At 39.0% G+C, this 71,119-nt stretch overlaps 5 protein-coding genes across 5 annotated transcripts in view; 4 read left to right on the top strand and 1 right to left on the bottom strand.

The window, feature by feature from the left end:
- Positions 1 to 2,517: 2,517 nt before the first annotated feature.
- On the top strand, positions 2,518 to 12,137 carry LOC140942853 (UPF0764 protein C16orf89 homolog). Its single transcript, XM_073391865.1, has 5 exons — positions 2,518 to 2,736; positions 5,392 to 5,796; positions 7,526 to 7,805; positions 8,569 to 8,615; positions 10,420 to 12,137. The coding sequence occupies exons 1-5, from the start codon at positions 2,541 to 2,543 to the stop codon at positions 10,671 to 10,673; spliced, it is 1,182 nt and encodes a 393-aa protein (XP_073247966.1). The 5' UTR covers positions 2,518 to 2,540; the 3' UTR covers positions 10,674 to 12,137.
- Positions 12,138 to 20,233: 8,096 nt separating this feature from the next.
- LOC140942852 (uncharacterized) lies at positions 20,234 to 33,816 on the top strand. The gene is made up of 7 exons (XM_073391864.1): positions 20,234 to 20,366; positions 25,018 to 25,144; positions 26,444 to 26,713; positions 28,501 to 28,631; positions 29,218 to 29,338; positions 30,983 to 31,276; positions 33,208 to 33,816. The coding sequence occupies exons 1-7, from the start codon at positions 20,327 to 20,329 to the stop codon at positions 33,452 to 33,454; spliced, it is 1,230 nt and encodes a 409-aa protein (XP_073247965.1). The 5' UTR covers positions 20,234 to 20,326; the 3' UTR covers positions 33,455 to 33,816.
- Positions 33,817 to 35,144: 1,328 nt separating this feature from the next.
- Positions 35,145 to 41,889, bottom strand: LOC140942854 (uncharacterized). The gene is made up of 6 exons (XM_073391867.1): positions 41,744 to 41,889; positions 39,958 to 40,236; positions 38,738 to 38,877; positions 37,823 to 37,928; positions 37,221 to 37,514; positions 35,145 to 36,157 (listed from the first exon to the last, which is right to left on the bottom strand). The coding sequence occupies exons 1-6, from the start codon at positions 41,782 to 41,784 to the stop codon at positions 35,932 to 35,934; spliced, it is 1,086 nt and encodes a 361-aa protein (XP_073247968.1). The 5' UTR covers positions 41,785 to 41,889; the 3' UTR covers positions 35,145 to 35,931.
- A 3,233-nt stretch (positions 41,890 to 45,122) lies between these two features.
- On the top strand, positions 45,123 to 60,460 carry LOC140942856 (uncharacterized). Its single transcript, XM_073391869.1, has 9 exons — positions 45,123 to 45,248; positions 52,171 to 52,303; positions 53,879 to 54,148; positions 54,898 to 55,028; positions 55,394 to 55,505; positions 56,342 to 56,614; positions 58,090 to 58,226; positions 59,597 to 59,717; positions 59,912 to 60,460. Exons 1-9 carry the CDS (start codon positions 45,197 to 45,199, stop codon positions 60,408 to 60,410), a joined length of 1,728 nt encoding a protein of 575 aa, XP_073247970.1. The 5' UTR covers positions 45,123 to 45,196; the 3' UTR covers positions 60,411 to 60,460.
- A 6,539-nt stretch (positions 60,461 to 66,999) lies between these two features.
- Positions 67,000 to 71,119, top strand: part of LOC140944342 (uncharacterized) — a 13,574-nt gene continuing 9,454 nt past the window's right edge. Inside the window, exons 1-4 of the mRNA XM_073393507.1 lie at positions 67,000 to 67,093; positions 68,691 to 69,071; positions 69,311 to 69,391; positions 70,496 to 70,621. Coding sequence (XP_073249608.1) covers positions 67,000 to 67,093; positions 68,691 to 69,071; positions 69,311 to 69,391; positions 70,496 to 70,621 — 682 coding nt within the window. The remainder of the gene's footprint in view (positions 67,094 to 68,690; positions 69,072 to 69,310; positions 69,392 to 70,495; positions 70,622 to 71,119) is intronic.

The raw sequence follows: 71,119 nt of genomic DNA on the forward strand, positions 1-71,119 counted from the left end.
TTTTATAGTAGTTCCTTTGTCAGGGGCGCGGCCAGCTTTTCGACTATAGTTGTAAGCCTGCGCTGACCTCACCAACACTTTGACCTCTTAAGCCCATCGGCTATTTGTGAATTAGATTTTGAGTGAAAAGCTCAACAGAGTACGGTATCTCCAGCCAGTACATATAATTATAATTCAATATCGTTTTTATTGAAGAACTTGAAATTTGAAGGTCATATACCAATAATGAAAATAAATAAATAGATGAATTAAATAAATTATGTTTTCTCTACTGACCTCGGAGCTAGTAGCCGAATTGCGGAGGGACTGCGGAAATCAGACTCATTTGCATTCGCTTCAGTCCATTGTTTAATCTCACCGCCCCTTCCCCCCTCCACCCCCCAGTCCCATAACGGCACAAGTCGGCCGGCTTACTCTTCGAACCAAGAAACGACGAAAACGAAGCCAACGAGAACGCCCCAAAAACAATAAGAATATGCTTGGATTAGCAAAACACTACGACTTTACTTTGCCGTTGCGCGACTGCGACGTGATGTTAGATTGACCTTTTGAAGCCACTATCAGTTTGGAATTTAAGCAATTAAAGGACTTTTTGCAGACAGCTATTACCACCACGGGGGCAGCCATGCTATGCAGGCACACCACTAGTAGCGAGCTTTGACAAGAATTAATGCTATATATGCTTTGCTGAATGTAAGGCATCTAGAAATATAATGGGACAATGACACACATAAAAAACTATATAGGGTTTTATGGTGATGTGTAGAGACGCGTATGGGAATGTATACGGGTGTATGGGGACGCATAGGGGTGTATGGGGATGTATTGGAGTATATGGTGTTGTATAGGGGTGTATGGTGCTGTATACGTGGTGTATGGTGATCTATAAAGGTATATGGCGATGTATATGGGTGTATGGGAATGTATGGGGTGTATGGTGATGTATAGGGATGTATGGTGTTGTATAGGAGTTTATTTTGATGTATAAGGGTGTATGGGAATGTATAGGGGTGTATAGGGATGTAAAGGAGTATATAGTGATGTATAGGGGTATATGGCGATGTATAGGGGTGTGTGGTGATGTATAGGGGTGTATGGTGATGTATAGGGGTGTATGGGAATGTATAGGGGTGTATGGGAATGTATAGGGGTGTATGGGAATGTATAGGGTGTATGGGGATGTATAGGAGTATCTAGTGATGCTAGAAACTATATAGGGTTTTATGGTGATGTGTAGAGACGCGTATGGGAATGTATACGGGTGTATGGGGACGCATAGGGGTGTATGGGGATGTATTGGAGTATATGGTGTTGTATAGGGGTGTATGGTGCTGTATACGTGGTGTATGGTGATCTATAAAGGTATATGGCGATGTATATGGGTGTATGGGAATGTATGGGGTGTATGGTGATGTATAGGGATGTATGGTGTTGTATAGGAGTTTATTTTGATGTATAGTGCTGTATGGTGATGTATATGGGTGTATGGCAATGTATAGGGGTGTATGGTGATGTATAGGGGTATATGGTGATGTATAGGGGTGTATGGTTATGTATGGGGGTGTATGGTGATGTATAGGAGCATATGGTGTCGTATATGGGTATACGGTGTTGTATAGGGATATATGGTGATGTATAGGGGTATATGGTGATGTATAGGGGTGTATGGTTATGCATAGGAGTATATGGTGTTGTATAGGGGTATATGACGATGTATAGGGGTGTATGGTTATGTATGGGGGTGTATGGTGATGTATAGGAGCATATGGTGATGTATATGGGTATACGGTGTTGTATAGGGATATATGGTGATGTATAGGGGTATATGGTGATGTATAGGGGTGTATGGTTATGCATAGGAGTATATGGTGTTGTATAGGGGTATATGACGATGTATAGGGGTGTATGGTTATGTATGGGGGTGTATGGTGATGTATAGGAGCATATGGTGATGTATATGGTATACGGTGTTGTATAGGGATATATGGTGATGTATAGGGGTATATGACGATGTATAGGGGTGTATGGTTATGTATGGGGGTGTATGGTGATGTATAGGAGCATATGGTGTCGTATATGGGCATACGGTGTTGTATAGGGGTATATGGTGTCGTATATGGGTATTCGGTGTTGTATAGGGATATATGGTGTTGTATAGGGGTATATAGTGGTATATGGTGTTGTATAGGGGTATATAGTGGTATATGGTGATGTATAGGGGTATATAGGGGTATATGGTGATGTATAGGGGTATATAGGGGTATATGGTGATGTATAGGGGTATATGGGGTATATGGTGTTGTATAGGGGTATATGGTGATATATAGGGTGTATGGTGATGTATAGGAGTATATGGTGTTGATTAGGGGTATATATGGTGTTGTATAAAGTATAGTAATATAATAATAAGTATATTACGGTACATAATAATAATCATATATGAAGTACCTACCACGTTTGTGGAAAAACACATGAAGGACCGTGAAGGATACATGAAGTATAAACCCAAATCTGAATTTTCCTGAAAATCGTTATCACTTATGTCGCGAAATTTTCGTTTGCTATTTTGCTTCTTTCAATTTTATTGTTTCTTGAAAGAAGCATTAACCCAGAATAGCGTGACAAAAGATGATCTCGGTGAACTTTACAAAGCCTTTGTGCAAGATTTGTTATACTTCGATCGTGAGTACAAGAAGCTTGATTCAGATGCTGTTCTTGGGTTGCGCGTAGCCGAAGGTACGGTAAGCATAGCGTAGGTTTAGGATGGTGTTTTATCGAACTATTAACAGGATAAACGTTGTTAAGCCTTTATTTGATCTAGGCGAGAAAGAAGAAAAGTCTTTTAACTTGGTTGGTTTGAACCACACTGCAGACTTGTTTTCGAAATATTTTGCTGGCTGCTGGTCGCTCCTGACAGCTGGGGTTTAAATGCACACACTTATGCATTTGTAAATTTAAAAATGGTAATAAAACACTTGTAAAAGTTAAATATTTAATTGACCTCAGTTCTCGTCTGTGGGTAGACTTATGTACCAGTCAATTCCAAACTTTTCAATAGCTTTCAATCACAAGCCACTAAATAAAGGCAACGCCACGTAAACAAAATGGCCCGGGGGGGTACTGTCGATATATGGGCTATATAGGTATGTGCCGCTGTGAAGGGTATGGTTTTCAAGCAGTTTACCCTAGGATAGGGTATATAACTCAGAGCGTTTAGGTCTACAATAGGGTCTCATTTTTCAGGAAACTGATCAGTTGGTTGAAGATTTTATCTAGACTAGGGATTGTGGTATAAGGTTTTGTTTTGGCTAGACTGTGCTAGTGACTTCAGTAGTTTCTGGAATACAGCCACTCTAGGATAGGGGGAATAGCGGAGTTTACTCTAGTATAGGGTAGCAAAATTCGGCTGAACTAGTTCTGGTATAGGTTAAAGGTTCCAGGGTCCCAGCAGCACATCCCCACCCAGTTATTCCTAAAGTACCACCCCGGGAAAAATGGCCTGACCTCAACAGAGCAGTCATTCAGATCCACGAAAAAGTGTTTAGGAAAAAATAATGTCCTAAAGGGCTGAATTTTCTTAGGACATTTTTAGTTTTTGTCAGACATTATTTTGTTTTCTTATGACAGAATAAATGAAAATTAGATCCTTTCAAGATACTTTTAGTTTAAAAATACTTAAAAACAAATATACTTTTACATGTAAAAGGTCTAGGAGGCCTATTTCTGCCATTAATAGCATTGCCAATGCATGACTGCATTAAACTTGAATAATTATACTCTTTCAAGTTTGAAGTTTGTGTTTCCAGAATGAGGTGTGAAGATAATTATTTTGTTTTCCTCTTTCCTTACCTATTAAACATGGAGTGGATTTTAAAATTACAAACACAGCACAAAAGAAATGTGTTTGAACGTGCAACTTTCATAACAAAGAAAAATTGTCACAGGATATATTCTTATGTCAGCCAAACATACTCAAATAAACTGCGCTTCATTCTGTTGTTTTCTTGATCATAATCCAGCCACGAGTAGCTTTAAGCCATCGTGGCTGGAATTTTCGTTCAGCTTTGGCGACAATTTTTTTTGTTGGATCATTGACCAAATCTTCATGAGCAACTTTCACACTGCTTTCTTCGTTTGAAAAAATATGACATAGGTTTTTGGCTCTTTTCAGCCATAACTAAGTCCTTTCATTCTCATGGTTCGCTCGAAATAGAATCAAAGATGGCGCCTGCATTATAACGACACTCCTATGGGCTTTTGTCTGACCAATCGCATGCACTGTGAGATCTTTGTAAAATACATCCAAGATGGCAGAGGTTGCATTGTTCATTGTGCAAATTGTTGCTCAAACTAGGGATATTTTCGCTATATGGAAAATTGTACAAAATGTACCCATCTCTAACATTAATCTCTACCACAAGACACATTTATCTAGTATTTCATATTCTATTTTCATTTCACACATTTGTCATAATTTGTTTGGACAAATGAAAATTGTCTCGGACTATGTCCAAAGACTGACGTGGATCTGAATCACTGAGAGAGGGGCTGTAAAAAGACCCACAAGCCCCTTCAACCCAATAATTAGGGTGCCCCCGCATATACCCGACAACAGACTGCTGCCCAGCTATGTCTCGAGCTTAACTTATATAGCCTAAATTTCATTTAGCCTCATAGTCTGATGGACAGCCCATCTGATAGGGTGCGATAAAAAATCAGAAATTGTGCCATAAGATAAGACTATTACGCAATAAATTATGCAATTTTTTCAGGGCTTATTAACATTGTTTTACCAGGTTTCAAAGTAGAAAAATCAATTTAATGTAAAAGAATAATAAAACATCTATTTTAAAACAAAATAATTAAATTTGTCCAATTTTCTTGACCCGGAAAAGAAAACAGTTAGAAAGGAAGAAAAAGGACACATGTTTAACATAATGACACCCTTACACCGCTGACCACACTGCTTATCTCTGAAATCAAAATGGCTACTCAGATACTCCCAACAAAGGTTTCAGATGTCTTGCAAGGCTTTCTTTAGTGGCAAATCACCTTAAATAACATTAAGATTGGGAAAATGTTTGATTAAAGTTAGAATTTATTATTTAGTTTACTTGAAGTTAACATTTTTTTTATGAATTATGCGATTTTCCTCAGATCGGATGCAATTTGAGGTCAATTGTGCGAAATTGTACCATCACAATATCAGAAGGCCTGCATAGATCCCAAGCGGGCAAGATGGGCCCATCTTACCCTCTCTGACTGAATTATCACACAACAGACCTTTCCTATTGCACAGTCTGCGCTGAAAATGACACCCAATTTCTGATTTTTTATCGCACTCTATCAGAAGGCCCGATACAACTAAACAAGGACATCTCTGTCTTGCAGGCTACCTCAAGAGGTTACTTCAAGATGCAGAAAGAGGGAAAATTAAACTCAAACTAAACGTCTTCAATGATGTAGAAGATCTCCTACACAGAGTATCTAACATTCTAAAGAAGATTACTCCACTGGTCATGGAGAATGACCCACTCTTTTATCCTTTGCTTAACTCTCAGTGGACCTATTACAAACCGTATATGTATAGAGAACAAGACTATGATGAAGGGCAGAAAGATGAAGCCAATGCAGAAAGGTTTTCTCAATGTGTTAGAGAAATTACTGGGAGCCGGATTAGTAACAGTGACTTGTGTACAATTTCTGATGATTGTTGGGAAGCTATGATGACCAAAGGGGCTCCAACTTCCGTTCTTTACTACCAAGTTATGTTCTTCATCTTAGGAGAGGCATCAGGTAAAGTGGAATTCTGTTCTGTTTGCCTCATGAAACAGAGCATTTGAATGTATGTGACAAGGTGCCCCAGGTGGGTACTCCAAATTTCAGGTGACAGGGATGATCGAATGGGGGCAAAAATCAAAACCCTATAAAATCCCTTGACCAAAATTTAAGCCCCAAAAAATTCCATGCCAAATCTCCAGTCATAACATTAAGTGATATAATCACGAAAAATAGAAACATTGGGTTTGAATACCCAAAAAATTACTTGCCAAAATTTTCCTACCCAAAAAAATCCTGAAATCGAAAATCTCACACCCCCCCAAAAAATCCTTCCATCGTCCCTGTCACTTTAAATCCAGAGTACCCCCCCCCCTCCCTGGGCAAGGCACCTCCTAGAAATTAAGTAAGATGTTATTCAGTCGGTTACACAGGCGGCTCAGAAGTAACAATCCAAATTCTTTTCCCAACAGGAATAAAACCTATGACCTTCTTGTTAGTAACACATGAACCTAGTTTAGTGGCCTTAGCTATCACAAATCTCCTGTTGGCTTAGTGGTAGAGCATCTGAACTAGTAACCAGAAGGTCATACCATAAATCCTCTATGAAATCCCCTCTTATATAAGCCTTCCTTTTTCGGGAGAAGAAAGTTAATAAGCACCCCGTCTCTTTTAAGCCATCCTCCCCCCGTCTTATTATTCTTCACTATGATAAATAATGATAGACTGTATTAATCAGTCACAACGGTAAAATTTTGTGTGGGCTGATCCAGGATGGTTAATACACCAACTTGAAGTTTGGACTTGATTCTGATCCTTGGCTGCGGGCCTCCAACTTTCTTGTGCCGGAGCTTTTCCACTTTGAATGCAAGTTCGTTATGGAAAACTGATGCCATTGTCTTTGGTAAACTAAACAAGTCCTCGCCCCCTCTCAAATAAGTCCTAAGTCCCTCGTCTCTGTTAAGCCCCCCCCCCCCCAAATATGTTTCAAATAAATTTGCCCCCCCAGGGGGGCTTCTAAGTTTCTTTTCTTCTGAGCCACCTGTGTCACTTACAGAATAAGCATAAGGTGCCTGGGCTGGGAATTCAAAGTACATGTGCCTGAGGCAAGAGGTTTGGACACCCTTTTCCCCCACCTCTCCATTTGTCTTACAATGTAGTAATAATTACTACAGTACAGCTGAAGTAGTACTTATTAAAATCGTAGCACATGTAGAGGTCATAACAGGTGGCAAACATCAAAGAAAGCAACAACAGTGCTGAAGCTTAACGGTGGCCAATCCTTTGTTTTTTGTTCCCTAATTGTGATGGCGTTAATGTATATTACAGGGCTCAAAAAAGACTCAAATTCTAGTTTGTCTATTAAGGGAAGCAGCTTGCAGATTTTGCTTGCTTAGGGCCACGTCTTGTTTGTCTTAGTTAATGATTTTGTTAGAGGATGACTTGCCTGGACCATTGCTTATTGGGAAAGTAATTAAGATTTAAGAGTATACTTGCCAGCAAGAAAATGTACTTGTCCCAGACTTCCCGGACGGGACTTTTTTCGAGCCCTGATATCGATCAGTAAGATGAAAAGTATACATGTAGGACTACTATTGAATGTTGTGTACCGTCAAGTCCACTGAAAGATATTACAAAGAAGACTGACAGGCTTCATAACCACTCCACTAGATTTTAACTATGATTGGATTCACAAGAAAATGAGATCATGAAGCTGCACTCTTTTGCCTTTTGTTTTCACCACAAGGTTGCCTAAACGAGATGACTTTGAAGATGAAATCATCAGGAGTGACCCTGTCAGACCACCTTCAGCAGGTCTGTAGAACAGCTTATCTTGCTGTTGCTTATTTGAACTTCCGTGGTGGCGGTGATCCAGAAGGCCTTATATCAGTCTTAAAGCTGAGCTTCAGCTGTGGCTTGTATGGATACCACGAGATATTAGAGGAACAAGGGTTGTCAAATGTTATTGGCTGGCAGCTCAGTAGCGGGTGTTATGGTGATTACAGCAAGGTGGGAGAGGAAAAAAGGTAAAACTGTTTAAAAATAATATTCCTTTGGCCCATTTATTCTTAAGCCCAGAGCTTCTGAATATGTAATAAGATGGCCCCAGTTTTGCCCTGTAGTTGATTTCAATGTGTTATATGTACAGCTAAGCATGTAATCGAATGTAGACGAAGAAAATTAAAGATCTTGAACATCACGCTTGCTTTCAGCGGGGGCAATTTCTGCAACTTCGGAAAACACAAATGATATTCAGCAATTATTGGATGTCAGGCTGAGTATGATCTACAATTTTATATCATGCAAAAGCCGAATACAGTTTATAGGTTTTACTATCCATTCAAAATAATTACTAATTTAAAGTTACAATGTAACATTCGTACCTCTTAATCGATGTTAAGTTCCCATCTTCATTTGTCTGTTCCACGGCAAATTCAGGATATAACGGGAAGTCTAACAGATCTTTGTTCTTCAAATAGGCCATTTCCAAGTTCCCCCTGGCCTCTGTATCAAAACAAGGTTAAGTGCTCAGCCTTTGATGTGGGAATGATTTTTTATTCTCATGCGAATAAAACTCCTTTTCACAAGAAAGGTTGTGCACTTGGCCTCATTTTGAAAGTGAGGGTCTTTAGAACTCGGAAGTGGCCTATTACATTTTTGCTTTTGATGATCTTGCAGAAATTCGGCTATTCTTCGCAAAAACTTGTTAAAGTTTCCGCCATTTTTGTAGACCATGCAGATTCTAAGTGTTTTACATCTTCTTATTCATTTTACTTTTTTTGCTCATAGTACCGCTTCAGCTGGGAAAGGAAAGCTCAAGTCTTCATATCTTGGAAGTGAGTCTTTCAAAACGCTTTTTTTTTTTTGTTCTTGGTAAAGTAAGTCAACTGTCCAATGGTACAAGTATTTTTTGTAAATGCCATTCGGCTTTAAATGCTTGATAATTTATTTTGGCGACGCCCCAAACAGTACAGTACAGTACAGTACAATTAAAATCCTCCAGACAGTAAACCTTTTAACATGGAGTTGCTCTGGCGACTACACGGTGGACCAGTGCAGCGACCTCTTTAGACATCTTTGCCTGCTCAATGGAAACATTTAATGATTTAATAGCGATATTTATCTAAGGGTCCCGTTTGTATGGACGCCTACATGTAGACTTCCCAAACAGCATCTTCTTTGTCAGCGTAGTGTTTGAACAACGGCAAACATGACCAATATATTTTAAATATTGGCTCCTGATCACATTAATTTTTCTGAGACTGTTGTTTTTTGTTATATCATGGTTGCCACGGTCAGGGAAAAGTCAGGGAAAAACAAAAAAATTTTTCAAGGTCGGGAAAAGTCAGGGAACTCTTTAAAAGTCGGGGAAAATCTTTGGTATTGTCAAAGTCAGTGAAAGGTTAGGGGATTCTGTTTTCCGGTTTATAGTTCATATATCATCTTGCAACATCTATAACAGACATATTCATAAGTCTTCCTCAAGATTTTGAAATGCATTTGGAAAAGATGAAAAGTATGCTGCAAAGCAAGGAAGGCGATCAATATGACACTCTATGCCTGACACATGTAGTTGTTGTGGGCAGTAGTTTACGTTGTGAATGCTTTCTTCCCAATTCCATCTTCCTCTTTCCGCAAAAAGCAGAAAGAGGTTGAAAATGAAGAGAAAAAATATCGATGGCCTGCAAACAAAACTAAAGCAAATGTAAACATCGATTGTTTCTCATCAATAAAAGGTCATTGACAACTGTTTAAAGGTCAGTGAAAAGTCAGGGAATATTTAACTTTCTGATAAGTGGAAACCGTGTATATGTGTAGAATGTCTGTGCAGGTTTATGGAAGTCTGAACTTCATGATAAATAGCGGTCATAATATCATTATCAAGTTAAAGGGATGATTCCTGTACAAATGATGATCTTTTGAGAGTGTTAATCCAGTGTATTCCCTTTGTTTCTGACTGGCTAAGGGAGTGGGTGGTATAGAGAAGATAAGTAATGACGTCACGAAAACTGAATTTGTTATGGGATTGGTTGGCATATGTATCCAGAAAGAACAAGATGAAAAATGTTCACCTGCCAAAAATCAACCTGTTAGTGCAAATTGGTGATGAGATATAAGCAATGTCATACTCCAATGACTCTATAAAGAAATACGTCTAAAAAGGCCTGGATCGTTAACGTTACGATCCAAGCCAATTTTACAAGGATTCGTATGGAGTCATCAGAGCAAACCGGTGCTTACAGTATAACTACCCACCAGTTTGCACTAGCCTGCGTGGCAGTCGTTCGAAAGGGAAGGGGAAGGGAATTGAGAGCGCGAGACCGCGCTCGAGGGAGGAGGGAGGAAGGTTCCTTTCCTTTCTCCCTCGCGCGCTCTCGCGCGCCCAAATTCCCCCTTCCCCTTCCCCTTTTAACGTCTGCCACGCAGGCTAGTTTGCACTAACAGACTGATTTTTGACAAGAGGGCTTTTTTCATCTTGCTCTTTCTGAATAAGCTAACTAATCTCATGATTTCACAAATTTGAGTTTTTGTGACGTTACACCACTTGTCTTCTCTATTTTGAGCCATTTAGATGGCATTGACATGCAACACACTGTGGCATTCATTGATTTATTCAATTTGTTTTCGTCAACTTGTCAGATGGCTGTTACAGTGACGTCACCGGAATAGGATTGGGTCTTCTTGCTGTTTACCTGAGGTGGGTCCTGGACCCTCCACCTCAAGTCCAGCCAGTGAATCTCGTATTAAGTGCCCAACAAGATGCCCAAACAGTGACTGTTTACATGATGGGTCTCGTTCTGCTTACTGTTGCGTTCTTGATTGCCGCCAGACGATACCTTTTACAAATGGTCACAGCCTGTTGTATAATTCTACTGGGAGAAAGAACAAGGTGATTGGACGGAGTTGAGCACAATGATTGATCTGCCATTTTCACGCTAGAGCGATCACAACAAGGAGAAAAGCTGGTTTAATTTAAGCTTGAGCAGAATGTTATTGGCTGCCAAACACAGTTGGACGACATTGCGCATGAGCAGACCATTATTTGTAGGCAGTTATTTGCATCTCACGTTCAGGGGCACTCAACGATGGTTTCCTCCAAACTAGATCAAAAACCCTTTTTAGGCTGTCCAGAGTACTTTTAGATCTCCAGAAATGCTTTCTAAGCGGCGCTATAAAATTTGTATCTGTTCGGTCATCCTAGGGGAACTTGAGTCTTTTCGAAATAACAAGGGCTTCAGTATTACTTTCCCGAAAATTTTAGATGCAATTTAACGAATTACGAAAGTGAGGATTTTTATGATTCCTCTCTCCATCACCTTTTCGCGTCCGAAAATTTTTAGGTTTCCTTTTTCAATGCAAAATAGCCTAATCTGCAGAATGATATATGAAAATAGAGAATGTGGAAAAATTAAAGTTCAGAAAATCGTAGGGAATTTATTGGATAAGCGTCGAAAATTGTACATGAATAGAACGGTCATCTAGAAAATTTTAGCCGTCCCCAAGTAAAAGAAAATTCTTGGCAATATGTGCTTCTCCGAACAGACATTTTACAGAAAACAGTCGTTGGATTCCCCTGCACGTTGGCCCTCGGCCAGTGAAAAAGAAGAAAAATTTGCATCAAATGATAAAAGATGAAATGTTTACAGTGATTTTGTTACAAATAGTCATGGTGAGTCCTGGGACTCATCTTGTGAACAAGGAAAGCAAGCTAAAAGTACCCTGATGAAATGAAGTTGATGTGAACTGCGGAAACACAAATTTAATGAAGAAATGATCATCGTGGTAGTCATCAATAGTAATTTAAACCACGGCGACGATCATATGTTCATTTAAAAGTACCATGTTTGGTAAAAATGAGCATATCTCGAATAGAATTCTTTAAAGCTTTAATTTACTGTGACACTATTTGAATACCATGTTGTTTTGAGTTGGGGCTTATATCTGATTAGTTACTAGACTCATATATTCCCTACTATATTCATTTATTCTACATTGTACTCATTATCTGTCTTCTCATTGTCTAAGAGCCTACAGCTAATTTTTGAAATCTGCGCAACCTACAGATTAGTTAGTTATTCGCTTGCAGATAACTGACTACAGTGAAACCTGTATTAAGCGGACACCGTATTAAGCGGACACCCTCTATTAAGCGGACAGTAGCCGAAGTCCCCAAATTTATTTCCGTTATTTATGTTAAATGAAACCGTTATTAAGCGGACACCTCTATTAAGCGGACGCGGACACCTAAAAAGTACCTGAAATGGTCATTTCTATTGTTGCCAACCTGTATTAAACGGACACTTGTAATTAAATTCCACCACCCAACATGCCAGACACCGAAGATGCGAAAGATTGCCACCCACAAATTTTAATATTTTTACTTTATACAACGTGATTTGACGAACTTATTTGATTAGTTTAACAGTACAGTGTTGTTTTCTATTTCGTTTTGTTTGTATAGAGTTTGTTTCACTCATCTGAGTTCTTCAAATTTGAGTTGCAATCTATGTTTATGGTACTATCATCAATTAGTCCCCTTTAATAAAGAAATTAATGCAAACGTATATCGTCATAGTCTCTGGGAGTATTCTAAACGTTTCCACTGTTCATTTGAATGGCATTTGACACCTCATATGACGTTATCTATTGAAACCTGTATTAGGCGGACACCCTGTATTAAGCAGACACTACAGCATTCCCCGAGGGTGTCCGCTTAATACAGGTTTCACTGTAATCTGTAGCTTGCGTGCGCAATGCATGATTTCCAATAACAACTATCAATTCAGGTTCCTTGCGACGCTGTGTTTGTCGTTATTTTCTTCAAAAAAATTTATAATAAATTAATTATTAGATTCGGTTTTTGTGATATCCTAAATAATCAGGTCTCGGCAAGTGTTATCAGCCTCGGCCTTCGGCTCGGCTGATAACACTTACCTCGACCTTGATTATTCCGGATATCACAAAAACCTCATCCAATAACTGTTTAATATCCCCTTATTTATTTTAGTTAGCTTATATTTATTCCTTAGTACAAGTTGTCAGTACGTTATATAATTAGTTGATAATTGGGAGTCGGTGTTGAAACATTATTAATTACATGTAGTTTTTCCAAATCCTAAGATGTGTACGGTTGCATTTTATCTTTCTTTTTACTTTCGCGTCGTGGTCGGGCAACGACGGTAAAGAAGTGTACCAAAAAAGCGCGATACCTATTCAATAGTTGGTACCGTTCTCGTTGGCGGCGTCGTCGTTGTTGCTGAACGTCCCTGGTCAAAGTGGAAAAAGCGCTGTGGGTTTGGTTTTTGTTTGTTTGTTTGTTTTTTAATTTGCGCGCTTATGGTAGTCGTATCCACTTTGATGAAACATTGAAACAAGTACTAGCTTTTGGTGTTGTTTCTGACAGCATTTGATCTCAGATGCAGTTAAGCACTGATTTTGTTTAACCTCTGTTAGAGCCTTGTAAACTTTTCAAAACGGCTAAATAACCTTTTAATAAAGATTTTAGTTTCTTTGGTTTTATCCGAAATGTCTGCATCAGACTTGATAACAATAGTTGTGTAGTTTCTTTTTTTTTTTTTTTTGCCGTGAATCTGATGATGCTCAGCTGACGCTGCCCAGCGCTTATGTATCCCGTCTTTATCAGCTGCCCCTCGAGCGTGTGCTTTTGAACCTGTGCACTCTGTGGCTAATCACATCGGCTGGCGGATACAACGAAATATTTTTCTTGCTAAAACAGGCTTGTTAGAAATGAAATTGTCATTTATTCCCATTGGTGTTTTTCTGTTTTCTCTTACCGTCTTTGGCTCTAAAATCAGTTCCGTCTTTGTAAGCTTACAATAATTATACTCAGTGTGTTTTGGCTCCACGGCGATTTTGCCAACATTGTAAAGAAAAAAGTCGACAACCGGTTTCCACTTCAATTTTTTTTTATTGAGAGTTTCCTAATCCTTATTATTTATTTACCTAAATCTATAATTACAAAGTCATTACTTCCGGCTTTGTTTTCGTTAAAATCGCCATCAAAGGAGGCCATAAAGCGCTCGGTCATAATAATTAAATCCATCGTAAACCCTCCACAAGTCTAGATACAGAAGATTTTCTCTGTATCGAGATTGCTTGCAACTTTGTACTACCATTGTCTCATCTATATCACGTGGTAGGATAAAACTGAGTAATGCTCTCAACGTTCAACGTCCAAGTTATGTATCCTTCTTAAAAGTGCTAACTTGCTGTACCTATTGATGCCAGATGGCTTTTTTGTCGCCAGAATTCGTTCAAGAGTTCTGTCCTCCATTATATTGGACTGATGTTGACCATTTCCTTTCGATGATAGCCCCAGACGATCCTGCAACGAAACGGAAATAAATAAATTAACATTTAATGATATAAAAGTTAATGGAGCCTCCGGCTACATATTTCCCCGGGAGGATACGTCCTCTCTCCTCTCCGGGCCGCTTTAATCCCTGCAATGCCGCTTAAGTCTCTCTTAAATGTTAGAGAGGCTATTCCCGAGGTTAGAGGTTATTTTCTCCCCGTTTAGAGCTTTTTAACGATAATGAAGTGATGAAGCATAACAAGTTTACAAAATAAGCGTGGCCGAGGATTAGACAGCAGAGGGAGGACTTTTATTTGAGCTGTATAATTTCGTGAGTTTTCAAAATAAGGTGAAATCATGCATTCTTCTTTTTCCTAGTGGTAGCAGACAGTAACTGTTGGTCACGTGACCTTGTAGGAATCATTGTCGCGTGAGAAGATGATTCGATAGATGACTGGAAGTATCCAATCACAGGCTCTCGGTAGATTAACACAGACGATGCATTATTCGTAACTGCGAGCTCGTCTTTGAATGAGTATACTATATTCTGCCAAATGTCAAGAAGCGAGTGAACACGCTTATTTCGTAAAGAATTCCGATGGATAAAGAACGCCTTTTATTATGTTTCCGTAGCGGAGTTACTTCAGCAAACGTAAATGGAATCTAGACACAGAGTTCACAATCTGACTATAACTTACATTAAAGCAGCAGATTAAATGAAGTTCAGTTTTGTCTACAACTTACCTTAACTATCGACCTCCGGCCATTCGGTTTTTTTCCTGAATTTCCAAACCAACCCATAAAACTAAGCGAGCCATCCACCAGGAGTGCTACTAGTAAAATTACAGCAAGAACAAACCTAGCCATCTTGGTGAACCGTTGATCGACCTTCTGTGTCAACTTGCTTTAGTTCCTTGAGGTGTGCTAAACAACAAGTGAATATGGCGAGAAGGACCGGCAGCCTTTTAAACTTTCGGTTGTCGGTGGTCCATATGGCTCTCCCTTACGGCTCACGCTGTTAAATCTTTAAAAAGTTGTACAACCACATGAGTCTAAGCGTTGGTTAGAAGTCGTAGGCCGATGAAGAACTTGGTAGAAGCTGCTTATAGTACTTCCTACGCTTCTATCAGAAATCATGAGAAAATGGTTAGACGCAACTGTGATGCAAACGGCTTTTAACTACAAAATTATACCTTTCATCCTTAATCGTGCGTGTGGCATACTGCTAAGTGAAAATCGCAGAATCAGGATTCTCTATTGTTAGAGCTTTCAGCAAACGAATCTCTGGCTTCGTTGTATAGTTTAAGTCATGCCAAAAAAGCAAACCAGCAAATAGTATAACCCCTTTCCTTACAATAGCGAGAAAGTGAACCAAAGTGTGGAAGATTAATCCAAAAGAAAAACATCAATAATTCCTTTAAAAAAAAATACTAAAGATGTTTCAGGTCAAGAATTAGGCGTACTTCTCGAGTCTTTACAATTAACTCTGGTATTGAAAGGGTTTAATAAAGCTCAAAATTCATTTTTCTTTGAATTGAAACAGATGTTTCTATTAAGGGTAAAGAACTTCCCCAAAAGAATTAGAACTCTTTTGAAATTGGTAGGGTCATGTTGCTTCTTGGCCATTTAGTTCCGTTCAATTAAGTCATGGAACAGATGATCGATTCAAGATCACCGCGTGCTATTTATTTTATTAAAGGCACGTACCAAGACAAAGATTTCTTAACGTGGAACGCCATCAATAGCGATCGTCGGCAGGGACTGAGAATTTAGGAGCACGTACATCTTAAAGTGGTTTGTTTAGTTCTTCGTCGGTGTATGAATTTATTTATGAATTAACCCGAAAATTGGTTTTTGTCGAGTATGTTGATGAGGTAAATTAGCTACACTGTTCACTTTCAGGTGCTAAGGATAGCCTTTCGTCAAAGCAAAAACAGATTAAAATTCGCCCTGGACTCGCTCTGGCTGTCGTTATTGTAGTCAATTGACCTCATCTACTCAGCTTTCTCTGCGGATCATGGCTGATAAACCAAACATTCAATCCGCCGACACTTGTTTTTGAATGTCCTTTTTAATCCAAAAACGGATATTTTATTTCTTTTCTTTTCTAAAGTCAAAAAAAGGAATATTGATCCAAATGATCCATAACGGAGGTAAATTCTTAGGATCATATCCAAAACCAGATTCTTTGGATACAAGATCCGAACCGTTTCTTTACTACGGATCTGAAAAGAGTGAGTCACTGAATATTGCCAGCTGTAACTAGAAAAAATTTTAATACATACATCAGCTTTTTGACAAGACTGCTTATCTTTTGAACCGGAGTCATGGATTAAACGATTGATTTTATCCGTTTTATCGAGGTGGTAAAATCGCAATACAAACATGATCTGCATTGTTCTGGTTACAAGGAAAGAACTGCTACACAACTTCACCGGCATGTCTTGCAAGACTTTGCTTCCCAATACATATCTTATTTTAAGACTGATCTTCGTTTGGCCCGTCTAAACCAGTATCCTAAAGCTAACCGTCCAGAATACAATGAAAGATCAACAAACTTGCAACCTTGTCAAGAGTGGTGTTTTTCTTTCTCCTGGAGGATACCGTCGATATTGTGGGTCGTTTCTATGGAAATGAGTGAAAAACAATCCCTTTTTAAATACATCGTTTCTTTTCTCAATGATAAATCCTAATGATCTGGATTTTAATTTTGATCTTATCTCGGATTGTATTAAAGAAACGCACCCTTTAGATACTTTTAAGGCGTAGTGTCCATAGATTTTATAAGTCTTCTTGAAAATCCAATAAGTGTTTAGTGCGTCAAATGGGAATCCTTAACTAAGGGAGGAGAATAGATTTATCGAATATTTTTCGAATAATGCTCGTAATACTATGGCTAAACATAAGACGTTTCAATACGCTTCTTTGAAAGCCAATCACTCACTTAATGTTTTTCTGCTCCAAACTCTCATAGAAGTCATAGAAAATTGATCAATAATTAAGTTCCTGATCAGCCCGCCGCAGCACACTGCACAGCACCCCGCTTATAATCAGTAATGATTCGTGCAGCGGCTTGGTAACAAGGCTATGATATAGACAGCACAAAGAAAATAATTCATTGAGGTAAAAATTGACTCGGCAATACACTTTTCCACGATTTGCTTATAAGCACGTTGGTGTCGGGTTCAGGAAATTAACTCTATCGTAAATCTAGCAGTCTGGATAAAATAAATGAATGGTAGTCCCGTTCCATTTGCCATCACAGGATGAATTTTGTTTGGTAATACTAGTGCTACTGCTAAAAATGTGAACATTTGCGAAACAAACACATTCTTAATTAAATTTATAACATAAAACACGTGCCCATTTCGAAACGTAATCAATGTGCTTTTTGACCTGTCGTGCTGACCTGTCGTGCTGTTACTGACAGGTTAAGATTCAAAGGTAGATTTAACCCACTGAAGGCGGGGTCGTAGTTACTTCCACAGAAACTGTGGCACTTTGTTTGTGTAGGAGAAGAGTAAAACACACACAAAATATATTGCGTTATCATCATGTTTTATTAGATAAGTAAAAAGTATCTATCATGGCGATTGCCTTAAGCTGAGTCATGTTTCGTGAATGAAAACAATAGAGGGAGGAAAAACATCGATACCTTTTTTCGCCAACAGCAAAGAATACAGTATTCTTATTAAGTGTATAAGATCTCATATCCTTTAAGGATACGTCAGGCAAGTTTCTATAAAACACTAGAAGAATTAGGAAGTGGTGGAACCATGGTAACAAAGTAAACAAGAAGAAACAAGAAGGTTGTAATCACGCTAGCCTGCGTAGCATAGCGTAGCCAGCGAAAACATCCGTTTCTCCTCGCTCTTCGTCGATGAGCGAGGAGAAACGGATGTTTTCGCAGGCTAAGCATAGCGGTTTTGGCTGGGCGCGCTAAGTAATATAGGCGGGCGAGGGCAGAGAAACCGCGAGGAGATTGGGGCTTCGCCGCTCAGTAGCTCCCGACAAAACCGTCATGCTACGCAGGCTATAATAATCACGTCATGTCGGTAGCGTGGGACAAAGAAAATTGAACCTCGTTCCCAGGAACTTCGCGTCACTTTTGCGCGCGCAACCCTACAGCAAAGGGGACGAGGCTTTGAAAAACTCTGTATCATAACTGGGGTGGGGGGGGGGGGGGGAGAGGGGCTGGATTAGCTAGGCAGGATAATATCAGAAGATGATGATATCAGAAAAAAATAGAACAGACTTGAAAGAAACGAAAAAAAGGACCCGATGAGGATGAAAGGGTTATCCTTTCCACACTTCCACTAAAAACAGAAGGGGCAATCAAACCGGGGATAGACTGGGAAAAGGGCTTCAAAAAATTAAGGAGGGGCCGAAATCATTCTCTCAATCGCCCGAACTAAATCACCCACAGCCCCCAATCACCACCAACCCCCGCTCCCACTCCCCTATAACACCTTCCTCAAAACATAGCGTAGTGGCCCTTGACAGCCCAAGTGTCTGGCACCCACGGCTTTCATTACGGGCAAGTGACCAGCAATAAACCAGACGAATTACAAGCACTAACTTAGAGTGCCGATTTGCACTGATTGATACCTCTTCTGACTCAGTTGCTGCTTTCGTGACTTGCCTTAGTGTAAAGAGAGAGGGGGTGAAAGGGGTTTTGCGTGATACGGGATTATTAAAGTGTTTTTAATTTTCGTGAAAGGTGAAAACACGAAATAAAAATTCGAGAACTGTGAATGGTTTGTTTGTCGTGATACGTGAACTTCAAAATCTTTTATCCGATATTCGTGATTTTCAACTAATTTTTTCGTGAAAATAAAATAGATGGTAAGTTGCAACAACCTCGTCCCCAGGGCTTTTCCCTTAAAAAATGGGTGGGGAAAAGCCCTGGGGACGAGGTTGAAGTTGCAACTGAAGAAACATTTTACAATGAAGCCATTGGACCTTCAAATAAACTTGTTTAAAAAGTCCTAAAGGACCTAAAGTCGTTTCCTAATATAAATGTCCTAAATGACCAAGCCTGCGAGAGCAGACGCCTTTTTCACTTTTTCGGCTCTTGTTTCACCCTCCGAGAAAAGAGCGCTTGCGATCCCAAGTTGGGAAACAATTTCCGTGAATCATACATAATTCAGCTCTTATTTTTGTGGAGCTAACAAACGTGGAGTCTTTGTGGGGATCTCAGGTGCAATGGCCGACGGTGATAATGACCAAGTTTTTTAATTTGAGGGAGTCTTGGAGGTAAAGAACGAATTCGACTATCCCATTAACAGAAAGCATTCATCCCTTGAAGTTTTATTATTAAGTACGGCTGGTTTGAAGAGTCTACTAAGAGTGGTTTAGGATCCCCGACTGAAATAAAACTCTGTTAAAAACTGTCTGCAGAAGGGAGAAAAACTTAAGAGTTAAACAATGACGCCAATAAAGATGAAATGAATTTTCGAAGAGCAGTTACACTTCGTAGCGGAAGAACGGTGAAAGCCAAGTCAAAGTTCTTCTAAGTTGCAAGGGAAGGTTAAATGGCATTGCTTTTTAGTACTATCCGCCATCATTCGTCATCATCAGTTTTCCTCACATACATTATATATTCAGCTGACTTCTGTTACTTAGTAACGGCACAGGAAAGAACGGGAAACGCGAGACAATGATACACGCGAAGGAGAGCACCTCGCGTGTTTCCCTCGCGCGCAACATTCTTTATTGAGCCCATCATGATATCGACATGATACTTCCCAGCGCCTGCTTCGCAGGCTACTCGATCTCTGCACTGGCTGTGCAGGAGGCTCAAAAAGCAAAAAATCGACCGTACTATCAACTCTACAGACAGCAGCATTCTGAACAGGCCTGGCCATCCGCTGAGTCCGTTTACTTCGAAGATTTCCGTGAAACGTGAACACGGAAGTTTCATCACCGTGAGCTTTGCTTTTCGAAAAGGCCGTGATGCGTGCGTAGGACCCGGCTTACCTAGAGACCTCAGATTGCCATCATTTGGTTGTTTGACAATGATATATTATGAGATAGGCAGCAAACGTTCCTCTGGGAATTAAAAATGACAACGGAGGACGAATTATGTAACGCAGGCTACTATCTGGTCACGCACGTGTGTCACGCCACGTTGTCAAATTATTCAAAAGAAGTCCATCTGTCAAAACTTCCAATATCGCATGTACTTGTCATCAAAACCTCATAAAAGGTTTCGTCCAATTTTCAGAGAATATGGCGCCTGTTGCAGCGAGTTTTATCTTCGTTATCGCGGGTAAGATAGCATCTTTTGACCTTCAAAGCCCCACTTTATTAACTTTAATATTCGTTGATTACCGAACTCTCGGAGTTATTCTATTGTCTACGTGCTGAAAGCAGCACCGTGAAAAGAATGATGATCTATGTTTCTGTCGCGTCGACTACAAGGTTTTCTGAGCGATTACGGCACTTTATTAGGCAATTTATGAACGAATATTGAAGTCTTCCTAAGATCTGTAATTTCAAATTATCGTATTCCTTCCTGTTGAACGCATGGTGCTTGTTTTTTATTTCTCCGCTGAAGAAAATAGTCATGCATACGTATGACCAGGCTGGTATGCATTGATCTCTCCCTGTTCATTTGTTTCTGGCCTTATTTCAGCATTTGATTTTGCGAAAATTGCTTAAAATAGTCACTGCTAAGCCTTATTTGTATTGATCTTATTTCTTAGACGGCAATGACGAATATTCTTTCGCTTTACATTCGAAATGAATAGTGTTTACATTTGCCCGAGCGATGCATTTCAAGTTCGATTATGGTTATGAGTTGAAGGGATCCTTTTGTTCATGAACCTGGTAATTTTGGAGCATTGAGTGGGCTTTTTGTTACTCAATTCATACTTGATGGCTCGTAGTTTATGGTAAACAGTAAGGTACTTCACATCTCTGACTATTTGTAAAGGAAAAAGACATTTATGAAGTGCCTTTCACAAATGTACTACCAAAGGGCATGTGGATTGAAATAGGCTTATGATACTTGTATCGCGTGCTATCGCGTGTTCAAAAGTACTCAGCAAACCAGTAGGCATAGTACAAAGTATATCTTATGGAAGCTAGTATTTGGTTGATTTAAAATCTCGACAAGCTTAGGTTTTTATTATCCAGTCCTTTTTACAAGTAACGAAACAGATTGGAAATCTGAGAAAAAGCCGGGGGAAAAAGACAGACTTATTTTAGTACGCACAATAAGTAGATGTTCAAGCGTATTCGTTGACTGATGTGCCGTCACTCGAATATGCCTCGTAGTTAAGTCGAACTGGAAACTGTTAATTTTAAAATTGTCGAGCAAAGGGAGCGCGCGAAGAGGAATGTGGCTGGATTAATGTTTTGGAACTTTGCCATGTCACACAATTCACCCACAGGTTACCCAAGTTCTTCAAGTTTTAAGTTAGTGTCACGTTGAGTGTTGCAATAGCCATATGCCTATTAATAAAGCAAATTAATCGTACACTTTTGTGTAGGGAATAAATTAGAAGGAAACGTTACACTTAATGACTTTTAATAAGAACTGCTTATCCAAAGTCCACAGTTGGTAATTTCTTTACATATATCTATGGTACAGTTCCTTCTTCTGCAAAAGCCTGGGCTAAATTTTATAAATAAATTTTATACAGGACTACTGAAAACCTAAGGCAGAGGAGGCTCAAGAGCATTTCCAGTTCAAACTTTTATTTTAACTAATTAAACAACTAGGACTACTCTGAAGGGTAGTAGGACATATAAATCAGGTTTTATTCATTGACACTCCATTACTGACTTTTTTGAGTAGGACATTTTATTTGCACGGAGGAGAAATGAAATTAAAAAAAAGACATGAAATTTGGCAGACCTACTCACCGCTTAAAGACGAATAAGTCTTGTCTTGGACCTGGTGAGATCTCCTATGGAAATAATTATTGGGAAGATGACTTCATCAAATTTGAGGCTGGTCGTTTTTTTTTGTTGGAAAAACTGATTCTGAAGGTGGGCCCAAGACTACATCAATGTGTTTTGTCATGATAACTTACAATGATCTCACTGAGTTTTTGTCAATGATATTTCCAAATGGTAAAAGAAAAAAATGCAAAGTTCTTGAAGTTAAGTTTGCCTGGAGGTGAAAATTTTTTACATCTTTAGAAAGTTGGAAGTATAAATAACCAAAGTAAAGAATTAAAGTTAATACACATGCAGAAGAAATATTTTATTTTATTTTTTGAAAAGAGGCCATTTTTGCCGGTGTAGGTACTAAGTCCTCTCTCTTTGTGTCCCTGGGTAACCAGTGGGAAAACAAAACTCAAGAAAAAAGGTTAAGTGGATAAGATGACAGACAGTTAAATGTGTGACACAAGAAAGCACGGGATGTTCAACTGATCATCTTTCAGAGCAATAATAAATGGAGTAAAGCATAAACCAGTCCTTAGTCTTATTAGGCTTTAGTTATCGATGGAATGAAATTTTCCACCTTGAAAGGAAAAAAGAAGAAAGCAGTGGCAGATCTAGGGGGAGGGTCCAACCCCCCCCCCCCCCACCCCCTTTCAGACCTGACTCTTGTTTAAGACTGAAATTCTCACATCGACAGGATCTTGTATCATTTTTTTTTAACTGGCTGATTTTTAATGAAATGCGCGTTGCATTTGTATATAGGTAATAGGATGATTTGTCATGATATTTGACATAAATACCACAAGTGATATTTCAAAATTGTTATGAGTAATTTCACGAGCCGTTAAGCGAGTGAAGTTTGAGACAATTTTGAAATATCACGAGTGGTATTTATGGCTAATATCACGTACAAATCATGCTATTATTTGTTTATACTACTGCCTGCGAAAGGTTTGTAATTTTCACACGTAGGTATTTCAAAATTAAGCTGAAATACCACTGCTCTAAGCCAATCAAATTACAGAAACTTCTCATGTATTAGTATAATGCCACTAAACTAAATTCCAGGGATATTCAGAAATGCAATTTTTTGTGGATACCCTCCTATGATCTGGACCCCCCCCAATCAAAAATTCCTGGATCCGCCCCTTGAAAGTAATATTACTTCGTGTGATGTGCTGCTTTGTGAGAATCCCGGATGCTCATTAGCTGATTGGAGGATGTTATTGGCCTATAATACGCGATTTTCGTTCATCTCGATTTATCAATGAGTTCTTGTACCTATTTGTTACCGTTTTATCAACTTTATGCAGAAGTTTCAAGTAATATATTTAGCGTGAGACGTAGTGTTTCATCACCAGATGTAACACCGATTTCCAAACACTCATTGAACATCAGTTTCCTTTGTATTTTCTTTATGAATTATTAATGCGAAGTCACCTTTTTAAGGGCGCGACTGTTAGTGACGTTTTCGCCACCTCGCCGTAGTGGTATCTTTAATTCTACATCTTAAACCCGTTACTGTTACCCAACTAGGAGACTAAATAATGGAGGTGGCTGAATTACGAACAATAAGTCGACAGGGTAACCGCTAGCCTGCGTTGCAGTCCGGCCACGCATTGTCTAGACCATTGGTATAGTCCATCTGCGAATTTATGTACAAAAGCTCTCTCCTCCGCAGAGGCACCCGCTGGGTACCCCAATAAAATACAGTCTATCGGGCCGATAATTTGAACCCTCGCTAACTCGAACCTCACGCTAACTCGAACCCAATTCGATTTCCTTAATACGTTTACTGTAATTTTACCCTCGCGGTAACTCGAACCCTCGATAACTCGAACCTTCCACTAACTCGAAGTAATTTTTGTTTCCCCTCAGATCATTTCTATACAATTTTACCCCCGATAATTCGAACCATGTTTTGAGCGCTTAAAAAGTCGGGAGAAAACAGTGTACTAGCGTCCGAAACATTGAATTTTGAATTTCCCATTGACGTGTTGTAGGCGTACAGTTTACTGTTTTCTGTCATAAATCTAACGTGAACAGCTTTACTTCTCAAAACAGTAAAAACGCATGCTCTATTTGGGCTATATTTTGTTACTTTACGTTCTGATTTACAATCTAGAGGTATCTTTCAATTGTCAGCTAACATTTCTACAAGTAAATGTGATTAAAATGTTCACTGTACGGTAAACAATGGTTTTTTTTCTTACTTCTGGCTATTTTCTTTGAGCTCCCGATAACTTGAACTCCCGATTACTCAAAGTTTTTTCAATTTCCCTTGATGGTTCGAGTTATCGGGAGTCGACTGTAGCAACAAGGCCCCCATACTGGGGTTCATTGATCTTTTAGACTGCGCGTATTTAAGCCGGGGCTGAAAAGTAACTTTTACCGCGGTTAATAAAAACAGGCAAGTTAGCCTTTTGAAACAAGAAACGATTGGCATTATTTTTAACTGAGACTTTTCAAGTGTAATTTTGCAATAAGGGTGACGCGTAAAGAGGTTTGACTGTGCTTATTTTATACGTTTTTATTTGGTCTCCACTAAATTGACCCTTAGATCGTGTTCTCATGACATCACGGCGGCCATATTGGTGCACCAATTTGTACTCATTTAGAAATCTTCTTTTGTTCCAAGGAATTTGCCCAGTTGTTGACCATTTGATAAGCTGAGTCGCAGACGCAATTTAACCCTGGTTAGTAACGTCTGTGAAGCAGTGTCGAAGTCCTTGTTCTGGGTCCCAACAGACTCAACTAATTACCGGAAATGCGTTTCGAATTTCCTTTCATTCTGATTGGCAAATCGACAATGGCTTTTTTCAACATACCAATCATGGCGCGTACTCAAATCCTGGTACACAGGTGGGCGCCCAGAACAAAGATTTCGGCGCTGTTTCGCAGACGGACTTAACCAGAGTTTAGTTTTGTCTGGGGCGCAGGCTAACCATTTGAGTGAACATGTATGATCTGTTGAGTTTCTGTCTATTCATATTTAATGCTTATTTATTTCCGGGTTCATTCTTCAGGTTTGTTAGTACAAGTAAGTGGGACAAATGTTGGCGACTGCAACGTTACCTACTTCATATCCCAAGGGTATGAATGCCAGGGGCAAATGATATCAAATCTCAAGAATAATCCGAGCACAAACTGTAGGTACGTCTGTGATAGTTAAAATGGAATCCAGTTTACCAAAATCCAACAACAACAACAACTTTATTCAACTTTATATTTTTTATGATATGTTGTCCCAACAGAAGAATCTCCATTCTACGAACTTTATTCAAATCTTTCAATTATACGTAAAAGGGCAATGCTTTATGCCCGTAATTAGCTGAAGAGCTAGTTGAGACGGGCAGAAGAGAAAAGAAATTCTTCTCCATGTCTCCGGAAATTTTAACATCTAAACTTTCAAACAGTTCTAAACAAAAGTATTTTTCGAGAAAGTTGCAATACTTCCTCAACACGCTGATTCCGGATATTTTTGAAAACGAAGACTGCGGCGACTACAAAGGATTGACGTGATTTAGTCAGAGCCGCCCTTTTCCCTCCTTCTCCAAAAAATCAAAAGGAGGCTTACAGGGTGCGTCTTTCTCAGCCGTCGTGTGATTGTCGTTCTTTCATTGGGTATATAAAACTTGAATTTCTGATAAGCGGCGGGTCTCTTGCGTTCCATTCAAGAGTTTCTTTTCCATCATCATGTCCCCATTTTTCCGCAGGGGGTACTCCCTTAAATGTCCTATACGGAGATGTGCCGCTGGACAGGGTATGGTTTTTTGACCTCTCTATCCTAAACAGGATATATGATTTTACGCCAGTCTGTCCTCAGCAGGGTATATAATTTTGCGCCAGTCTGTCCTAAACAGGGTATATAATTTTGCGCCAGTCTATCCTAAACAGGGTATATAATTTTGCGCCAGTCTTTCCTAAACAGGGTATATAATTTTGCCCCAGTCTGTCCTAAACAGGGTATATAATTTTGCACCAGTCTGTCCTAAACAGGATGTATAATTTTGGGCCAGTCCGTCCTAAACAGCGTATATAATTTTGTCCTAGCCTGTCCTAAACAGGTATGTAATTTAGTGCGAGTCTATCCTAATTATAAACAGGATGAAATTTGTTTGTGCTCAAAGTATACAAAACCAATGAATAAAACGTGACTTTGCTCTATTACAATTGCCAATCTAACATGGCTTAAAAACAAGACGGCATACATTTTGTCCTTTGTCTTAAACAGGGTAATAAAATTGAGGGCGTTGCCCTAAACAGGGTATGCATTTGAGATTTTTTTTCTTAAACAGGGTCAGGGTTTCAAACTCTCAGCGGCTAACCTATACCCAATTATTGGTCGAGCACCCCCCCCCCCCCCCCTCCCGGGCCCATTTTTAGCATTATAACCCTTCACGTCTTTGCCGTATTTTCTCATAGCTTAGCGAATTTATGTTCTTGTCATAGTTACGAGTATGAAAACGAAAAAACTTGTATGAAGAATCATATAGCCGGCTGCTTAACAGGAAACTTGGGCGTATTGATCGATCCCGTGACGTCACTCCTAATCCACCAAGTCTATCACTGTGGGGACTTGAAGTACAAGCCCTCTTACATCAATGATCGTATTCTCGATCTGATTAAGTGCAGTCAGAATGCGTTCATGGACACAGACTTTTGCTGGAGATATTTTCGTGAAAAGCTCAACGCTAACCGAAGTGACCCGTCGTTATGTGGGTAAGGAAAACTATGTCTTTGTAACGCGTAATTTATCAAGTACCGTAAAATTAATCCTCTATTAAGCCCCACGGGGGGCTTATTTATCCAAAGCCCCTTTGAGGGGGGCTTAATAAAGACGGGGGGCTTATTTTAGAGGGGGTTTATTTAATATAGAAGAGACGATGGTATCAGTTCTCCATAAAAATACTAGAATACATAGTGGAAAAGCTCAAGTACAAGAATTTTTAGGTCATGCAGCCGAGGAGCAAATCAGTCCACACGAAGTTTTACAGTCGTGATTGATTAATACAGCCTATAATTTATTAGGGAAGAATAATTAGAGGAGGGGACCGGGAGCTTACTAGATAGGAGGCCTTATTAACTTTCCTCCCCTGAAAAAAGGGGGGGGGTGGGTTATTAAAGGGAGGGGGCTTAATAGGGATTTACGGTAAGTCTTGTTCTAATATTTGTTTGTTTGTTTTCACTCCATGGGTGTGAATGCAGTCGTCTCACAGGATTGAGAGGGGTGTATTCGAAGGGGATCAATAAAGGTTTCTGGGACACTTACCACCTACCCCTCCCCTAACTCAACGTTAACATTTGCGTCTCACTTGGGGCAACATGTTGGGTTGGGGGAGGGGTAGGTGAGCAGTTTCCCAGAAACCTTAACTGATCCTTCGAAGGCTACACATGTGCTTGACTGACTAAAAGAGGTTGTATAGAGATTAAAATATAAGGACCAGTGACCTTTATTTCGCTTGAGCCATATAATCATTGTCAACATGTTTTGTTAAATAGAGGATATTACATGGCCGCGCGGAAATACGAAATTTCTCTTCTCGTGTTGAAAAATATTTCACAAGTGAGCGCAGCGAACGAGTGAAATATTTTTTCAACACGAGAAGAGAAATTTCGTATCTCCTAGCGGCCATGTAATGTTCTATTTATTATATAAACACCAATAAACTACCAAACCATTTCACTTTAATAGTTTTTTGGTGTGAAAAGGCGATTTATTATGTAGCCATAGCAACGGTGATATTTTGACATGTGAAGATAACATGTTATTTTCACACGTGACGATATCAAGTTTTGGCGCGAAAGCTCACCTGGTATTTCATTGGTGTTTATATAATAATGGTATGCATTTCATGAAGTTATCAAGACTGAAGTGGGTACTTACCATTTGCTTGGGATAAACGGTTATTCCGGTTCGAAAATTAAATGGCTCGGGCGACTCCGCGGTTTGGAGACCTTGGGAAAAAATGGGCTATGATTTGAGGCGATGCAATGTTTTCCACTTTTTTTAGTCTGTCCAGCTGTTTTGGATAAACTTCGCAGCGATTCATTCTTCCGCCTCGTCAACTTTTATAGTTTCTTGTTTAGGAACAAGATTTGCACCCGGATGATAGGTTCTGTTAGTAGTAAATTTGTCTTGTAATTCCATTCTGTAAGACTATTGTAGCTTTAGCTTGTTTTTTTCTGTAATTCTTATTTATCCACATAGTTTATTTAGGTTACTTTACAATATCATCTGTTATGACTGCTGTAACCTTTCCTCTCCGCCTGCTTCGTCTAGCTTTTTGCTATGATTTTCGGGCGGAGATAGCAAAATGATGAGTATGAAAATAAAGCATAGCGTGTTTGAAATGGTAAGCACCCCTGGAAGTCTTTGAAATCCTCTTTGTCAAGCCTGTTTGTTTAGCATCATGTTTTGAGTTCCGGGCAACCTGGTCTAGAAAGTTGTTAATTCAAGTTAATGTCGTGTAACATACTAATCCTTTTATCTATCCTTTTTTTTTCAGGGAGTATGCTGTGGCTAAAGAATGCATACTAGAAAAAGCCAAAGCAAATTGCCAAATCTGTCAAGAATTTACAAGAGATACTTTCAATCCGTTTTGTCCCAATAACACAGACCCAGAAATGCACCTTTATGGTATGTCACCAGCTCCCTATTGTTGTGTTTAAGAATAGTTTAGGCGTTTTTCTCTTGCTAGAATTTAAAGTTGTTGATTGCTTTTTAATTTCCTGACGCATTATTACGTATACAAGGAACGCGCGATGTAAAGGACGTCCGCAGGTACCCATAGAGAGGCCCACAGATAGATATTTGCAGGAGCAACAGTCGTTAGTGGTTCGTTCCCCTTACTATGCACATATTTATTAGGGAGATTACGCATCGACAACGGCGACTGCACCGAAAGCATCACTTTTACCATGAATTCGCGTTTTTTTTAAACATTTGTTGTTGTTTTGCTTAATAAAACTAATGCTTTTTTGACGCTCTCGTTGCCGTCGCCGTCGTCGTTGCTAAAGCTCCCTGTTATTAAAACAGCAACAACAACTTTATTGTATCTGAAATAGTTAACGAATATTGAATTAAAGTAAACTGAAAGGAACATATAAAATATTTCACGCAACCCGCAGTTAGCTTTAGCTATTCGAGGCGAGAGGTGAAGTGGAAAAGAACGAAAAATAAGAAAATAAGTTTATTTGACTGGAATTTATGTTGCATTTATTAGGATGTGAAGAAATCAAGAAACCCTTGACATGCTCCCCCTATACAGTCTACAAGGTCGCCAGAGATTGTGAGAAAAACCTCTTAAAAGCCTTCCTGGTCGACAAAGGAAAACCAGATTGTGGGTTAGAGCTACGTATTAGTTTGTTCTTTAGTCTTTTAAATGCTTCAGTACGGCCAATTAACTCTTGAGGTGTTTCGATATAGTTTTTCAGAGGCCATACCGATATTTTTCAATCGCTTTGAAAGTGCTTTTATCCTTGTCTGATCAACACCGATGATTGACTATAGATTGAAATTTATTTATCGCGAGAACGAAAATACACCAAAATTACCTGTTATCGAAATATGATATTAAGCAGCATTCTGACGCTACTTAAGAATAATTTTAGTCATTTATAACGTTTTTATTAAATAATATATGACGGCTATTGAAACATTTAAGTTTTGAAATATATTTTCGTTTTAGTCGAAATCAAACATATAAAATTTTTCACTTCTTGCGGAGATTGTTTGCCAAACACCAAACTTTAAGTTCCTAGTGTTGGATTTTCAGTAGCTGGTCTAGATCAAACAAAATTCGGCTTTTATCAGTTTCAAAGTTTTTTGTTTATTGTTGTCATAGTAATATCGATTTTACTTAAAACTACATTTTCACAAATTTCAGTCCATAGCCAATTACTGGTGAAAATTTTATAGCGATCAGACAAGAAAAAAAACACTTTTCAGGCGATTGAAAAATATCGGTATGGCCTCTGAAAAACTGTATCGAAACGCCTTAAAAGACCGATTAACACGATTCATGCGCAAATACTAATTGGCACGAAACATTCACCGGCCAAACGGTTGAAAGCAAACTTAAACCCTTGTGAAATTGGAATTATTTGCTTGGCCGTTTGCTTATCTTTGTTTTTTCACTGGCATCTTTGGCTTTCACGTCACCAACTTGTGGTTTGGCGGGGCGCCTTGAATCTTGTACGCCGGATCAATAGCCGGGGAGGGGGGGGGGGGGGGTAGGTACTCCCTTACAAGAGACTAATGGGGATGTGCCGCTCGATGGGGTCGCATTTTCATGACTGGAGTGACTATAATGGGGTCGCATTTTCAATGGAGTCACTAGAATGGGGTCGCAGATTTTTGGTGTAAGTAGGGATTCAAAATGGGAAGATTCTCGGTTGAAAAGATCAGAAAGTTGTTATTTACTAAGTTTAAAAGGAAACTGGCTTTGACCGCATTACATTCCGTTCTTGAAACCACAACTTAAATATTAACCAGTTACTCAATAGCAGAAAACCACGGCTCCAGAACAAAGTCCACCGAAACATCACTGCTACGGCATTTACTTTTCTACTGGATTGTTACCGTCCATCCAAGATAATTTTTGGATGACCTTTTTCAGAAAGGATTGACAAGGTAGATGCATAAATAGAAAGTGACTAAGCTGGGATCGCGAAAATTACATTTTCCAAAAAGGGAGTAGGATGGAGTCTATAATTGGCCAAAAAATAGACTGAAATGGGGTAGGGGCTCTGAGAGGCCCGCGGCACCAACCCAGCAAACATTAACCCAAGTTCCCTCCCCCCCCCCCCCCCGCCGGGGCTCAATAGTCGTATTGGGTAGTCCACGTAAAACTGACATATTTTGTGGTTGCTTTCTTCCGCTTAGTTTTGTTAGGATTAGTTTTGTAAGCTAAAAGTAACATTTACAGTGTATGGTGGTAATTTAAACATGGTTTTTTCTATATTTTAACTTGCATATGTCACATTAAGAGCAACGTACACAGCACTGAAAAACTGCCTCGATGAACAGTTAACCCGAATGTGCAAAAATGACACTAAAAACCCGCGGGCGGCGAGCAGTGTACGAAAGGCTGTATTAGCAGTTCTGCGCGGACACAGATTTTTTTGTGAACCTCCAGTGAATCTGCGAGCAGTTGACCTTGACTATAAAGCGAGACCTCTGTATCCATGCAGTGAAGAGTTTTTGAATGAGATGGAAAAATGTGCTACACCTATGAGGAAGGAATTCAAGTCACCAGACAGCACTTTTACTAAATTATGCAGGTATTTCTACATAATAATAATTAGGCAGGTATTTGTACATAATAATAATAATTATAACTTTATTTTACCAGTGTCAATGTATTTAGCTTAACAGTTGGCTAATTGAGGACACTTTTCTAAGGGCCTGTTTACATGGAGTTGGGGACCCCGGTCTAGTGGGGTTGGTTCCTTTTGTTTTCACGCTCTGGGGGACACAAACCAAAAGAAACCTACCCCACTAGACCGGGGTCCCCGACTCCATGTAAACAGGGTCTTAGAGAGGTAATAGCATAATTTGTGGTGATATTAGCTATACGTAATTTCACGAGATGTTATTAGGCGAGTGAAATTAGAGACAATTCTGAAATATGACGAGTGGTATTTATGCCAAATATCACGTCCAAATCATGCTATTATTTGTTAGCACTACTACCCGCAAAGTTTTGTAATTTTCACATGTAGGTATTTCAAATTACCCTGACATACCATATACAACAATTCTACTTTGTGCGCAATTGCAGTCCATTTCTACTTCCCCAGAAATTATCTGTGGCCTCAAAGATACCAAGACGCAAGCCATTTAACTGCGTCCAGTTTGGTCCAGCTTACCGATACAGCGGCCATATTGAATTTATTAGATTTAAGGAGTATTATGTGATTCCCAGGGGGCACTCGCTCAGTATTTACGGGCGCTTTTCAGCCAAAAAGAGAGCTTTAATGTATAATTCTCGGGAAAAAGGCGATCACTATTACATCCAAACACGGCACAACGATCTTTTTTTCCCATTACAATCTTTTTCTAGAAAAATTTATAGAAAAATTGGCCCGTAAGGCTCGCGTAAATACTGATGCGGGTATTAGCCATTTCGGAGTTGCGTAGGGAACTGGGGCGAGTTTCAAATTTCAACTAATCGATAAATTGACACTATCATACAAAAGGTCATGTTGAGATTGGTCATTTGACCAAGTTTGGTGCTCTAAAGTTGAACAGGGATCAAGTTATGACTCTTGAAACATGATTAAAGATCCATACAGACGTCAGGAGCCGATCAATAGTAATCGGCTCCTGCAAAAGTCTATAATTTTGTGACAGCGTCCCCCAAAACCTTATAAACTCTTTAAAATTTTTCAGTTTTTCTTTTAAACTGTATAATTCGTCATGCATCTACTACTTGGAAGGAACTAATTCGAAAATCACTGTGTTTGCCCAGGAATATCACAGAAATCGTGAAAAAAAATAAGAGTTTATAAGGTTTTGAAGGACGCTGTCACAAAATTACAGAGGTTTGTATGGCTCTTTAACCACGTTTCAAGAGTCATAACTTGATCCCTGTTCAACCTTAGTGCACCAAACTTGGTCAAATGACCAATCTCAACATGACCTTTTATATGGTGGTGTCAGTTTATCGACAAGTGTAAATTTGAAGCTCGCCCCGATTCCCTACGCAACTCCGAAATGGCCAATATCGGATCGTGTTCATGTCCCCTGAGTATCCCATGATACTCCTTAAATCCAATTGATCACGGGTCACGTGGCACTTCCCTGTAGCCTATAATGTAGGGTGGAACCTCCAAAATCTCTGGGACCCAGGGATGGAGGATCTCCGTAAAAAACTTTGTTCAATCATATTTCCCACGCGGCACGACCAATCGGAAGCACTACCCAGATCTGGGTAGTGACGCGTCATCAGTATGGGATTTTTTGCTCTAATTTCTCAGACGTCATTTGGCGGGAAAACCAGTGGTAGCGTCGCCAAATGTCGGCGCGTTTCTCAGCCTAGCATCCGCCAAAGTACACTCGTTTTCTGCTCGTTAGATTATCAGTTACAAGATTTTCAGCTGTAGTTTTGAATCAGTTTTGTCGAATACTTCCCTCGTGGTTAAAGAGATCCCTTGTCACTTTCTAATCAACTTAATGCCATTGTTTGTTTTTCTTTTTTCCTATTTTTTAGACGTTTTAGAACGGCTGTAGACTGCTCCAGTGATGCGCAGAAATCTTATTGCACATTCGATAAAAAGACCGGAGACGTTATCCAATATCCTTACACCACGTTCTGCACAGATGGAAACCAAATGGGAGGAAGTACCACAAAGTCAATTGCAACATCTTTCTCAGCAAGTAGGAGCCGATTACTGTCAGCAAGCCTTTATTTTATTGCCTTTGTAATATGCTTAACGTTTCCTCTTGGTGATCGCTAAGCATTTATAAAAACAGCAGAAGCTCGTCTCTTGTGTGCGCATGACTTGGGTAGTTAACACACAAAAACAACGACGGTTCTTATGCCATGCTTTACCATTAATCCCATTAGATTTATGCCAATTTTATAAAATATACGTCACTTTTCGTTACCTAATTTACCATAGTCATTTACCACACAAAGAACAGATCGATTGATTCTACATATTTTGGAAGTATTAGTCTGCTCCAAGTTGATTTTTTTTGTCGGTGTAACTAAATAATTCACCTTTGAAATGCCGAGTTTGTTGTTGAGTTTTATTTTTTCTTCGTGGACTGGAGATTTCTTCATGTATACCTTGCATTAAATGCAGTTTAACAAACAGTTATGGTTAATCCCTTTCTACCTTCTTCCCAACCCAGGTATACTTGGCCTAACCAAGCAATGTGTTCAGTTGGTGCGCGTTTATTCAAGGCATAAGTAATATGTAAAATAACAGCGAAAGTAAGGTAACAAAAGCTGGGCTGGGTTGTTCAAAGCAGGGTTAAGATAACCCAGGGTTAGTGTAAAATTTCAATTCAGATATGAAAGCTTAAAAAGCAAATTAAGTTGTCCACAATTTGTTGATTTGATGCTCTAAAGAGAGTCGAGAAAATAATCCTGAAAAATGCTTTCGAACAAAAGAAATAGAAACCTGGGTTAAAATTTAACCCTGGGTTAGCGCTAATCGGCCTTCGAACAACTGGGCCCTAAATTTTTAACACCAATTTCCGTTCCAATCATGCAGTCATTTCAACAATATTAAATTGAAAGTCATCAACTTGCTTTTGGTAGGGTTCGGTACTTGTTAGTATCCTTGCTCTGATTTGCGGCGCTGGTCGTTGAGAAGGAAATTTTCATGTTTTACTTTCCCTCGCCCTTTCAATGAGTTCAAACTTCGGTTTTCATATAAACTTTTCCTCAGCTAGTGTAAAACTTTAGCTGGCGTATTGTATCGCGCGAGAATGAATGATCGCGCGAGAATGATCTGAATGGAGAATGACTAAGATGCGACAACTCATTAATCAACTCTTAATCGATATAATTCGTATCCGCTGCCCGCGAAAATCTCTCCGCCCTCAACGCTCGCTTTACGTGAGCACAGTGATCCAGCCAGCAACATAACTAGCAAAACGTAAAACCAACCGCCGCATCTTTTTGTAAACAACCAGACCTCAGTAATGTTAAGTGAAGATCAGGGCAAAAAAATAACTCAGTAGCACTGTCAGGTTTGTCACACCAAACGTTTTGCTGTCCTCTTGGTGACGTCCTTTTACGTTAGCTCACTACTACATCATCGATTGCGGCAAATCTTTTATGTTTGACTAAGATTCAGTGGGGCTGGGTCCTCTCATCTTTTTCCACCTCTGTTAATCCATTCGGCTTGGTTTGAGTATAATTGACTGCTCGGATGATTGTTGTTTACTGCTTAAAAAGAGAGATGATCATTCGTTTCGAGATAAATTGTTTTGTGCTAAAAAGTCTTGGTCAGCAACGTAATAGAAACCATCTCGTTAAGGTAATACATAATAGGGGCTTGGTGCAAACAGTGTCAAGGACATTTACACCTGTCTCTGGTTAATACAATTTGACTTTATTTCTAATTTAAATGTGTGTCTATGCTGGTTACATTCCGCGTACATTTTTGAAAGGTAATATCATGGAATATATACTAGAATACAAATGAACGTTTGTTCATTCATATGATTGATTGCACGTCTGTTAGAAGCCGTATAAAGCTTAGTTTTTGCCCTGCATACACTAGGGGATTCAGATTTTCAAGGAAGTGGGAGGGGGCGGGGGGGGGGGGAGGTGACTGGGCACTTATTCAAACTCTAAGAAAAGAGGGGGACCCGGCTAAAAAAAAGGGAGGATCTCCGAGCCCCTTTAGATCCGCTCATGGCTAAGTAAACTGCATACCAGCGAATACATTCAAAATTTGTCTCGATTCTCAAGTTAAAAGAATTCTTTCAAGAAAGGACTGGGAGCCCTGTGGATACTGTAAAACGTCAAGCATATTAGGTGTGTCCGTCGGGCCTTTGGGCCGACCTACCCTGAAAGTGCATTTCCAATGTTGTTTTCGGAATGTTGAATCTGTCATGCTGCAACCCAGAAAAACGTCATTTGTTTGCCCAAAGAGCGGTTTTCATTAGCATGTTCCAGGCTCCAAGATAATGCGGAAAACTGATCGAAAAAAGTGCGAAAAACTGCGTGAGAGCTGGGGAGAGAGAGTGACACCTCCCTTCCCGCCGTTTTTCGCTCACTCACGTTTTCGTTGCTCTCGTCCTTCTTTCGCTTCTTATTCGCTTTCTTCGCTCATCTACCCTGACTGAGAGCCTGGCACAGGCTAGGTTTTCATTTGATCGCGTTTATGTTGATCATTGGCTAAACATGTTGTGTGCTAACACAGGAAGGCAAAACTCGTGGGAAAGGATATTTGAAAAATACACTCATGATTCATTAAGTGGTGGAAGACAAATGCAATACGAAGCTGTATAAGGGAAAAAAATATACTGCTGCTGCTATTGCGCCTGCGCCACCGGCTCCGCTTCTCTGTTTTGGATCTTTCCCGTCTTCACAAAAGGGATTTTCGTCGTCAAACGTGGCTGCTTTCAGGGTTTCCTCGTCAAAAGAACAGCTATCTTTGTGTGCTTTATTCAGGCACTTTTTGGCTTCTGCAAAGGCCCTGAAAACGAAAATCAACACTTTTTTCAATCAGTATATCCTTTTAATCTGTAATTTATCATTATTTATTTTAACTTATTAATGTATATTTTTGTATTGACTTTATTTATGAGGTCAATTATATTAATGAAAAATAAGTAAGGGAAGGCGGTCCTTCGAGACATTTGGAATCTTCTTGCCGATAATACCTCCTTAGGGGTAATATTCCATTTTGTTTTCATGTTGTACTAACACTAGTATTATGCATAGCGGACACATGCCCAAGCCATCAAAGACAGTAGTTTCGTTTGATACGATTATATTATATGAGGGAGATGTGAGATAACACTGGTGAGGTACGTTCCCAAAGTGTGGGCTGACAAAGAGCACCTGATACTCCAACCTTTTTACCAGGGCTCTCTCCTACTTCCCGCCTCTTCCTTTCTGTTTGTTGCGGGAGACGAGTAAGGGGAACCCTGGGAACGAGGTTGGTGAACCGCCAGAGCGCAATAGCCAGAGCCAGTAAGGTGGTCGCTTTACAAAAGCATTGGATGAAAAAGGAGGACTGGAATCCTGGCCGGGATCTAAATCAAGGATTATAATATATCCGACTGGATACTCAAACCAAACTCAGCAGATCTAGATGCAGATGCTTAATGTATAAAACTCAATAGAATAAGCGCAAACGGACGCAACCACTCCCAACATTGTTGGGCCAACGACGTTGGGAGTTGTTGTGTCAGTGTTAGCAGAGTGGCGTGCAAACTGATGCAGCAACTCCCAACATTGTTGGCGAATGTTGGGACCTGCAGTGCACCGTGGGAAGGATACATGGAGACCATGTGTGGTGCGCGTGCGTGGTCCCAACAATGTTGGAAGAACTGCAAAAACGGATCCAACATTGTTGCACTTCGCTTCGGCGATCACGGAACAAAAGAAATGTTGGGAGTTGTTGGTCAAAAGTTTAACCACTCCAAACAACAAGCCACAGCACGCAAACGGACGCAACATGTAACATCCAACAATGTTGGGAATAATGTTTCGTCCGTTATCTATTCTGACGTAAGTTATTTAAAGATACTCACGTGCAAACCCCAGAAGACTTCTTTTGGGATGCCTCTGTGTAAGTCTTCCTGAAAGGCTCAGCGCACTTTTCAGCTTCTGTAAAAAACGCTGGTTGGCAATTTGCAATTTCTTGTACACTTCTATGAAGCATTGCTGTGTTCACTTCCGCTTTGCTGCAGAAGAATCGCTGGGAAGTTAGGATACCACGAAGGTAAATTTCCAAGTCGTCAAAGATCTGTGCTTTCTGGTTCAAGGCAGGGCATTTGCTATTCAGGTTGTTTCTTAAACAGTCCGCATTTTTCCGGAGTTCCGTACTGTAGATATAGGAGAAAATAGATCATCGTCTGTGTTAACATGTATTTTTTCCTGGCCGGGAATTTTCTTTTAGGTAAAGGTATTTATTTTCCGTCCAAGAATTTTTGACTGGGGGGGGGGGGGTCCAAACTTTGGTTCAGAAAGAGATGTTGAACTTTTTTGTAGCAAATTACTTCTCCCCCACACCCTAAAGATATTAATTATCCCTGGAATTTAGTAACTCGTAAGAGTACTTCAACTGACAAGCCTGAGGCCGACGGTGCGCTCATTTAAGCCTTCTCTCACGGCTAAATGAGCGCAAAGTTACCTGCAATCTTGAGGGCTGCCTGCGAAGTCTTTGGAGGACAATTTATCACATTTCATTGCTTCCTCATAAACAACTTTTTCTGAACATCCCAGAGTTCGAATGCAGTCTGAAAAATAAACCCAACAATGTCATAACTTAGTGAAATAACCTTAGCAACGCAGACGTTCTAGCTGTTTTGTTGTTGTCTGTGTTTGTTCCTTTGTTTGTATAAAATGTTTTTGTTGGTGGTCAGTGGTGTTTATAGTTTTACTAGGTGTGCAAAGCTTCCCTACTGGGATAAGCTCAAATTCAACTCTAAAATCCTATCCGAGAAACCCTCCCCCTCCCCCTTTCTCCCATTTCACAAACCATCAGAAAGATAGAAACTAGAGGTGGGCACTTTCCGGCCTAGGCCAATTTAAAGGAAGTATTATATTGTTTCCTCAGTTATTTTTAGTTCAGCCGGGAATCGAACATGGGTCTGCTGCTTTCTCGTTCTGTCACAAGCCCTTGGCACGGTGTGTTGGTTAGGCCCAAGCCAGATGTCGAACTTTTTTTGAGACGAATCAAACTTGTTGAGTTAAGTTTATGAAAATTTCGACGTCTGAATATGTTTGATCGTCCAACACGTTCTATCCGTCTGCCTCAGAAGGAGAGAACGTTTGAAGATCGTCTCCTGGACAAACGTCGATCTTCACATGCGACGAACCAAACTAACAGATTAAAAATGTGTATGATAATATATATTTAGCCCCATTCGGGGGAAAATTTATCAAATTAAATCGCTTTTTGGCCTGATTCAGTTGATTGGCCTACGCGTCCTAAGTTCGACGTCTTACCCAACAGACGATCTTAACTTAATTTACGTCGACCCAAATCAGAGTTTGGTTCGTCTTATGAAAAGTTCGACGTTTGGCCTAGGCTATATTCTCTTACCAAACAAGTCCGACGTTCCAGGGGGATCCATGTGATTACCGCAAAAAGGATTATACTCATCTTTAGGAATATACATGCAGATGCCATCGCAGGCTTGTCGAGCAATATTTACACAGTTCTTTTTAGCATCTGCATATTTCCTAGTAAAGAAATATATGGAACAGAGTTAGCCTTGATCTAACCACAGTTAGTGCTTTTAGTTAAATACAATAAAAAATAAAATGGAAAAAAAAGGGTAAAAACAACTTGAGCGCTCATCATTTTATTTATGATCTATATCCGTGCCCACTACAACATCCATGGGCTAACTGCTGACACCGCGTATTTTTAACGAGCTGAACATTACTTAAAAGTAAACCGTTTTGATAAAGTGCTCAGCCCTATATTAAAGCACTTTGGTGCCTAATCCTACAGTCATTGTTTTATTTCGTATGCAACCTCTCTCTGATTTGAACCCTTTTCTCGATAAATGCGCTCATCAAATGGTCCTCTACAAGGAGTATTGCATTGTGCAACAATCCTTGAGGTGTCCAACCCGCTGGATTTTGGGTTCACAAACGTTCAATCAATCAATGAATTTATTTGTGTCATAACGTGGGCTGGGCTTGCCCCTAGTATCCGAGCTGGAGGCATGACAATAAAAATAATTTAAAAGATTAAAAACTCAGTAAAATCAATATCGTTCGAGAATGTTATGTAAGAAATACTCAAAGCGGCACCCTCCTGCATCCCACTTAATTGATCAAAAGCTCATAGAAATGTCACAGGTAGAATATGACAATTACGAATATAGAATAAGCTAGAAAACCTAAGATATACCATAATTACGTTTACAACTGGCCTCAGTTAAGTTTATACAACTAAAAGATCTTAAATTGTTACGAGAGTCACTTAGCTTAGTCGATAGCTGATTCACAAACGTTGTGCAAAAGGTCGCATATAGCGGGAGTTTTTGGATCATTATACGTTTTTGGGAAACTACCCACCTACCCCTCCCCTAAGCCAACATTTTGCCCTAAGTGAGACGTAAGTGTTGATGTTGGCTTAGCGGAGGGGTAGGTGGGCAGTGGTTACGGACGAAATGCAGTCCCCAAAATACGTAATACAAAAGATTCAAAAGAAATTGAACATTGCGGAGCACACAACGCCCAAGCGAACCAACAATGGTTTCGGCAACACCAAAAAATACTCCATGTATGGTTAAATGGTAGTCACCTTACCTGCAAAGTGATGTATCACTCTTGTTTGCTTCAAATGCGGAGCGGAAGTCATCCCAGCAGTTAACAATGCTATTCAGTGCACCACGGTTACACTGGACGGTGGTCAGGATGAGTTGATTGACGCCTTGAACATTATTTGAATTAACATTGCCGCAGTGGTACACCAACAAGACAAGCAGCTTTGATATCTCGCCTCGAAGAGGGTTCAAAAACGGATCGTCTTTCACACAAGTGTTCACGTGATTATTCAGGCAGGCAGTTTCATTTCCATATTCGCTGCTACAAAGGTGAATCGGATGTTGCGTCAGTATTTTAGGTCCGGGAGGGCACTTAAGGGAAGTTTGGGTAGAGGTGTGCCGGGGTTGCGCTGCCAAGACCTTCAAACCCTGACCTTTTTCAAAAGCGCCTCGTTTTTCACACACAGGTTTACATGATTGCTGAAGGCAGGTATTTTCATTTCCATATTCGCTGGAACAAAGGTGATCTGAATCGGATGTTGCGTCAGTATTTAAGGCCCGGGGGAGCACTTACGGGAACTTTGGATAGACGTTAAGCCCTCAAAGCCTGACCCTATTTGAGAAAAAAAAATGCTAATTTTGCTAACCTTTTTCAGACGAGACTTTTTTATCAAATCGAATCATATTATTTTGCATACAAAATCAAAAGAGAATAGGACAAAATCAAACCAATTAGATGTTTTGTGAAAAAGAATTGTTGGTAGCACACATATAGACCACTCGTCGTTACCCTTCACACTCTTTTAAAGGTCTAAGGTCCAAAAAGATACGCTTTCCAACACGCTAAATAGTGAAACTGTATACCTGTTAAGACTCACAACCCTGAAAACCATACCCTGCTGGATGTGGACTTGTAATCCGGACTCCCCGAGTTCAAGTCCCTTCCTGACTGCTGGTTGGACTTGTTGCGGTAGTCCCCAGTCCAAATCCCTGGCCACGCTTGTAAAGTAGCCAAATTATGATTCGGCCTCAGTCCTACGCGTTGGGGCTCTTAACGTTCTTATGTTCCATTTGAATTATTTGTTTCGCAGATCCTTAAAAATCCTCATTAAGGGAGGCAATAATTAAGTAACTATTTATTTCTTTATTTATTGCTGCCGCTCGAGCGAGCCTGAAACGAGCGAGCAAAGTAGCAGACCTAATCTGTACAGGGACGAAAATTTTCGATTTCTACACACGATGCATCTGGATTTTTAACCACAATGCCACCGGATTTTTACCAGAATTCCTTCCTCGCTCATTGCTTTCATGTATCAACCCGCGCTGGCGTTTTGTTACTTGAAATCCTCGCTTTTGTGATGAGTTTCTCTTTCATGGTATATATAGTAGCAAGAGCCTTAATGGCTCTTGATAGTAGCCAAGATTTCCTCACACCGCCAGTTATTACCCATGTTTGTCTGAAGCTATGGTAGTCTCGAAAACTCTCGAAGAATGTAATGTGTGTTTTTTCGAAATTCTTTTAACATCGTGTTTTTCAGTCCTCTTAATTATCTTCTACGCTCGTGGTTTTGTTAAACTATCATTTCACAATAATTTTAGAAGATAATGTTCCAATTAACCGGGGTAAAACTTCTGACTACTTGGCTGGCAATTTGCGTCACACACGCTACGCATGAAGTATTCTAATTGCGCGCGCCAGAAGAACGCGAGATTAAAATAAAAACCTAACTTGGTGATGCAAATTGACGCTAGGGCAGCACTCTTTTACCTTTTAGGTACACTAGTTTGTTTGTTTAATTATTTATTCATTTTTTCATTTAAAGACAAACCTGCAATTGGTCATGTTGTTATTATTCAGTTCCATGATCATGTCTCTTTGGCATTTCTGTCCTCCACCCGCAAAGAATGTAAGGTTGCATTTTCCAATAGACTGAATTTGACCTCTGCTCTGTACAACCAGCACTGTGAATACTAGTGAAAAAAATTGGCTTTCAGAGGTGCAGTCAAATTTCGTTATTTCGGACACCCTCAAATTCAAGTTAGTGTCCTTGAGTCTCGTCACCAGTCCTCCTCTGAGAGTTCGGATATAAGGTCACCCTCCAAGCTCGCCCTAATTGGCCTGCGGGCATGGCTTAGAAGCACCGCAATAGAAACAGTTTGATTCTAGTCAAACGTCTGCTATTTATTTTTGCAAAGGATTTACTAGGAGCTGCGGTCCGTATTATTGGCTTTCCTGCCAATAGCGAGAGGCGTGGATTGACGGTCCTCTAAATGAAGATGACTAAAATTCAGTTTCCGTCCAAACGATTCTCACTCGCGAACGTGGGATGCCTGCACCTGTGAAAGGTCCAGGCTAGAGTCCAATTACTTTGAAAACCGTGCACGTGACCGAAAGAGTAAGTGATCATTGAATCACACTGTAGATGAATCGTAATTCGCAGCGAAAGGGCTCTTGTAATAAAAAAGAAAGCATCACCACAGCAGATTACTCTCCAGGTACAGTTTCGAATTTGTCTTTATAATCCTTGACAGTTTCACGAGAAACCAATTTTACCAAGGATTTTTTTAATTCAAAAACACAAAAAAAAAACACTGAAAAACTTTACCAAAAAAGATAACTAAATGTACAGTAAGTCGATTAGGATACAAGCAAAAGTATACGGAAAAAATTATTTACGAGATCTGACATGTACGGTAAAGATGCAATAACTGTTTTACATGGACGAAATATAAAGAATCTAACAACAATATGCCTTAATCTAACGAAAATTAACAGTAACGATTGCGCATGGCTACGCCGAGAATTAAATTACGAGAAACATCCGCATCTTTTAACAAACTAACAATACTAATTAAAACCAAACTTGATATAAATAAAGAAGAAAAGAATTAAACTAAATTTACGCAAAGTCAAAATCAACCGGCCTTGAGAGATGGGCGAAGCAATAAAGGTGAGAACCAGACTGGGCGCGAAAAGAATTGTAAAATTACCAAGAAGATTGAGTACGGGCTAATGCCACGATGCGGCAATATGCGACGTGCTAACCGTGACGTAATACATTTCTTATACTATTAGGCTTAACAGCTCCCAGAGAGAAGATTTAATTCTTCAAGCCTTTTTATCACTCACATCACGAAATGTCGAAATCTAAACACTTCGATTCAAACTGAGCATTTCAAACTAACACACCTTAAGCGAAAATTGGTTTGTCAAAAATTACAGTCAAAGCTCTCCACCTGGGGAATCCATAAAAGTTGTCGCACCCAAGAGTCGCAACCAGATCTAGCTGGTCGTTAACGATAATGGGCCTTCGTAAGTGACCACGTAGAGAACATATTAAGGGCATTCGCTTAAGAGCACTTTTAGCGGAAAGCTTTGTATATGTTGTTAATTAGCAAAACAACTCCGATAAAATATTCTTAGATATTTTCTTTTTTTGATAGTTATCTCATTAAAGTTAACGAACCACTAATTCCACGTTATGTAGAGTGACATTAAATTCGATAACAAAATTTTTTTATAGTTCTTAACATATTTTTACATTTTACACAGATATTCTTTCAACTTTTTTCGTACTTGAAAATGACCGAAGATCGGTCGAAAAGTCGTTTTTTATCCGTGATTTTTACTGTATCAAGTTTAAAAAAAATGTCAGTTATACTTTCCAATGTTGACTGACTGGTAGGTTGATACCGGTGGATCACAAAAGAAACTGTCGAGTCTCTTAATCTTGCGGGTGCGGTCATTTGTGACGAACACAGTTTAAAGAGAGTTTCGCAAATGAATGTTGGTCGTGACTATAGACTGGTCTGCTTGTGGTAGTGGTGACAAGGCGATTGTGGACTGAGTCTATTGGATTTTGTTTGCCCAGTACGTAGTTTAAGAGAAATTAAGCTATCCAAGTTTTCGGCTGTTCGCTTGCAATCGAGGAAATTGATCACATTTACCTGAAAACTTTCACTTAAAATCGCCCACTTCGGAGCACAAAAATAACCTTAAATCGCGTGAGATCTTTGTGATTTATGTAGATGTGTTCAACTTTGCAAATAGTTTCGTCAGCTGAAGACGATGTATCGCCGCTTTTCTACGCGGTTCTTCGCTTTGTGAAATTAAATGTAAAACCTTTTTAGCTAAAATAAGCTAAAGTAGTTATCCAACTTGCTTAAAAAAGAAACCTACTCACCAGTATTTTTGGTGTTATGTAATTACGAACTCACCTACTAAAAACATATTAAGAAGTGTCCTCTCCAGTTAAGCGCACGTTGAAAGCAATTTCCAAGCCTGTTTGAAGTTTTTTGCAGCTGTATTGGAGCGGATGAAACTTAACAGCACTAAGCGAAATGATATAGTTTACGTGCACAATGTTGTTGATACTGGCCTAGACAACTCTCTGCGATATTATGCAAATATTCTCGGTTGGACACACAGAATGGAAATTAGTTAGCGCTCAGGAGAGCGAAAAGAGACCAATGAACCTGTGGTCTTGCAAAGAGATGCATAATTTACACCCTGGAAGTTTGAACGCTTTTAGCCTTAGATATTTTTAACAGTAGCCGGAATATTGAATTTGCAGTAACTTCTGACAGTCTGTGTTTGAAGCTTGTTGTTAGAAATAGCATTGAGATATGTAGTATAATCGCAGCTGCGTGTCCTGTGACTCGTGAATTTGTTTTTCTACTGTTGTTGTTTTTCCATGTGATTGATAATCTCGACTGGAAATTAAAATCACTGCATTATAAAAAAAAAAAACCTCAAGTTACAAAATATTGCCTGGTTTTCTCTTCTGCTGGATAAAGGATGACAGGCAAATGAAAGTTTATTTACCTATTTAATCTGTTGTTTTTGTCTGTTGTTGTTTATTTCTATGCATCGTAGCCGCATCAAAAAAAGATCGGTCGGGTTTTCTCTTTTGTTTTTTCCGTTTTATTTTTACTTATATAACTTTCTCACTAAAGTAACTTCAATTTTAAAAACACCAAATGAAATTCGCTAGCACAAAGTTGATATCTGCGGACAACAGTTTTCTATCACTTGCTCAGCAGGCGTCATGGGCATTTAGTTTCCTATTTTGCAATTCAAAATAGTTTACGTTTTTGAAAGCAGTGATTACAGAAAAAAACATGGTGGAGCTGTTCGTTGATTCATGTCGATGATGGCAAAGTAACCTTTATTAAAGCAAAATGGAAAGGCTCTTGATGGATAAACATCAGATTTCTTGTTTTGTAACACTATGCGGTACATATAAATGATGTTCTCTAGCTGACGGATAAAGGAGGTTGAAATGCAGTTCAGGCCATCGGCTTCGTCTCTACTTTTTGCAGCTTGTTTGACGAGTAAGTCATATAGAATGTGCTTAAAATAAGAAGTTCATAAGATTACGATAATAAATAAAGGCGCTGCTACTATATAGCGAACTACGGGAAAGACTTAAGGAGCCTTAAAAAAGTTAATATCAAGTGGACGGCCAAAATACAGTCATATTTTACATGTATTCGGAATAACGCTGTATTGTTGCCATGTGAATAAGGTAAAATAACTTAGTCGATCCGATATCATGTCGCACTTTGCATTAATGAATTATTACATTTATTGAATTATTGAATTTCCAAGAAGCAAACACGTAATTAGAACAAAGTTTATTTGTTTGTGTGTTGAAGACAAATGACGTTATTTAGAGAGGGTGACACTTGCATTTTGACTGTGAGTTCCGATAACAGATAGACCTGCGGGCCTGTACTGACTGCTTCCAATTAATTAGAAACACGTTACTGATTGAATTGGAGTTCACGCATGTTGGTTTGAAAACACTAACCCACATGTGTCGCGTACTCAGGAGCTTGAAACGCAGACGAAGTCGAGGGAAACATCAGGTTCGAGGGAAAAACAAAACTAACCGTTTCCCTCGGGATCTGACATTAAGTGTACAATGCATGCAGTAAGTATAAGTTTGCAAGCAAGACCGGCGGGTTCGAATCTTACGATTCTCATCAGTGGTGGGATGGTTGAGGTGTACTCTCAACCATTCAGTATTGCTTGATTTGGTAGGAGTTTATATATCCACCCTGCTTCGTGCGGAGGATCGAAAATGGTGCGGTTTGATTGGCTCCTTGCAAAAAACTAATCAGGTTGCTGTAGGTTCGATTCCCGTTTTGTCAAAGTTAGTTTGTTTGTGATAAAGGGAAAAATTTAAAAAATAGGTGTTTTGCCTTGCTTTTTTGTCAAGTATAAAAACATCTCGTTAGAATGTTTATGATGTGTAATTGTTCCTGGAAATGGAGAGGAATTATGTATATTTTCGTTTGAATTTAAAGTAAGACTTGCATTTACTATACAGTTTAATTTGTACTGTACAGACTAATTTAGACATGAGAATCTTTAAACGGTTTCACTGGCACAGCATGGCACTGTGTGGCAAAAATAACGTGAATATCTGTAACGGAAGACAGACTGCACATATCTAACGGCGTGAAACAGTACATTAATCTTTAATGTTTTGTATATTTGCAGAGCTCAGAGTTGGTTTTATGAAAATGGTTGAAATAATAGATTTGGGGACTTTGTCAAACCCTTTATTAAACTATTGAACTTTTTCTGGAAAACAAATAATGTCTTGGTTCGTAAACCTAAACTGTGCGGAGATTTTTAAAAGTAGATACCAAAGATAACAGCAGCAACGGAAAATTATTATAATTTTGAGTAGACATATCTTATAAAAACGATACGCGCGAACTGAATAAATTGTCTGAGGTGTGCACATTAAAGTCTCTACTCAGCTATTTCAAAAAACATTGTCCGAAGAAAAGCAAAAAGCCTGTAAGCCAAGACCGAAAGGTAATATGGGATTTTTATAATGACTTGCTATAGGTCCTATAGGGGTTTAGAGGCCACTCAAGCGTCTGAGAAAAGGAAGGAACGTCTTTCTGTAAGTAAGCAGGCCTGGTAAGTGAGAGTATTTCTAAACGTTGGACAAGTCTTAACACAGATGTGGTTGGAGGGCCTTCAAATAGTAGAGAGCTTAAGCAATTAAATGGCGACAAAAGAGACCAGAAAAACAATGGGTTTAAATAAGCAAAACAACAACTTACAGCCAAATTCGTTGTATCGCGCTGCGTGTTTGCAAACTTCGAATGGGTTTTTCTGTTCCGTCAATTATTTGAGTGGGGGTGGAGTTCATGATGCAAATCACAATACAACGCATTCGCCCAGCTTGGCCCGCAAAAACAAAATTGAGAATGACCCAAAACTACGCAAGAATAGCGAAAGAAATCCCGATTAGGCCTTTCCCGATTGCGCTCGTAAAATCCTAAAAAAGTGCTGGCAAAAATGGCTAAAAAGTGCTCAAAATCTCAAAATAGTGCTCAAAAAGTGCTCAAAGTTGTGAACAGTTACCTCTAAGCTTTTCGTAAATATGTCAATTTTTACTGAAGTAATTAACAATCTATTTTGCGTAGTGTTATTTGACAGGTTGTTACGAAAGGTTGATAGAATATAGAACAATAATTTTTCTAGAAAAACTAAAGCCGGTTACAAATTGTAAATAAATTCAGCAGTACTAGCATCAGATGATTTAGAAATTTGAGATGACACACGCATGATACATCAGCCAATCAGAAACTTCTGTTCTGACGCTCAGTGAGGATAAGTCCACGTGCCTTTCCATGACAACGGTCTTTTATTCTTGACAACATCATTAGTTATTCAAATTTATGACCTGGAACACGATTCTCGTTGCGAGCGACACACAGTGTTTGCTTTAAAATGTTTTAGAAGACATAGGCTGCTCGAAATTTGCTCGAAATGTGAAATTTTGCTCAAATGTTGCCCAAAGTGCGAAAAAGTGCTTAAGGGTGCTCAAAATGCAAAATAGTGCTCCAAACTCAAAAAAGTGCTCAAAAAGTGCTCAGCGCAATCGGGAAAGGCCTAATCCCGATGATGACACGAATTTTTGTTGAAGGCAGGAGGCATTGCTTTATTTTTGCAAGAGATAAGAATAAGAAAGATCATAAAAAGCTTCGAAGAAAACTAGTCGATCAAGGTCCGGATCGGAATGCACCAATCACAAGTAAACATGTGTTTCCTAATAGGTTCGCTAAGATGATTGACGGAACAAAAAAAACCAAAATTCCTTCGAAGTTTGCAAAACGCGCAGCGCGATATAACGAATTTGGCTATAATTTGCACGTGCGTCACGCTTTATCACGTGGCCGTTTTTGCACGACTACGGCTTGAAATGTCTCACGTTTTATGGGGGGAGTGAACAGCCGACCGCAATTTTTTTTTTAACTTAAAACTAGTCCTTTAGAATTCGTTTCCAGAAAAATCGACATTATTTCTAAATGTTGAACGAGCTTGAATAAAGGAATGAAATCAATAAAGTTTTTTTTTATGCTAATCTCATGAAAGTTACGAACCATTAAATTTCATGTTATGTACATGTACAGTGACCCTAAATTTGATTTAAAAAAATGTTAGTTATACTTTATTCTAATGTTGACTGACTTGTAGGTTGATGCTTGCGGGCGGTCGTTAGTGACGACCACAGTTTTTAAAAAGAGAGTTTCGCAAATGACTGCTGGTGCTAACTTAAGACTGGTTCGCTTGTGGTAGTGACGGCAAGGGGCTAGTTGACTGAGTATACTGGGTTTCGCATGCCCAGTAGTTTAAGAGAAATTTAGCTATCCAAGTTTTCGGCTGTTTGCTTGCAATCAAGGGAATTGATCACATTTGTGTGAAACTTAAACTTTTAAATCGCCCACTTCGGAACACAAAAATTATCTAATCTCGTGACATCTTTGTATCGCAGGTGTCGTCACCTTTTGCAAATAGTATAGTCAGCTAAAATTCTTAAAAGACGAAGTATCGCCGCCTTTCTACGCGGTTCTTCCCTGTCTGAAATTAAATGTAAAACCTTTTTAGCTAAAATAAGCTAAAACAGTCATCCAACTTGCTTGAAAAAGAAACTGACTCACCCGTTATTATTCTTAATGCTGTGATGAGTATTTTTGATTTTATGTAATTGCTAACTCACCTGCCAAAAACAGAAGAAGTGTTCTCTCCATTTTATCGCTTGTTGAAAGCAATTTCCAAGCCTTTTTGAAGTTTTAAGGCAGGTTGTATTGGAGTGGCTGAAACAGCACTGAGCGAAATGATACAGTTTACGAAAACAATGTTGTCGATATTGACCTAAACAACTCTGTGCGATATTATGCAAATATTCTTCGTTGGACACACTGAATGGAAATTAGTTGACCCTGGCGAAAAGAGACCAATGAACCTGTGGTCAAGCAAAGAGATGCGTAATTTACACCCTGGAAGTTTGAATCGCTTTTCACCTTACATATTTTTAATAGAAGCCGGAATATTGAATTTGCAGTAACTTCTGGCAGTCTGCGTTTGAAGGTCGTTATTAGAAATAGCATTGAGATATGTAGTATAATCGCAGCTGCGTGATCTTTGACTCGTACATGAGTGGAGATTAAGGGCTTGTTTTTGTACTGTTGTAAAACTTAGTATGCAGTGTTTTTTGTTGTTTTTACATGATAATCTCGACTGAAAAAGAAAACCACTGAGTGAAAAAAAAACCTTAAGTTACAAAATAATGCCTGGTTTTCTCTTTTGCTAGATAAAGGATGACAGGTAAATGAAAGTTTATTTACCTAATTATTCCTTTGTTTTTGTCTGTTGTTGTTTATTCCCATGCATCTGAATCAGTAAAATTTTGATCATTATTCAGAAGAAAAAAAAGATCGGTCGGGTTTTCTCGTCTTTTTCCGTTTAACAAATAGATTCCATGTTGCCGTGCGTTTGTTTATGATCACAGATGACGCCAAAATGTGGTAAAAACAAAGAAGTGGGACACGAGCCGCAGGCGAGTATGTCACTAATGTTTTAACCACATTTTGGCGTCATCTGTGATCTGTTACTGAAGAGACGCACAGCAACATGGAATCTATTTGTTAAACGGAAAAAGACGAGAAAAGCCGACCGATCTTTTTTGTAAATAGCTCCTGCTAAGTTTTTTTAGGCTTTCACTTGCTTTAATCCGAAATAATGTCACAAACATTTTCAAAACCGCGCGCCTTGTTGAACAAAACAATCAAAACAAGTTTTCCGTGATGTCATTCATGTATCTGTCCTCTGATAGATCATGGGCAACGACCAATCACAGCGCTCGTAGCATTCACATCATTGTATAATTTAGTTTTACTTATATAGATGGTTTTCATAGTGACGTCATCAAATTGTAAAGTCAAAATAGCGAGGTTTTACGAATTCTTAATTAAACTAGGTTGAAGGTAAACAAAATATAAATCTTTGTACAAGTTTCCAGTCCAGCAGCACGTTCCATTTCGAAAATACAGCAATTTGAACTTCCGAGTTTTCACAATGCGTGACACTAAAATAGGAATGCTGCCTCGTTGAAAAAAGTCTCTCCTCTTGATTTTCAGCAGTATAACCATTTCAAGTATTAAAAGATATGATTATGTGCACAAAGGTGCGTGAAACACTCGGCAAATAACTCAGAAACTGTGGGCCACAGTGACCTGAGACTTGGAAAAAGTGTTTAGATATTTGTCTTTCAACATTTCATTTTCTTGGTTTCTTCCACTGGACGGTTTCCAATTTATTTTTTTGCTGCGTGACAGTGAAAACGATCTATAACTTTCTTCCTAAAGTTACTTCAGTTTTAAAAACACCAAATTAAATTCGCTAGCACAAAGTCGATATCTGTGGACAACATTTTTCTATCACTTTCACAGCAGCCGTCATGCGGGCATTCAATTTTTTTTCCTATTTTGCATTTCAAAATAGTTTACGTTTTTGAAAGCGGTGATTACAGAAAAAACATGGCGGAGCTGTTCGGTGACCCATGCCGATGATGGCAAGGTAGCCTTTGTTAAAGCAAAATGAAAAGGTTCTTGAAGGATAAACATCAGATTTCTTGTTTTTTAACACTATGCAGAACATATGAATGATGTTCTCTAGCTGTTCAGGCCATCGGCTTCATCTCTTTTTCTTGCAGCTTATTTAACGAGTAAGTCCGTCATAATGTGCTTAAGAAGTTCGTAAAATTATGACAATAAATAAAGGCGCTACTGCTATATAGCGAACTAAGAGAAAGACTTAAGGAGCACTGAAAAAGTTAGTACTAAGTGGACTGCCAAAATACATATTTGGCATGTATTCGAAATAACGCTGTGTTGTTGCCTCGTGAGTAAGGAAAAATATCTTAGTCGATCCGATATCATGTCGTACTTTGCATTAATGAATTGTTACATTGAATTATTGAATTACTAAGAAGCAAACACGCAATCAGAACAAAGTTTATTTGTGTGCGTGTTTGTAGAAAAATTACGTTATTAAGAGTAGGTGACACTTGCAATTTAACATGTTCAGTTCCAACCAATTAGAAACACGTTCCTGATCGAATTGGAGTTTAGCATGTTGTGTTTTGAGGATCAGGGGAGAAAACTAACTCACATGTGTTTGTACCCCCCACCCCCAACCCCCAACAAAAAATATTTCTTTTATTTTCGTGTTACTAGCCATGCAACTAAGAAGAGGTCTTTTGTTTAACTCCACTCTTTACGTTGCTTAATTTGTTTCTATAAGCAAGTAATTGGCCCATTTCGGTCAGTAATATTTACGGGTTTAAATGAAGTTCCGGTTAATTGATGGATCAAATGTCATTTCAATACAAAAGAGAAAATGATCTGATTCGCATAATTAATTTATATTTACATAACATGTTGTCCTGTAGCTACTTTGTCCTTTGCTTGGTAACGTTACTGGTAGTTATATGACCTTATATTTATTTGTTAAGGCTTGGAATTGTGTAAAATGGAGCAAATGCTCTTTACATGGGATTATTTTAAAGTCACGTGTAGGGAAGTTCACTTACAGTCATTACATTATTACGTAAATTTCGAAGGTGGGTATATGGCATTTGTTGTTTCAACTGCGGGATTTAACACCTGAAAAGTCATCCCTTTTCCTGGTTGGCCAGAAAACTCGGTAGAAGGAGTACTGCGTCGGTATCGCAGAGGTCATTGGATCTAATCCCGTTCAAGCATAACTGAGATATATGGAATTAAATTAATAATTTCGCGAACAAAATTTTAGATTTGGAGAACACTTTTCCAACAGATACTAATTTTTATTTAGATAATTCGCTTTAGTAAAGTAAGTTTACGCCTTAAAAGACGTCACAATCACCTTTTTATAGTGTTCGTTGGTTGTGCTTTTTTCCCTTAGGTCTAATTCCAGAAAAATATGCAGCAGACCCGATGATTGGTCACTGTAACATGACGTATTTTGTTGCAGAAGGACAGAAGTGTCAGAGGATGATGATGTCAAACTTAAAACACAAAACCAATGCTAACTGCAAGTACGTCTAGCCTTCCATTTACTGAACTTGATCTAGATCAATTTAGATTTCTGGGAAACTGCCCACGTACCCCTCCCCTAAGCCAACAGTTTGCCTTAAGTGGGAAGTAAGTTATAATGTTGACTTAGGGAAGGGGTAGGTGGTCAGTTTTTTAGAAACCTAAATTGATCCCTTGACCCTTTCTGACATTTTTCTTCTGGTGGCAGTAGAAGAACCTCCCTGACTAAAAGTGGGGATGACGATAATGATAGCGATTCCAGAGCTGCAAATTGTCAGTTACGGGGCTACTCACATACCGTATTTATTCGATTAACCGCCCTGGGCGCTTATTAAATTTTTGGAACGTGATTGTGGGCGCTTATTAAATTTTCACCATTTTCAGCAAGTGTAGTATGTTTATTTTGCAACAAAACAGTAAATACTAATAAGTAACAAAGCAAGATTTCCATAAAATACTCTGAAGTATTCGGGGAAGTCTCTTATTACTACTTAACAGTATTCAATTTCAATTTCAATCTCATTGTCACTCAAGTGGATGTGGTGAGGGTGGGCGGTTATTTGAGTTTAATTGGGAGGGGGAGGGGTGGAGTGGGCGCTTATTAACTTTTTCTGCCTTTAGGATGGGCGCTTATTCGAGGTGGGCGCTAATCCGAGGTTGGGCGATTTTTCGCATAAACACGGTATATAGACTATACGGGTATCAAGATACAGTAAAACCCGCGACTAAGAACCTGGTTTTTAAGAAACTGTTAAGCTAAAATTTGTCATTTAGGTTAGTCAATACAAGAACCTGTTCAGCCTAAAATTTGAATCAGGTTCTTACTTTCTAAAATCTATTCTATTCTTCAGAAAATATGAACCTATTTAAGAATCTAAATAGCCTAAATTTGTGCTAATTTCCATATTTGTAAGAACCTATTTAGGCTAACTTGGGAAAATGCAGGTTCTTAGTCGCGGGATTTTTACTCTATGCTTTTTGCCTCTGACTCTGGAAAAGGGAACAATAATCACTTTATATCTCTGGAAGATGGGTATATTTTACTTCAGTTTAACTCTGGAACAGTGTCGATTTTTTCCCCATAATTCCTGATTATCCTTGATCAAGCTTTGGTGCCAACTCGCAGACTAATTAGTTAGTTTCTGAAACAGGGTCGCAAATTTTAAAAGACGGAATCCATCAAAGACTCGACTACGCATCCCTATAGTAATTTAAATTTAAGAAATAATTATTTATAGTAATTTCAATTTAATTCAAGGGAGGAATTTCAATTTTAGTGGGTCATCAGATTATTAGTCAGTTTAATTACTTTCAAGTGTTACCCTCTTTAAATAAAGTGTTTATCACCGGCATCATCATCATCATCATCATCATAATGGTCTTCATCATCCTCAAGGAAGTACCCCTGCGGAAAGTAACCTGACTCGATTTGAACTCTATGACCCTTTTAAAAGTGAAACATCAAAAACTTTCCATCTGCTTGAGTTCGTTAGGTAGTAGCAGTGACGTCATCAATATTGAACGTGTAACTTGTCACTTTAATCGCTTTATGTTAATGTCATATCGCTTTTTCACAGCCTTGAATATCAGAGTCAAACGTCATGCTTAACGCGTCACGTATCATCTTGCCTCACGGATCTTTACTCTGGCTTTGTGCTAGCTGTCACATCCTTGCTAAAGCTGTTGAGTTACCACTGTGGAGATTTACAAGTAGATCCAGCCTTGATAAACCAGTTCTTGTTCAGCCAGATTCAATGCAGGTCCGACGTTTTCTCTAGAACTGTGCAATGTTGGGATAAGTTTCGCGATAGATTCAACAACGACAAGGCAGATTCCAGACTCTGCAGGTAGGAAATAAACTCTTGCCACATTATAAGAAACAAGACTGGGCCTTAGACGAATTCTCTGTAGCATTTAGCAACAAAAACGTAAAACTTGTTTTGAAACATTGCTGCAAAACGAGTTTAATAGCGACGTTGCGCGTTATACCTGTCTCCCAACAAATCACGTTGTTGCAAGGTGCAAAAAGTTGTTGCGGAAGAAGAGAAAAGTTCTAGTTTTTACAATAAAATCTGTACACGTTGCGCCTTTTACAGGCCCAAGATAAAATTGTTTTGCAGAAAATGACGTGGCCCCCGTGCATACAAGAAATGATTCTGGCTAGCATCCTTTTCTGGCAAAAAAAAACATATCATGGAATGATTGATTTCCATTACAATTTTAATTTATTCAGCCTCTTACTCGTTTCTAACTTGATCGTTACAAACTGAGCCAAGAATAAGGTTTTTCTTAATGTCAGGTTGCTCTAGAGGACGTTTTCTTGGAGGTAAAGTGCCATGTTATCCTACTGTATTTCAACCAAGATTTACATGAATCAGCGCAAAAGTGAACCTTTAACACATTGCCAGAATAAAATATATTATGCATGGTGTGGCCCGTGTTTATATTAACATAAAACAACAACAGAAGTGTCAAATTCGCTAATGGTCTAGTTAAGATCGGCATAACCAGTTTGTGGATTGGAAGAAATGCGGATATTGTTCTGGGCATGTGCTGATAAAATGTTTTTTGATTTTTCGGCCATACTCTTGTGTAGGGATTATGCTGAAGCAAAGGACTGTGTGACACAGCAAGCAAAGACTGGGTGTGCAATTGGACAGTACATCAATAGGGACCTGTTTAACCCTTTTTGCACTTACAATACAGATCCACCATTGAACAGCTCAGGTACAACGTTCAACTGTCTTTGTTTTCTCACTGTAACCCCCTGCAAATGATTGCCGAAGATTGAGATACAGCTAGAGATAACTTTTGATATTCAAATTGAAATATTTTAATATTTTACCTTATGTAACAAGAGTTTAAGGCATTTTACGATTAGCATTGAAATTAGCAATTTGACTTGAATTAGTGAAGAGGAATTTTGTCCCACTCGGTTTTTGGCGATTTAAAGCAATATTTCTACACTACTGCGAGGTGCTTTTTCAAGAAAGTTGTACGTTCTATCTGTAAAGTTTTCATGGAAGATTTCAGTTAATTATGTTGCTTCCTTTCCTCACCTTTCTATTGTTATTATTTTTTTTTTTTTGCAGGACCGATAGTCTTGATTGGTCGTTGCGATACTCAGAAGTTTGCATCCTCTGCTTATTCTTGCCAGAGAGAGATGATGACCAAATTAGCAAGAGCAGACAGTGGAAGCTGTCGGTAACAGAAAAGTCATTCACTTAGCTCAGTATAAAAACCTAACTGTTAATTACATTATCGCCCTCAGAACTCCGATCCTTTTGGCCAGCGCCACGGATTGGCTGCTCAGGTTGGGGTCCAAAGATATAAGGGACATTAGTACTGTCTGTTTGTAAAATGGAAAGCTACTGTGCTTGCGCGTTATCTTGGTCAGGCCAGAGCTCTCGATTCGTGACACTGACCTCAAGGAACGCAGCTCTAGGGACAAGAATGAAGCACTTCGGCGAATATAACATGCCTGGTTACTTGACTCTTCTTGTAGAAACGCGCTTTCTTAAAATCAAGTCAAAATAAAAACAAAAATACTTAAAATCCCTGGTGAGAGTTTTAGATTCAGTATCACAGGTACATCAAAGACTCAGGCTAGCTTTTGCGCCGCCGAATAGTGCTTCTGTTTACACATAAGGGCGCTTATGGCGGCGCGATTTCTACGACGGAGCAAAGCTGCGCCGCGCGGATCTCAAAAGTAGAGTTTCACACTTCGGACAGGTTTCATGCCTTACACTTTTGCAGTGTGAACACCTATTCGGCCCGTCCCGGAAGTAAAGAAGTAGGAGCAAGGCTTGGAACCAACTCTGCCGGAAGTAAATATTCGAGAGTGAGGACTGGAATCTGGTGCACTAAACCCTCTCGGCCAACCGGGCCGGCACGATGTTCGATGTGTGTGAACGACTTGTGCAGCCCCGAGTCGTAGCTGGTCACACTATACCGGATAGCTTCCGGTGTCGTGTGAACATAGCCTCAATACTCGAAAAGAGAGGACATTTTCTTATACTTTTCAACTTTTCTTTTCGTAGGGACCAATATGATAGGCTAAAGTCTTGCTTGTCATCGATCATGGAAGAATGTCTTACTGGAACGTCGCTCTCTGCCCTCCAAGATAAAGTCCGTGAACTAGTGCAAACAGTACTTTACCACTGCGGTTCTCTTATTGCAGAAAACTTGTCGATCGATTCCTTACTAATGAATATACTTAATTGCAACAAAAGTATGTTTCAAACGTCCGTCCAATGCTGGGATGAATTTAGGCTGAGGCTGCTACTGAACAAATTTGACAAGCAACTTTGTGTGTAAGTTTCAATTTTTGTATTGCAGTTGACAATACTCCATAGTACTCTAAATATGTGTTTAAATAGTAGAAACTTAACAAGCACAGTATCATAAAATCACTAAAGTTCGTTTTTACGTGACCTCAATGCGGCCATATTGGTGCACAAAGAAATAAAACAGTGGCCATGTTGGTGTACCAAAAAGACACTTTGGGATTGAACTATTTTGGAAACTTCTTTACCAAATTAAATCATTTTGCGATTTTTTTGAGTAAGAGGGAGATCAAATGATAAATGATCTTAGTACAGTGTATTTACCAAATCAGTGAACAGCAATTTTCGCGCGTGTTGATTGGCTCCCGTAACTCGGGAATATCCTTGGCTATTCACCGTTTTGCGATCGGAGCTAAGGTGGCGTTTCAAGACATTTTGGAAAGACGAAACAAATACCAAGAAAGCGACGAACATTGGCTTGTCAGTGTTTACTGGTAGGTAGAAAATCGTTTTCATGCTGAATTTGCAACAAAATGGTAAAACTGCGCTTGACAAAATCCCCGAAATGTTTTAAAATTTAAACAAAGTTCCCACTAAGTGACGTTTTTAATTTACAAATGTTTATTTTTTATTCTTATCCGACTGATTTGGTAAATACTAAACCAACTATCCCCCTCAGGGTCGGTTCGTAGCTCTAAATGTATACCTCTACGCTTCGCATCTCGGTATATCAACACCACTATTCCCCTTTTCTTCGGGGGATAGTTGTATACTATTCCAGAAAAACTAAAGCGACCGTAACGTATGGAATGAACAATTTTAATGGTTAGAAGTGGATGTTTAGGTGTGTACTCGTGACACTGAAACAAATGACGCTTCTCGATTTCAAATTTTGTAAACCAAAGGTTATCTTTCATAATGGAATTGTAGATTGCATGAAGTTTGATATCTTCTGGACTAAGCAAGCTGTGCGTAAAAAAGAGATACCACCATTGCGATGGGTTCCAAAAGGAGTGGTTCAACTGTACACAGGTTGTTAAAATACCCTTGCTAATAAACGTTCCCTGGATACAAGAGATTTTTCATGCGCGGTTTCCGGTTACCATCAAGTCTCATACGGCTTCGCTCTTCGCGTGGCTTTGGCCTTCGGTCGAGGATGTGCCAGCCTGCGGCCGACCTCGAAGCATCCCACCGCACGCGACAAAAAACTTCTGGTCCTGGTTGTTGAAACGTTGAACAGCGTTATCCATCGGATAAATCACTATCAAGCGGATAAGTATTAGGACAAACAATTGCGCTATCCAATTGATAGAGATTTATCCAGTGAATAGCGTTATCCGAATTTTGAACCACTAGGGCCTGGTAACCAGGGTATAATAACAACTTCTAATATTTGAATATTTGTACCAATTGCTGCCTGAGAATGATCAGAAGACCTTTCACTTGTTCTAACCTTCCTCATCACGTTCTTCACACTCAATGCTACTCACGTTGTGTTACAGGGACTATGCTCGTTCTAAGCAGTGTGTCTTAAAGGCTGTCAAACAGGGATGTGCTATTGGCGATCTAATGGAAGAGGATCTTTATAACCCATTCTGCATTGATGGCATAGATCCACTTAGCGTGCCACCTGCTTCAGGTGTGTCCTTTTCTCTGTGGGTTTGACGCATTAGTTTTCGAAGTTGACAGGAACTATTTTCTCCAGCTCCAAGACTAGTTTATGACATAGCTAGAATATACACTTAAACAAATTCAATAACGCGAGCGTGTTTCATATTCCCATTGAGTACGTTGATGACGTCAACAAATTAAAACCTTGACTTCTTGTGAGCTTCGCAATCCTCTTCGCTGCATTCAATTACAGTTCACAAAGAAGCATTTACCTGTGTTTTATCATGTCTGTAATCTAAAGAGAAACACTTTTGAATTTGTTAACAGATAATAGGGGAATTGAGGTGAGTGCTATCGTTACTGTCATCTGTGCAAGTATAGCGTGTGCAAATCCTCGAGATGCAACCAGCGGTAATTGCTTTTAGTATATACTAAAACAGTAGATACTGTTTTTCTCGATTTGATTGGTTACTCAAAGTAAAACGGCAAGAAAACGCGACGTCCGTTCGGTCATTTGCGCGCCAAAATTGTAATCGTCGGCAGCAGTAAATGAGTTAAAAACCATGATTTACTAACCACCTCCACTTCGTAGTGCTAGGAACGCATATTGAAACATCTTTATCAATATCTATTAGTGGTTTATTTTTTCGTACAAAGAATGTTTAAAGATTTATGGAAGGCTAACTTAAGCGTAATCATTATGTGTTTGTGATATTCCGAAGGCTGTTTTTGAACATTGATGATAGAGAGAGGCTTCAAGTGTACACTCACTTAAAGCAAAAAATTATTAGACGTTACTCCAACTAGAACTTACTTTTCCTTAGTAAATGCATTGAAAAAACGTGCGGTGGCCGCGCGGGGATACGAGTTTTATCTTCGAGTGCTGACAGTATCTCTCACTCGTTCGCTTCGCTCACTCATGAGAGATACTTTCAGCGCGAGAAGATAAAATTCGTATTTCCAAGCGGCCATATAATCAGTTCTGTTTATTTTATAGATACTGATGAAATTCCTACATGAAACACTTTTTTTTTATTCATTTTCGAAACAGCAAAATAGTGTAATTAAAGTGGTCACCTATCGGTAAATGCCTGTCACAAAAATGTTATGAAACTCAGATATAAAGTTATAAAGGAGAAATAAAGACAATGATACTTAGTAACCTGAGCGGGAAGCTCTCTTGTAATTGGCTAATCATGTTAGTAACCATGGCGACAGCAATAACCTCACACGTGAAAGATAAAAATAGTATATTCACTACTGCGCGCGATGATCATGAAGATATGATTTTTTAGTAAAAGGAAAAATCCTGGTATTTCAACAGTATCTATATAATAAAATTGTTTGTACGGGAACTAAAGTTCATTTATTGCATTTCCTCTTGTTTTTTCTTTGCAGCTCTTCCTTCAAGTCAATTCAACTTTGTTTGCACAAATGCATATTTTTACGAAAAGGCAGTTACGTGTGAAGATGACTTTTTAAACGCTCTTTATTCAACAAGAGTTATTACTAACTGCAGGTTTGTGTAATCTTGCAATGTGCAGTTTTGATTAGTTGATCACCGTTTCGTAAATATTTCTTCTAGGTATGATAAACTTAAGCACTTTTAAGTTTGTATAGAAACTTGTTTAACCCACGATGCTTAACGAATGTTCAATAGTGAATCCACTAAGCCGCCTGTTTTTTTTTTCTTGTTTGTTTGTTTCATCCTAGAAAGCAATCTCAGTCTTTTCTAGACTGTCTAAAGGCTCATTTTGAACCTTGCGTCAGGCCACATTCTAATCCGGTATTATCAGAGGCATTGAGTACGCTGGTTCTGCAAAGCTTACAGGGGACCCAACTTCTATGCAGTTCGCCCATACAGCAAATCACGTGGGATGACCTTCCTCCACTCCTTCGATCGGTTGCATCGTGTGAAAATGAGTTTACTTCGGAAGCAGCTAGTTGTGGAAAAACTTTTCGTTCAAAGTTCATTCCGGTTCCTTCACCATTGTGTGAAGAGTTTGAGGACGCCAAGAAGTGTATAGACAAGGCTAGAGAATCTCACTGTTCATTTGGCTTTCAGGCCAGGGAGACACTCAAGGGAAAATCAAATCCATTTTGTGACAACAGAACCCGAACGCTATTCAACGACGATAGCATCTGCGAGAAAGTAGATTTAATACTGTCATTCTTCAGTGTTATATTAGTTTTATCAAATAACCTATTTTAAATGGGAATTAATATAAGATATCCATCTTTTAATCTGAATTTTCCGTTGAAAAAATTTTTGGCCAATAATACAACACTCATAGCATTCAGGTATTCATTCGCCAATATTATATTAGCGGTGCCCCACGCCAGTGCGCGCGAGCGGAGCCTCATACTTAAGAAAATTTGAGAATCTATCTATCCGACAAAATTTGGTAATAACGTCAGCGTACGACCGAACGCTGGCCGTACAGCCTTTAGGGGAGGGGGAGGGGAGTCTGGAATCAGCCCGTCGGGGGAGAAATATGTTATAGCTGAGGTAAAAGTTTTGCATTTCAAGCACCCTGCTCGTTTCGGCGGTAAATCACATGGCCGCCCGAACTTTTAGAGGAAAAAAAACGAGTCTTTCTTTCCACTAAATTTTAATGTCCACATTAACTTGCATAACAGGGAAAGAGCTAGAGCGAGCAATGAATAACAACGGAGACCAATTTCGTTGGAAGAAAAACATGAAAATTGTATAGCGGCGGTGAGAGTGTGCTGCACGTGCAAAGTTTTTTTTTGCTTATTAGAAAAAAGGGTGCTGCACGTGCAAAGTTTGTTTGTTCTTGTGTTTTCGCATTGTTTATAGTATTACTCGATTTTATATTTTCTTTGAGGAAACTATAAATATTACAGAGAGCTTCGCTTTTAGCCGCGGCTAAATCTATATTAATATTAGTTTTGTCATACGTATTCCTATTTTAAATGGGCAGTGATGTAAAATATCCATGTTCAATCTGGAGCTTCAATTGAAAAATGTTTGCCATAGCATTCTGGTATTCATTCGCCAGTGTTTTAATAGCGTTGTCATGCATGTACATGTTCCGATTTTAAATGGGAAGTAATATAAAATATCTCTGTTTTCCGGGGGGTAGTCCTGAGAATTCTTGGCGGTGGAGTGTCGCCTTGTTCTCCAAATCCTGACCCTATTTCCGACCAAAAAATGTCATTTTCCACGACCGTTTTGAGACCTCAGTGGCTTCTAAAATCCATACCCGTTTTCAGACCTGGCTCACAGACTTAAATTACAACATCATTACTTATATAAGATGGCCAAAAAAAAGATTTCTTAAAATCAGTTGCAAATTCGCATATTTAATACTCTTTCTTTCTTTCTCATTTCGAATTGGAACGAAAAATACTTTCATACACACCCGAGGTTCACTCAAAAAGCATTTCCGAGCATTTTTTTTTTGTACCTAATATTTATTGCTAGATTCAGGTATTCAAAAATCCTGTAGTTATGACCTAAGGGACTGTTAACATGAAGGGAGGAAGAATTTAGCACCAAGAAAAAATCCTCGAAGGCAAGAAAACTTTCCGTTGGATTCACATGCAGAAATTTCGCTCCTAGCTTGTAGTCACCACTGATTACGTAGAAGAGGAATTAGCGGGTAACAATAACAGAAATACAGTTTGGATCCTTCAGCTCTCGGTACTGGCGTTAATAACTACTTTTCAGCAGAATTATCACAACTTCACCTTGTAGTAACTCCAAACGAAATGGTCGGCCTTCAATGCCGTGATTATCCACTTAACGAACCGCTGCCATCTTTGTCTTGTTTTTCCATAGTACCAGGATCTTCGCACCTCTCAGCTAAGAAGATTCTAGTACTAGAGAGATATCCTATCGCTAGGACCAGTGCAACCCTTTTCAGGTAAACTGGATACAGAAAACTATAGAAAACATGTGGCGCTAGCATGATGATCTGCCTTTAAGGATCTTCCTGGTGCTAGAGGATCCTCCTACGTCCATTTAAACAGCCATTTTGACGATAACATAATTTGACTACCTGAAGTCCTTTTGTTTTCCTTTGTTATTTAAATCTAGTATCCCCGTTAGGTATAAACAACAATAGCGGGAATTTGCACAAGAAAGCAATATCTCGAAATTTGGAATTTGAAGTCAAATGGCTTGGGTTTTTGTGTAAATGGATTTCTGTACCATACTCCACACACTATTTTAGATATAATAAACAACCATGATATAGTTTCTATTATTTTTATTCTTAAAGTCACCAGCTTTAGATTATATAATGGGCTGTATATTACCCTTTTGTAAATATAAAAAATATTATAAAGATGTCAAATATACAAAAATTTCTGAAAGAAATGCAAAACACTGATTAAAAATGAAGCATCCATACTAGGCTCGGTCCGAAGCCATGGCTGTCTCGATTCGCCCACGATTCCTTCATTTGCCACCACAACATTACGGCTTCCGTAATGCAACAGCAGCCAAATATTGTTAATATCCAACGGCCAGTAGATAAATTTTGCGCTAGAGGAATCGCGGATGCATCGAGACACCCACGCCTTGATCTCCGGAAACCTTTGCTCGATGCAACTTGACGCGTTATAGAGAAGCGAACAAAGTGTTCTATTTATAATGATGATTATGATTGTAATGAGTAGTACCTCTCCCTATATTAACAGCACCGTGGAACATCTACGAAATGAATAAATGAGTGAGTGGTAATCACTCGGATTTCTTTGTATTTTGGATGAAAGTGCTACCTATACATGTCATAAATAACGGGAGTGCCATTTCTCAATTGCAAGGTGAACGTAAAATGGTGAAACCTACAAAGGCCACTGTGGGGCATCAATTGCTGGACGCAGAACGTAGCCGTTGTGAAGACGTACATTGTAGGGGTTTAATAAAAGCTGCTACTAAACTAAGAATTAAAATATGAGTTATCTTCATTTTTTCTTCTGACGCCCAGTTCTCACTAACGACGTAAGAGAAAAAGCTGCTCATTTTAACGTTGAAACGGCCTAAACGCACCCATCAAGTTTGAGTAGACGCAGCGAGAGAAATCAAACTTTTTTTTGGCTTGGGTGCGTTCGTGCTTGGGTTTGGACTATGTTCTGACCATAATGGTGAAAGGCCACACCGTTTGTTATAGTTCATTGGAAAACAACTTTTCGATCATAATTTTAAAGTATTACAACTCAGGAGTCAAGGATATTGAACTAGTTGAAGCATAAAAACTGGCTGATTGTATTCTTTACAGCTCGCCTAACTTCTCCCATTTTCCAAAAGTACAGAATTGGATTAAGCGTCGAATTCAGGAAAACAAGGGTGACGGTACATTGTCTAGCAAGAAAGAGAGGCGAAGACATAACCCTATTAGCAGAAAAAGCCACCACTATTCCATAAGGTAGATAGCAGACCACTAGCATCAGCTGCAACCACAGTGCATTGTAAACTGCTTTCCTGTATCTCATAAGGTTGACTGTAGCTCCTTGGCACGGTCCTCGTTTATTACCATCTTGCACTTGAGTTTTCCGATAACGAAGAATAAGAAAAATCTTGCTGTAAGAGGCGGTTGAGGTCAAAAGAAACAGCGATATTGTCATGTAGCCTCCCCAGAACGTTACGCGGTGATCCCAGAAAAACGTGGTGGTGCCGGCTGTGGCTCCGACCCAAAATACCGCGACAACCGCATACGTTCGCTTCATCGTCACTACTTGCCTATATCTTAGTCCCAGCACAAGTGCGAGGAGACGATCGACGCTTATTGCAGTCAAGGTACACAAAGATACCGAGATTAAAGTGTAGCCAGCTCCCAAAGACATCAATGTGTACCTACAAATTTCCCGTCGTCCGTGCAGGAACGAGATCCAAAACGCAACTGTTAAAGGCTCTGCAATGAGTCCAGCGCAGAGATCGGCTGTGGCTAGACAGCGAAATAAAAGTTTGGACGGTGAATGAAGGGATGATTCCCTATTAAGAGCAAATAGTATTATAGTGTTCCCTAGAACTGCAGTAACAGATAGTAATGCATTTATAACTGAAAGACAGGTCAACTGAAAGTGAAGTCTACTTGTTAAACCCGCTGAGCAAAGAAACCCTGGTAATGCCTGCATTTCATCCTCTGTAAAATTTTCTGTTTCCATCTGCCTTCAACAATGACAGAGCTAAATGAATAACGTTTCGCGCCGTTATACTGGTCAGAACATAGCTTCGTGCACCAGCCTTGTAACTGTTTGTCCGTTATGGAAATATCGGTAACATGAAACCAACTTCCTCAATTAACTTGAGTGCTGTTTACGTTAACGCCATGTTTGTGTTCCTCCGGAAACCAACAGAAACATCTGTTTTTGAGTTTTCCTACTAATGCGTGTATTCGTCGCTTAAGGAACTCATAAAGATTAAAGTAATATTTATTCTGAGACAAGGAATGTTTAGATAGCAAAATCTCCCAAAATCGGTAATAAGAGCTTTCCTGGCCGTCAGCTAAATGCCGCGTCACGCAAAGGCCTGGAAATTCAAGCGTCCTGTATCGCAAAAAAAAAAAAAAGAAGAATCCTTTTGAACCAAAGATTTGTTTCTATAAAGGTTTTAAGGTGCTGTAATACCACATGAAAGTAGAAACTCAGACCAAGCGATAGTTTCTTAGCTTGAATTTTGGTGACGTCATGTGAAAACCAAGAATTACTCTGGAAAGATGAATCAAGCGAAAAGGCTGTCTTTCAATGACAATAATTCACAAGCTTCTGTTTAATTTTAATTATCATCGTGTCAGCTGTGTGACTTAAACGTTTTAGGAAATGAGATGTCCTAGTTTTTAGTTAATATTCCTTATCCACTTTTTGTTTTGTTCGGTGTGATTCTAGCGTTCTTCGTAGACCTTTGTCAGGTTTGTCGGCGATTGATACGAAAATGAATATGCCCATTTTTAAAAACCAGGTGCCCTCAGTATCGTCATTATGCTCTATACTGGAGAAAAGTCCATACAGGCGAAAAATGTATATCATTCTATTACTATTATGTAAATAAGAATGCGAAAGGAAAAGACTGACTTGTTTATTTTTCTACAATGATCACCTGTCCTACATACAATTTAAAAGCCAATATCTGATGCTGCAGTTAAAACGTGCACGTCAGTGTACTGAAACTTCCGCATATTCAAAGTAAATATGTTATGCTTTTTGGAGGATATCAACGCAAAAGGAAATCATAATATTAAATTTCTTCGTTATTCCAGGTGCTGTTATGTTGGGAGTCCAAAAACTGAGGAAATAATTCTAAGCTGTAAAATAAAGCCAACTTAAAGCCAGCGACATAGGATAAAAACCCATGTTTTAAAAATTCAGCTTATACATTTTTTAAGGGCACACTCTTGCAAGATTTCGTCTTAAAATAATTTTTTCAGACTGATGTGGAAAGTCTGATAGTTTGAGTGTCCAAGGTGACGTTAAACGTTGGAAGCGTTTAAGTCCAGAGAGTGACCAAATCAATTTTCTCATAACAAAATTCATGCATAGAGAGAATATTCTTTTATCTTCACGAACGTCTCCCGACTTATTCTTTAAAGAAGTGAATAGAGATTTAGTCTCGAGAATTTGTATGTAGATGTATAGTTAAAATGCCTTGCAGCTGTATACACAGAAGTCTCTTATGTCGCTAATCAAGTTATTTTCCCTCAATCATTCGTTTTGCGGCTCTTATAAATCTCAATTGTCATTATTATCATCATCATCATAACTCTTAGCTATAGCGCAATTACCCTCAACCACGATGTTTTTAGTGAAAGCCTATATTATACTTAGGGGAAACAGTGGAGAAAACTTTTTTATCTTAGTAAATCGTTTGCTCTAATTTTTTTAAAATTACGAAATCTTGAATCGTGAAAAGCGGTCTGGAGATGTGAGGTTACAAAGTTTATTTTAGTTGTTTAGAAACTCGTTTCTGGAATTGTCTTTAATAAAGACGTTGCTATACATCACGTAGAAATATTTGCATATCAAAGAGAAGATTTTCTTAATGGTAAGTCTTAACCAAGTCTTTGAAAAGTCTCCTTTGATGAAAGACAAAAACAAATATGTTTGTGACCAAAGGAGGTAAAGGTTTTGGCTTTTAGAAACTATTCTAAGATTTATCTCCGATTAAATTACTTTAATTATTTCATTGTTTTGTATTGACTCCAGGACGTCTCTGTCTCAAGGGAGATGTTCAAAACATTCTTTAAAATAGCATTCTTTAATTTAAGGCGCTTGTTTTCTGTTCTAAAGGGAAAATAATAGACGTCATTAGATATAAGAAGAATGCACCTGTTTTCAGAAATACCTGAAAACAAAAAAAATTCCCTGCTGAGATTTTCTAAAAAATAGATAACACCGTACGTAGATAAAAAGAGTCTTCGTTTTCGTAATTATTGCACAGACGTATGCATTTTTAAGGGTGTCTTAAAGTTTTAAAGTTTGCTCCAGATTTGAAATTGAGGCCGGATTGTATTACATGTTTGAAGGCCATGAGGACATCACTTGATTGGGTAAGTTCCTTTAGGATATCTTTTAATTCCCTTGATAAATCAGTTTCTTACTCCTCTAAAACCTGAAATTAACGTGATTTAAATTAAAATACCTTTCATTTTCTTTTTTCTTCAATAATGTTTCTGCCTTTAAAAAACTGACTTTATATTTGACTTTAGGTTTTGCAAACGCTTTGGATAGCTCTTGAGGTATTCTTAAATACGCATGTAAAACAAGCAGTGGGTAAGTTGCCGTTGAAAATCCTATTTTACATTGAGTAAACGTATTGTTTCCCTACCCTTCTCCTAATGACGGTTTTACGGGCTCGCTGGGCCGGCAAAATAATCCTCTTCCAAATTAACAGTGAAGATGAAGGGGCTGGGAAAGCCATGGACCCAACAAGTTTGTTATTTGGTGTGGTGTTAAGAATAACAACAATTTATTGTTTCACGGTTTCAACTTAGTAGGGACCTTACGAAACTACAACGGCAACGGCAAAGGTAACGTCAAAAAGCAATAGGTTTAGTGAGCAAAACAACAACTCTGAACGTGCATCACGCTTTTTTTTTTTTTTACATTTCTTTGCTGTTCCTGCACGACTACGACTTGAAATGACCAAATTAGGACGAGAACGACAAGGCGATAAATTCTACCATCTCTGTCTGAACTCGGGTCAGCCCACTTTCTTCAGCTCCAACATAAATTCCCTTCCCTTAAGTAACTGGGCGACTCAGGATAATCGCGAAATGGTTTGAAAGGATGCGGAGTCTATTTTCAGCGAGATTTTATAGACGTCGCCGTTGTGGGATCGTAAGGTCCCTTTTGGCAGCTGTGATGGAGACTTGGGTATAAAAAGGCCGGATTTTATTAGGTGAATCATCCTCTGAAATTAAGGTGACATCGCTGCTTGATTAATTCGTTTTTTACGCCTTTTCCTTTTTGTGTACTTTAAATTGATTGTAGCTCGTCATTCAGCTACTTGTAGTTTGGTATTTTAGTTAAGTGTATGGCTCTACTTTCGGGAGGGTTTAGGTTTCCTCCTTAGCTAAGGGGGATTTTCCTGACGGGCAGCGTGCATGATTATATTTTTATTAGGTTATCAATAAAAGAACTTTAATATAGAGTTTGCCTTTGCAGTATCTAAGTGTTTGTATCTGTATAAATAAACAGGAACTGATGCTTGCATTACGCTGGGCTTCTATCCAGTGCAGCAATCAGTTTTCCTTTTTTTATTGTCAGTTGCCGTTTCACCAATAGGGAATAGGGGAAACCTACCGAGAATGTGTCTTTTCCTTTAACGAATGGGGTCTGAAGTGCACTAGTTGACGCCAAATCAATAAAATTATATAGATTAAAAAGTATTATGTATAAAAAAAAGTTTCGAGAGGATCGGAATACAATTATAAGAGTAGGGTCCCTTGGGTAATTATAAGCTCCAACATGCATAGTATATAGCGTTAAATTCGCTGGCGAAGTGGAACAAGATAGAAGTTAAGTATATCTTGAAGAAAAAAAATCTTTTTTGGTTTCAGTCTCAGATATGATGCTAAATAACTGCGAATGCCCCTTCAGTTGATGGTGGGATTTTAGCCCTGGGAATCTAATTTAAACGAAAAAACGATACAAGCGTAACAACAATCCAATAATTCAAAACCATAATTTTTATGAATAGAACGCACTAGAATAAAGCAGTTAATGAAATCTTAGAGGTCATCAAATCCTTTCGAATGGAACCAGCATTTTGCTTCTAGCAACCTGAAAATTCCAGACCTGACTCTCTTCTCAGTAGCGTGGCTGTGAGAGCAGGGGGAGGAGAGAAAGCACCTGGGAACGAAGGGAATGGGGAAAAAACTGGAAAAGAGGCCAACATTGAACGAGAGATGACGTTAACGTTATTCTTTTTCAATTGAGTCAAGTTCTAATTTCACGAATTGTAGCTAAAGGAAGAATAACTTTACGTATCTGTCTGTCTCTTTAATTTATTTACATCTCATTTCAGGTGTTCCAACAGAATGTAACTCCTACATCGATCTTGATGAGCCTGGCCGATATTGGAGCAATAATAGTGGCTCTTTAATCTGCGACAGCGATGACCCTAAAATTGCCAACAATCTGTGGTATCGCTTTATTGGAGGAGCTGGACGGATGATGGCGTCGTATTGCATTCCCAAATCGAGTTGCAGTACCCATAGATCTTCTTGGGTAAATGGTGATCATCCGACTAGTCTCTATGCCACGGTGACAACAACTGTATGCATGCACTGGAGTTCAACCTGCTGCGAAAGATCCTACCCCGTTAGCATAACACGATGTGATGGCTACTACGTGTATAAACTGCAAAGGCCCACATCATGTTATGAGCGTTACTGTGGTGTTTTAGGTGAATGTTCGAAAAAAAAATACTTTTATACCTGTATTTCTTTTAATGACGTGCAAGAAGATTTGTCCTCAGTGCAATCAACTAAGAGAGTTTCCCTTTTCATGGGATGGGACTCCAACCTACTTATTTCGTGCTGCGTTAAACAATGCCCAAGAAGTACATTTGTTTTCGTCACTTTGGGCAGGCCCCAAAATTGCTTTTTCCATATTTTCTCATCTTTTTTTTCCTTTGTGACGCAGATGCGAATGATGCGTGTTTTGGAACCGCAGGATCAGACGTCTGTGCTTGTAATCCGGGTTATTCAGGAAATCCTTGTTCCGGTAGGTTAATACAAATACTTACACTTAGATTCGTAACGTCCTACTGTATCTGTGTCATGAACAGGATACGGCCATCATCATCATCGTTATCATCATTTTATTTGATAAAGCACGTTAATAGGCGTACACATGTGTTTTGACGTTGATTCTTTAGGGTAACTGATTAAAAGACCCTTCTTCTACTTTCTTTCTTTCTGAAAATTCATTCAGGATAATCATTCAAATCGTATTAGTTCGTCAATTCTTAAATTGAAATTTCCCTGTTCCATCATTATCGTCTTGTGCAGCTAATTCTATTTGAATAAACTGAATTCGGTACAACTGCCAAGTGAATCAACATAGCTCCAGGAGTACTCCAAGTTAATACATCAGACTTTTTTCGCTGGTTGAGTCCAACTGCCCCGCACAACGTTATTGGTTTTGGAGATATTTATACTACAATGGCGCTATTTCTGCCCCTTTCACCCCCCCCCCCCCCTTTTTTTCACTTATCACAGGCACCCAATTCATTCTTTTTGCCCAAAATTCTATTGGACTATAATTATTCAGGCTTCCCTGACTGGATTTACACACGTTATAACTTCGATAGGCTCAACTTTTCCATCAACGAGCACAATGATAATATATATAAAAAGATAATAGTGATAATGATAATAATGACGATAGTGACGATGATGATGATGATGACGATGATGATAACAAAGTTAATTTCCAATAAAAACTAAAGGCAGCAAAACTGTTTACAAAATCATCAAAATAATCAATAAAACTACTTATTTAAGAAGTGGACTTTTTAATGTCCATTAAAAGACTCAAAGCTTCACATCTCTTTCGTATGACTATCCACAGAGGTCCAAAAAGGAAGTTACAAGCGATTCTGACGATTCACACTCGTACACTCGTAGCTCATAAACATCGTCAAATATCAGAAACCTTCACTTGCAAAACACTTGTGAGCAATTACGCGATCGCCTGCAAATTGTTAAATTCAACTTCTTATTAGTACTTCGCTTCTTGAATGGATGAATGGTCAGGAGCAGGAGTATAAGTGTGAGTAAGGCGTCTCACCCGGCGTTATAAGCTTTTATTTATTCTTTTTGACAGACGTAGACGAATGCACGGTAGGTACCCATGATTGCCATGCGTCAGCCTCTTGCACGAATACCGCAGGTTCTTTTACTTGTTCCTGTAACCCTGGTTACACAGGCGACGGCAAAACCTGTAGCAACGGTAAGCTGTCTCCTTTCTCTTAAAAACCCTCTTAACCCACTAGAAAGAAAAACTGTCGGGATTGCCTGTCTTGTAAATCTAACTTTGTCTTCCTTATAAAACTATTGTCTAGTAAGTACACTTCGGTGATCAATGCTCATAAATGGGTAAAGAAAGGCCTGAATAAAAATATAATTGTCGAGGGACATTGATTTCACAGCTGCCATAAGTCGCAATAACATATCATGATGCCTTCAAAACCAACAATACTGTAGTACACGAAAAGCCATACCACCAAATCTATTCATTCATTGCCCGTCCTTAAGATCCAAGGATGGCAACGCCTATTTCCCTGTCGTAAACGGTTGTTGCCATTTTCAACGGTCGATGCCACCATTGATAACCAAGTCTTTAGTTATGGTAGATATAGATGTAATACACTGGAACTCTGCCTTACGGCCACCTCGTTATTACGGTAAATACGGTCACCCGTTAATGCAGCCATTTTTTTTGGCATTG

This window comes from Porites lutea, chromosome 7 (assembly GCF_958299795.1).
Source record: "Porites lutea chromosome 7, jaPorLute2.1, whole genome shotgun sequence".
In the NCBI taxonomy this organism is placed as follows: domain Eukaryota; kingdom Metazoa; phylum Cnidaria; class Anthozoa; order Scleractinia; family Poritidae; genus Porites; species Porites lutea.

What these genes read in the sequence shown, in the direction of transcription:
- LOC140942856 (XM_073391869.1), top strand. Translation starts at nt 45,197, where the DNA reads ATGCAGTTCAGGCCATCGGCTTCGTCTCTACTTTTTGCAGCTTGTTTG. An exon ending in AAAACCAATGCTAACTGCAA is followed by an intron (nt 52,304 to 53,878) that starts GTACGTCTAGCC and finishes GCTTTTTCACAG; the next exon opens with CCTTGAATATCAGAGTCAAA. An exon ending in GCAGATTCCAGACTCTGCAG is followed by an intron (nt 54,149 to 54,897) that starts GTAGGAAATAAA and finishes ACTCTTGTGTAG; the next exon opens with GGATTATGCTGAAGCAAAGG.
- LOC140942854 (XM_073391867.1), bottom strand. Translation starts at nt 41,784, where the DNA reads ATGATCATGGAACTGAATAATAACAACATGACCAATTGCAG. An exon ending in AACAACATGACCAATTGCAG is followed by an intron (nt 40,237 to 41,743) that starts GTTTGTCTTTAA and finishes TCACCTTTGTAG; the next exon opens with CAGCGAATATGGAAATGAAA. An exon ending in GGCAGCCCTCAAGATTGCAG is followed by an intron (nt 37,515 to 37,822) that starts GTAACTTTGCGC and finishes CTATATCTACAG; the next exon opens with TACGGAACTCCGGAAAAATG.
- LOC140942853 (XM_073391865.1), top strand. Translation starts at nt 2,541, where the DNA reads ATGTCGCGAAATTTTCGTTTGCTATTTTGCTTCTTTCAATTTTATTGT. An exon ending in TGGGTTGCGCGTAGCCGAAG is followed by an intron (nt 2,737 to 5,391) that starts GTACGGTAAGCA and finishes TCTGTCTTGCAG; the next exon opens with GCTACCTCAAGAGGTTACTT. An exon ending in CATCTTAGGAGAGGCATCAG is followed by an intron (nt 5,797 to 7,525) that starts GTAAAGTGGAAT and finishes TTTCACCACAAG; the next exon opens with GTTGCCTAAACGAGATGACT.
- LOC140942852 (XM_073391864.1), top strand. Translation starts at nt 20,327, where the DNA reads ATGGCGCCTGTTGCAGCGAGTTTTATCTTCGTTATCGCGG. An exon ending in TTTTATCTTCGTTATCGCGG is followed by an intron (nt 20,367 to 25,017) that starts GTAAGATAGCAT and finishes TTCATTCTTCAG; the next exon opens with GTTTGTTAGTACAAGTAAGT. An exon ending in AAAGGAAAACCAGATTGTGG is followed by an intron (nt 29,339 to 30,982) that starts GTTAGAGCTACG and finishes TGTCACATTAAG; the next exon opens with AGCAACGTACACAGCACTGA.